Source organism: Anopheles marshallii, chromosome 3, assembly GCF_943734725.1.
Source record: "Anopheles marshallii chromosome 3, idAnoMarsDA_429_01, whole genome shotgun sequence".
In the NCBI taxonomy this organism is placed as follows: domain Eukaryota; kingdom Metazoa; phylum Arthropoda; class Insecta; order Diptera; family Culicidae; genus Anopheles; species Anopheles marshallii.
Genome location: NC_071327.1, coordinates 3,139,227 through 3,208,798, shown reverse-complemented (window position 1 = coordinate 3,208,798; position 69,572 = coordinate 3,139,227). Strand labels below are relative to the sequence as shown.

Sequence of the window (69,572 nt, the reverse complement as noted above, 5' to 3'; positions counted from 1 at the left end):
GTTGGGCTTTGAAGTGGTTATTTGTGCGAATGTTTTGGTAAAGTATTGAAAAAGAACATCACAAGAATTTGCAGTGCTGTTGATACTGACACGTAGCGAATGGAAAGGGTATAATGATTCGCACCGAAGGCTAAAAATGCCGCATGCATAAGTAAACAAGTGAGGTGGTTGTACATTTGTTGAGTCAACGATTCATTTCATAGTCCACTCACGGGCGTCGCAGGCTTGACACTCACTTGGCGTGAAAAAGAGCCAAATATGCTAAAATTGGGATGTACAGAACTGATGAACATAAATACAATCCAGCAAGGCGTTTAGTTTGGCTGTAGCGTTGGGTTCATGGCAGTAGAGCAGGATGGAAGTTTCATACGAAAGAATGATTCGATGTGGATATAAGTATTCTGGCAAACAAAAAAATGTCAACCATGTTTGCGAAACAAACACACAGAACGGAACGTTATCTTGTGGAGGAAAAATATTGTATAGACTCTCAAATCCCACGTTTCGTCGGTAATGTGTTGACAACTTCAGCGGTTCCGAGTCGTTTTCGTTTGGGTTTTATTGCCCTTAGATGATTGGTATATTTGCGCGGTCGTAAAATTAGAGACCGACAATGACGAAATAGCTGCAGAGATTTATTTTAGTTGCTGAACGCCGAGCGAGAGCCCATCTGGTGGTTGCTTTACGGTGAGGTAAATATGTGCCTGCCTCGAGAACAGCCAACCAACAAAAGAAGATCGCAAAATCCTCTCGAATAGGCGGCAGCTATTCTGACAGCTCGTTGGTGAAGAGTTAATTCTGATGCTCACTCTAAGTGCCGCTGCTCAAGTGCCCGAGGGAAGAGGCCACCTTGACGTGCGGAATTTAAGTCATCGGTGTACAGCTTAACGGTCTCAACCATTGAAGGGTAAGAATCGGCTCGGCTCTCGTTAGCCGCCGACGGAGAGGAAGTGTACAGTTTATTTTCTTTTTCAACAGCCACAACCGACAACCGCCAAAGGCGATGCTTCGCGAAATGTCGATTCTGGCAAGCTCGATGCTGTTGTGTGTGCCTTCCGTTTCATAGAACGCCGCAAACGCCGTAAAGGCAGGAATTAAAATGAATCATCGCATTTAATGACGCACTCTGGTTGTGATGTCTCGAGTGGAATGTTTTCCACGCTGATCGGTGGGCCCTGTCTCTCGAACAAAACGTGCAGCAAAACGCACACAGGCAGTGCTCGCTCTAGAGATTAATCACCACCGTCCGGTGTTGGTGACTTCGATGTGACATCTAGGAATTGGGATGGAATGTTGACTTCCGGAGAGCAGCGAAAGATCTTTGAGGACCGATAATCGGTGAACAGACATAACCGCCATTTGTCGCCGATCGATTGTGGGTCATCGGTGCCTATCGGGGTTGACAAAGAATTCTCACGATCACGAAGATCACTGGTCTGAAAAGAAAAAAAAAGGGTCGAGGGATAGGAATGGGTCACCACCGTGTTCCGCCGGTGTACACGCGCTGTTCTGGTAGAGTCCCGTTTCGAGACCATAGCGTGTCTATCCGCAGGCTACCGAAGCGCGTTTCGTTGACCACCTTCAATCAAATCTCGGAATCGGTACGCCTGAACTGCATCCCGGCAATGGATCTTTCACGGTGAACTACATATATTTACGCTCCGTGCAACCGTTGCCCACCCCTGCAGGCACAAAATCATGACAAAATCGTAAACATTTCCCGACTTTCATCGAGCACCATCCATCTTGTGGTGGTCGTTGCAAGTCGTTGGGTTGTCTAAGAATTCTGACAGCGCAAGCTTTTTAGATTTATCTTCGCAGTGTTGGGCATTGTACCATTCCCGGCTCATGGGTGTGTGTGCCTCGGTACCATTATTTCCCAATCGCGCCAATCCGCTCAATCGGTTCGCGGGGTAGTTTTGTTTTGTCCGCCCGCGGGAAAAAGAGATTTAGATTTTCCATGAGTGCCCGTTTCTAGTGTAGTGCCCTTGGAATAATTACAACACAAGGAAAACCGTGCGTTGAATTTTGGACGAAACGGATAGGCCGTAGCATGGGACGAGATCCCGTCATTCGGGTGGAGAAGATGACGTCCGAACGATCGACGAGGAAAATAAAATTGGGTCGAGTCCAGGTCGAGATCGCTGCCGGGCGCGAAACTAACTGGGTGGGGAGGGGAGCTTATTTCCCTTCGCATCTTTCCTTCTTTCTCTTTGACAATGATGCACTCCAGCGGATGCATCCCAGCGGGTGAGTGGCTGTTTTGCATCTCTAATAATAATGGTCGTCGTCGGCGCCTTGTGCAACAAGGGGTCAATTGCTGACGAACTCGCTTCGTTATAACGGGTGTTTCCGTAAGAAACTAATCGATCATCGCCTATCTGACAAGGCTTACCTTACCCACGCTGATGGGCGATTCTGTGTGATCTTGTCCCGGTGATGTTCGAGAGTTGCTTTCATTTGATGCTCCACTGGACTCTGGCAGACACCTACAGAATTTTCCGATGGTTTATGAAGTGATGGAAAAATGATACGAGGTGAAGATAATTTCCATGTGTTGGGAAACTCACAGCTCAAAAACAGGGGGGAACACAGCGCATTCTTGAACATTCCAGCCGGACCATCTCTGGTGGCAATGGCTTAGCGATAGGGTCCCAGACAAAGAGCAGAAGTTAAAACATTTCTCAATGTGCTGTTGATTGCGTTGAATAGCTTTCTTCCAAGTCGTATGCATCCGCTCCAATAATCGATTCATGGGCACAGAATCGTACCGGACACGGGAAAGTGGACGCGTTTTCGCCGTCTAATCGCACGCCAGTGCTCCATTCGTACCGGAAACCATTTGGTACCATTCCATTCTCGCACCTAGACGCTACTTTACCGGTAAAGCTGTTGAAGCAGTGATTAAGTCCGGTGTGAGGGTTTGTTCGGTACTCCAATCCCTGGCAAATCCTCTGGGAGTGTCCAGAGACAGGCGGTAGAGGCTAGAAAGCGAGCCATCTATTCAAACGCGGGTGCTTATATTATTAATATCACTATTGCGTAGGCGGTGGCATGAATGTCGGGAAATGTTCCACTAGAAAGATTACTCCACACGCGGACCGGAACGGCCACATTTGCATGCTCGAGCGAGACCCACCTTATCGAGCGTGGAGTGAAAAGTGTCCGGCGACAATCTGCAGCTCATGAAAGGTACCTTTGCACAGGCGCTTATAGACAAAGTCACTCTCCATATCGTGCATATCTCTTGGTGGCTTCCCTTCCTCTCAGAAGTGAGGGAGGTAGCCAGAGGTGCTCCAGACGCTAGGGAGGTTTGTAATTACACTTTAACGTAGCGACCGCCGGGCTCAGGTTCTCTCAGCGCTGATGGAGGTTTGCGTTTTTGGGGGTGCAGGATCTATCTCCAGACCGACCTACAATCGTTGAATATTGCAGTCCAAGGCAGTCCCTTCGGGATCGGGTGGTTTTTTCCGGCACACCGGCACACGCACCGTACCGGAGTTGATGGAATTTGATCGGGCGCTAGGCGAGACACGGTGCACCATAAATCTTGAAGTCTCCTCCTCGAAAACCAACCTCCGGCACATGGAGTAGACACCGCAAGGACAGTAAGGTATATGAGGGGCATTAGTAGAGTGGTGTCCGCTGTCTTTTTTTTTGTTTGCGTGACATAAGCAAATGAGCTCGTGATGTAGTGAAAGAGAGACGCTAGCTACGGATAGCTGGTGCTTTATTATTGCATTTTTGTGTCTACTAAATTGAGCTCATTTAGGCTAGAAGCGAAGGAGGGAGTACTTTCCTTTCGGAGGGTTAATCAAAGACTTCCCCGTCGGAGTGGGTGGAGGAGATCCAATAAGAGAAGAAGGAGCGTAGTGCTCCCATTAGTTGCAGACCGTCAGTTGGTTGGCCATATTTTCGCACTCCTTCACTGGCGAATGTTTGCGTTCACGTGCACGGGCTCTGTTTAGATACCGCGCAGCTAGAGATAGTGCCGCTTTTTGGTTCCTTTTTCGGTCGGTCTGCTTATCGGGTGGACGCCATCGATAGAGGTGTTCATTTCCGTGGAACCCCCGACGAGGGAGGTATCGATTGGGATCAATTTATTTACCTTTTTCTTCTGTAATATATCGATTCGTTAGGCGATTAGAGGGCGAAGTGTCCGTTTGCACGAAGTGTGATCGTGATTGCCAGGACGCAGTGTCGTGTTAGCGGATCGGAACTGTTTGAATCTTAGCAACGGTGCACCAGCGATAATCGATCGCGTAAGGCAACGACCTTCTCCACATGTCATAACGACAGTAAACAACAAACCTGAAGGTGTTTTTTTTTCGCCTCTCTCTCTCTGGAAGCTAGTTTACTTTTCCCATTTTCGTGTACACCGATCATCGATCGGGTGCGTATGTTGTATTGCGCACCTCGCCGTCGGACAGGTTATGTTTTCGTACCGCTCGCTTTGCTCATCCGTTTGTTCAATTGCATCACAGCAGTTGGCTTCACATTCGGAAAGAAGCTGTAAAACGTTCGAGTCTTCGTACGTTTCGGACCAGTGGGCGCACGTGAAGGAGGTTTTTTGTTTTGTTACTTTTTGTCTGTGGTACGTTGTCAAAGCACTTAACCGCCAACGACGTCCTTAATTGTTTGGGGGGTTCGTTTACTCATTACACGACCATTGCTCAATCGTTTAATGTCCGATTAGGAAATAAGGGACGAAGAAGGGTTCGTAGTGTAAGCAAAAAGGCATGTTTGTTCTAGTGTTGCTCCTTTATTTGAAGTTCGGTTTTTGTTTCGAGAAGATGTCAATATCTGATGACGTTAGCACATGATAGTACGATTGTGTGTTTATCACAAATTAGACAGCTGCCGCGAGGGATAAAAACGCACCTGTCTGATATGGACAACGAAGTGGGACGATGCCCTCAATTGGCTGACTACGCAAACAAACTCATCACTTTGGAAAACCCCTCCACAGATGTAAGAGTTGCAAGGTTAACGTAAACGATGACTGGCGCGGATCGGACAGATCGATAGGTGTTCGCCTTGATCGTCACCTATTATGACATCGAAGTCTCGAGCTTCTCCATGCCTTTGACGTCGGTACGTGGTGGAGGTTATAAAGCTAAACGTTGTTAGGGGCGGAAGAGATCTCGCATCTCAACACCATCGCCGTGCCACTAATAAGTGGAAGTGACGGATGCAACATTCTCACGTAATGTGAAGCCGCACAGTAGGTCGGAATGCTGTGCTACATATTTTCCCTCCTGGGTGGAGATCGCACCATAACACCTTTTACTAAACAAAGTTGAAAGGTTGAAGCGAACCCCCACCGCACGGGGTGAGTGGCGCAGTTGAAAGCGCAGTCACACACAGAGCTGCAGGTGATAGGTTTATTAAGTGCTTCCTTCCTTTTTTTTAGCGTAGGGCTTTTAGATTATGCACACGATTATCAAACAGAGCGTGCGTTAGGGCGCAAATAAAACTAGCACACTCGCAGACGGTATGAAAGATATATTCCCCTTTTACTTATCTGTCCGCTCTCCGCGTGTTGCCCGGTATCATGCCGCACGGTTGTATGCGCAACCCATTAATCTTATCCTAACGACATTATGCTAAGTCGCTATTCGCGGTAGTACGGTAAAGCATCAAAGTAAGCGTCCCTTCAATTCCGATTCGTTGGTGATCAGTATGCCAAACCCATTGTTTTGTTGTTCCCTTTCTTCCTTCCTTTTCTTCAACTCTCGGACCTGCCGAGTAGGGTGGGGGAGTTTGTTACTGTCTGTAAAACTCCGTAGAGTTTGGAATTGTTTTCGGGTAATGGCGCTAGAATTTAGTAGAACCATAAATCTGTCCCGTCATGGCCTACCGCTATGACTTACAACATGTCCGAGGCTCCGTTGCACCCATATCCCTCCAACCCACCGACCGTTGGCTTTTATTTCACTTCCAACGCTGCTGCTGCTGGTGGCGCCCAACTAACGAAATATGCCCTCGAACGATGCCACCCAATAAAAAGCGATTCATGGTGGCTAATTGTGGGGGATTCAATTAATGCACCTAGCATAAAGGTTGCTTATTAGCAACCCGGCTGGCAAACGTTTTGTGTGGCCGTCAAGGTTATTTGCGTTGGAGAGTGTTTTTGTTTTGTTTTGTTTTGGGGTTGTAAAAAGTGTAGCCAGCAAGAGGGATAACCTGTCTGGTCCAAAAAAAGGAAGGTGCACACGCGAAATATTGTAGCGTAATGTCGGTGTAATGCAACCACACTGGGGATGTTATGCATGTTCGGTTTCCATCACAACCAGCGATTATGATAGAAGTTTTATTCGGCAATGTACATGCAGCTTTTTATTTAGCATTGTTGAAAGAAATGAAAGGCTTTATTTTTTTTTTGTTAAAAATCTCTGACACTTGACACTTCACTAATAAAACAACTAAAATCTACAGTACGATACGACTTTTTTTTTTAAAACCCCATAAATTCCGAAAACAATATCCTGCATCAACAATATCAGTAAAACATTTCTTTTTGGTCCCAATTTTGATGTTTTGGTATTGGTGGGACTAACAAAAAATCATGTATTGTGCGGTTAAAATATTTCGATAAGTAATTTATAGGTGAAAAAAGACTAAATAATTTACAATACTATCAACTACACACGACCTCAAAACTACATGACGAAGCTACTCCATTCGCTTATGTTTTTTTTTTGGGCTTAACTGTCTTCAAGGGAGGATTGTTACATTTTATCGCTTGGTCCTCCCCCCAAAAAAAAAGCATAATCAGGTTCGCTACATGCGCACACCTTTCGGGGAGCTCCATTTCTCACATGCCTGTTCACCAACACAGGTACTCTCGCATTTGTGCATTTCCCACATGCGTAGTCGGTTTCGTGCATGAAACTGGAGCATTCCCTATCGAATGTCTCACCGCCCGGTCGCGGTAAGGGCACAACAAAACGTGTCTTGCGTCGCCGGAGCAGTATTTTAGGCGAGCAATTATTTTGCTGAACTGCGCCAAACGGGCACAAGATGATGATGATGGGGCGCCAACGAGCGAATGTATTTTGCGCGCGCGCTCGTGTGTGTGTAGTGTTGTGTGCGCATTTGTAATATGAGAGCAGAGCTTTAGGGAACTCGGAAGGGGTGTCGACCGACTTGGGGAGTTTCGCTTTTCAAATGCGGATTTTTCGTTTGTTTGTTTTGGTTCGCTTTCGTGGTGATTGTGTTCCCTTTCCGTTTAGGGTATCCATCGCAGCTCAGTAAAGTCGTGTATGCAAATATGCGCCCAAGCCGGGCATGGTCTGGAGGATAGCGGCTGGTGGTGATGGTGGGAAAGAAACAGTTTGCGTGTTTGCAAGACCCTTCGCTATACCTCACTAATCCGCCTCCGATAGTTGGAAAGGTGAAAGAAAATGGTATTCGGTAGAAGCCGAAATATGTTCTGCCTTAAGGGAAGGGCGCAGGAAAAAAGGTTTTCTAAGACCGATAGTAGTACATCTTACGGTGATGTAGAGGGCCGGACGTGTGTACCCCACTTTTTGTGGCGGTATTGCTATATCGATGCCCTTGGCCTCCCTTAGTCCCACACGGCCTGGGAAATATAAGGTGTGGGAGTGTGGCAGCACAACACTGTCGGAAGCACACGAGAAAGCGTGATGATCTCGATTTGCTTTTCCGTACGAAATTTCCATTCTCATAAATAAAGCAGGTGGTGGAAATGAAGGGAGACTGGCAGTAGGAAAAGGGAGGCGAAAGAAAAGAAATTTGACGTCACTGGGAGTGTAGGTCACGGAATTGTATCCTGGGCTCAGGATGCGGTGCCGGTCCGAGATCAAAAGTCGTGGGAATTTGTACTTGAAACATGTTTATGCAAATGAAAAACCTATTCAGAAGAAAATGTAGCTGCTGCGTGGCAGGTCAATATGGTGAAAATGCGAGAAATAAATTAAAAGCTTAAATGAGCAGTGCGAGAAATGAATAATTCATACTGGAATTAATTTTTAAATCAACTGCTAACGATTTTTAAGGGGAATTAGTTTGTTGTATTGTTCGAAGCATGCACAAACGATATTAAATAAGTTATAAAGCTGAAGTTGGACCAGATGCCAAGTGTTTTGTTCCGGTGGACCATTCTCGAACGGTTTTGCGAAGCCGAATTTCCTCACGATCATAACTAGTTCAACCACCCTGTAGACGAGGTTCGCAAATATGGCAAGGACAAATCCTTTTCGCTTTGCTGGCGGTGGGCAACGACATATGGCAGCATGATGGGGGTTGGCATAGTTTTTTTTTAACCACCAAACCACCTTCCCCATCGTCACTACCTCTGTTTCTCTCCCTCGTAAGTACTAACGACCCGGTGGAGGGAATGAATCGTTTCTTTCATCGATCGGCGAAGTATCGAAAGTGGAGGTTACAGCCTGCTTAAAGGGTACTCCAAAATAAGTGAAAGGAGCGCAGTGTGTGTATGTTTGTGGACGTGCTACGAGCTTGTATCGTGGTTGGAGTCGTATTTTTTTTGTGCTGTATGTTAAGGGTCTTCTTAATGCGTTTACATGCGCATGACTTATGCGAGAAGTAGCAGGTGCTGTTGAGCTTTATTGAAAGGGTTTTGGGAAACCGCGAAGAAAGTCATGTGTGCCCGGTGGAACAGGTGGGAAAGTTTGTCCTAAAGGGATGACCTTGAAGTAAGCCGAGGGCCAAGCCCTCCTAGTTAGCTCAAGGTTCGAGATCGATCAAATAATTAAAAGAGAAATGATTGGCAACAAAACCTGTGTGTAGGTTGTCTAAGAGGTGTGTTTTTTTGTTTATTTTCATCTCCCATCGGCATCATGAAGTTGTTTCCGGTTATGAGGGAAGGATCGTTTGAACCAGTCGGCGACTCAGTCGGCAAGCTGGTTCCGAAGAAGGAGATCACTAAAGTGTAGCGTTTTACCCGATAAGGCAAGGCTATCGCGAGCTACTGCCAGGCCATTGCCGGACATCGAATGACGAAAGTTCGATCCATGATCGATGAATGAATCACTACGCACAAGGGGAGAGCACACCGGTGTGGAGTTTGAAGATGGAGACGCGAATCACTAAATCGTTTCACGCAAACCAGCGACAAGGTCACAACGCTTGGTCCGTGTGATGTTGGCTGTATATGAGCGCCTATGTGTTCGTGTAACACCTCGCATGAGTTTGGCTTGGACAACGTTGGTCGGTACAGCTTGCGTCGCGCAAATATTTCCTTGCGATTCAGTGACGATAACATTAAAAATACATCATACATGGTGAAGATGATATAAAACATCCTGATTGAAAACATGACTATGGCCACCGTAGACTTGCAGCTCGGAAGCTTCTCTAAAGTGTGGTAAACTTTTCTCAGCCAATGTGTTGATTGCTTACTTCGGCTCTCTGATTCCATCGGGGTAAAAGTATAATTATGATTAGCTAATTTTCCCTCTCGGTAAGCTTCCATTTATCGGTCCCTCCTACTTCGGTTGATAATGGACACCCAGACGGAAAGGCAGAGGAGGATGCAGGGATTGAATTATGTTGTGTTTTTTCCCTTGTTCCTTATTCCCTTTTACCAGATGATTCATTTGGGTAAGCATCGAGGTTAGTCTTGGCCACCAAAGAGTGGGTGAAAAAGAGAGCGATCGGTTATGATAGCCGGGTGATAACGAGTAGTCAGGCCTTGACCGGACCACTTAGTGAAGCCAGGTGGCGCGGAGGACGGTATCTATTAGAGATCATTATGTTGGACCCTCCTTCAACGTTCGCGCGGGTTTTAGTTAAACCGTGTACTAACAGGACGGCTGGTATTGTTGGGTAATTTTATTTTCATTGCCCATGTCCTACACACTCACACGCATCCGTCCCACTGTAGATTAAGATCACGCTCGTGGGTTGGCGAACGCGTGTGTGTGTGTGGAGGCTACTCTCGCGTACAACAATTGCATTTAAATGTGGTTATTTCGTCGTCGGATGAGTTTCGTAATTGTTAAAAATTGGTGCATCTACGCTCTACGGCGCTTATATCTTGCGGTCTACCACAAACGCATAATGGGAACGTACTCCTATTTGGGGGGATATGGAGTGTGTGCGACACCTCTGTGAGATGTAGGACGTGGTGTAGGACTTTAATTTGCATGCGCTCTAGAAACCACCCAGGCGCGCGTTCACTTAAAAATTCATCTACTTAAAAAAAAACACACTCGCTATCTTTCGTCGCTGGGTGCTGATCGATTAACGTAGCGCTCGAAGGTGGAGAGAAACAATGGGTTTATTGCCTTCGCTGAAGGAACCCACTCGAACTGTCAGCTGGAATATGATGGCGTTTAGTGCTGCAACTAATGGATTACGGGTTTAATCGTGTGTTTTTGTGCTGTTGCCCCAGAAGTGTACAACACGAAGGAGGAGGAGACAACAACGTTGAAAATCTGAAGATCTTGAATTTCCAAAAGTGCATCAGGTGAATCAGGTGGGAATCCAAAGGAGGCACTCCGTCGTATTGGACAAGCATCGCGTGCAGCTTTTGGGTGGTATTAGCACCACTGTTTGGTTGATTGAGTAATGGCTTAGGCCACTGACCACCGAGACCGCTGCCTGCTCCAGAGCGCGGGGTTGGGTGAGTGTGTACGGGAACGAAGCATGCAGCAGTTGCAAAATTGAGCCGTCTGTGTTTTGAGTTCGCGTCGTCCAAATGCTTTTTTTTAAACCAAACCACGTCCTCCCATCGCTTTGGTCGCAACTAACGCAAACATTCGAAGGCTCCGAAGGTAGCGCAGGGCCATTGAACCCGTTTGGAGGAAATAGGTTACCGATGTTGTTGGGGTGGTAGTGTCCGAATTTCCCAACCACGAATTGTAACCACGAGCAGCGGGCATTTTATCGTAGAATCTTAGTGCATAGTTCCTACATTACTAAGCAAATCCAAAGGTGACAGCCTTTAGTCACAGGCACAGGAATGTTTGTCCATTGCTGCATTCTTACCCGGGTATTCGGTCGAGGTTGCTTAGCTGTGCAAGAGCCCTGAGATGCTTGCTGATTGCAGCGCCTTTCACAGGTGTGAACCTGAAACCTGTTCGGTGGCTCGGGTGCTCTGAACGACCGATGCCTGACCTCCTCCGTCAATTATGGTCAATATGGCACTTTTGGATTCCTTTCCCTCTTTTTTCCAATGGGCCTGTCGTGTTTCGGTTCGGTGGTTAAAGGAAAAGCTCCCAAGCGACCAATTTGACTTTGGATGGTGCGGCTGCAAGGGCTTTGATGTCTTCCTGTCGTTCGGCTAGTGATAATCAGTGGGCGAAAGGGTCCGATTATCCGTTGAGTGATGGAATAAATAGACGCTGAAGAGTATTTGCAGACATCGCGGGAAGGGCAAAGGTGCACGCTCGGGGTCAAAATTAGCGACATATTCTTCCCCGGGCTGGCGTGGGACGAAATCGGTAATAGCAAACCGTTTGATTACTATTATTTACCTCAAAGTGCTGTGGAAACGACTTTGATAAGATTTGTTTACAACATTTTTCACCAGCTGCACAAGTTCATAAGGCAAAAGAGCTGAAGATGTCCTGAATATTATCGCAGTGTAGGGCGCATATGAACAAATCAGGATCTTAAAATCTTAAAATTATGTTTTTAGCCACTATTCGTCGTCTTGTCTAATTTTGGGCTTTACACGTTAAATGCTCAGTGGTACTCAGGTTAAGATTTTCGACCTGTGTACAAGTTCCCTGCAATTGTTATTCCCTATTTCCTTTGGAATTGCAGAGTGACCACCAATTGGCAAAGAGAGCTAATTTCGCCACAAACCAGCATTAGTCATCCAATTGGTGCAAATGCCATCCATCACGCGAATAATGATGACGCAGTACACGAGCACCAGCAGTAGAAGAGGAAAGTGATCCAGCTCAGTGTTAGCTTTCTTTCATTGGACTTGACAGGCTGATCGCGACAATTATGGGCGCTGCTGTTAAAACAGTGAATGATGCTGCGGCGCGCCGTTGCACACTCGGGCAGAGTCTTTATCCGGTCCCCGACCGTATCCGGCGTTAAGGAACATTCCGTTCGTGCCTGATGAGCTCTCCTGCTCGTGGACGTGAAGTTTCCACCTGGGTACATACGGAGGGAGAAAAAAAAACTGCATGGAAAGAAAAAAAAACCCCATCTTAGCAGAAGTATTTCGAATTTTAATTTGAATCGTACGCGTAGGAATGCATCCATGTGCCCGCGGGACGCGGGGCCGAGTCGCTAGTGTGTGAGCGCACCCTTCACTACGGTTGTTTTTATTGTGTCTTTTAGTTTCGCATGTGTTTTTTTTTTTACATGTCTTATTAGTAGACTCATCAAGTGACGGCTGCATGCGTGTGGGATTTACGTTTGAGTGTCTCATGCCTACCGGTTGCCACTGGCCACAGTTTAGCTTTTAATGCCATCCAGCTTCTCGTTACGCCGCGCGACGCCTGTGATAGTAAAACATGCGCAGGGCTCGGTGGCGATCTCTTCCACCTTCGTCGATGTCAACTGACTGTCATCGTCAATGCTGGTGGGATTGTATTTCAATGCACCCGAGGAAATTCTGTGATACCCAAGCCACCTAAGCCTTTCCAACGGTGTATTCCCGAGTGCCATGCTTGTGCGCGTGTGCGTAGTTGCAAAGAAATGCTTGTTTTTTTCCTTCTCGCGGTAAGAAGATCGTTGGATAGCTCCAGCTCAGTGCACCTCAGAGATGCGGTCTGTCGCTAGGGGTGCCTAGTACTTGTACTTGGCTAAGTCGTATGTGCCGTATATAGTTGTTTCTCTCTATTTTCTTTGGTTGGAATTTCACTTTCGATTCCCCAAGAGACACTCATCCTTCTCAAGACACGGGACCGGCAATTCTGGGTTTAGTAGAAAATACAATCCGCTTGCGAACAGAATTGTGGTTTATCTTTCTATTTTTTTACTCAAACTGATGTATCCCTTTGTTGAAACACATCTCCATCACTTACTACCGATGAGACAACGCTGCTGTGTGGTGTGTTGGTTTGGGTCTGTCTACACGTGTTCCCGCTCGTGTGCTATTCTGCTTGAATATGAGAATAGCAAGCCCGAAGCACGCATAGAATAACATATGAAAAACATGATGTTTCCCCTCATAAGAGTGTTGTTGTTTTCCTTCCTGTGGTTAAAACAGAGTGATGTTTTATATTGTGGCGACATGGCAAGCAAAACCGCACTGCGTCGCTCAGGAATCGTGTGTCCAATTCTTGCCATTTTGATTGCTTCACTGTCATCGCCGCGCTGCATGTTGCCGTATTAGTGTGCCTTGGAGGGTTTTAGGACATTAATTTCCGTGGCGTCTAGTATTCTTCCACCGCGAGAAGCGTCTTTGATGTCTCGCTCACATGGGTTCAGAGGATGAGGAATGTACCAATCAGCTTGTGACATAAATGGGCGGCATTCTCACATCACCCCCCCACCGGACAGGCAAATATCGCAGCGGGAGTACTTTGCGGTTGTTGGGCCTTTTTGGGCCAACCTGAGAAGCGGCGTTAGTGGTGGTGGGTCCCATCATGTATACGCACCAGATCGCACCACCAGTGACGGATGGCAAACGGGCAAAATGCGAAACGGAGAATTTTAAACGCTGCACACGCGCTTGCATGCGTAACGAAACGTCATCATTGCTGTCAGCGTTGGGCAAAAAACTCCTGTGCACATCTTGGGTTTTGCGCATCGTCGCACCCCGTCAGACCCAGCGTACGCATCGGATTTCTCTCGCTTCAAGTGCGCTTATGTGCGCGGAGTGATTTGTTACCATCCGTAGCACTTTCCCGACCGTACGGCGATATACATCACATGGTTTGGAAGTCGACGTATTGGGACCTCGCTGTAAATGGGCATAGACGCAAACGAGAACTTGCAATTCTGTTGTTGTACAGTTCGACTTCTTCCCTCCAGGCGTTTGAGGCTAATGCAGAGTAACCGCTTCCAATGAGGTTGCTGAGGTGCTAGAATGTTAGTAGTGTATGCTAAAAATAAGCAAAGTCTTGGCTTAACGTATGCACTCAAACGCTGGAAAGAGGAGTGAGAGAGAGAGTGTTTCTCATGGCACATCGTTAAGAACTTTATTTGCATTTCTTGTGTCTGACAGTGATCGGATATCGGCCGCATCCCGAGCTGTAAACAGCGTGCGTGTGTCGTAGAGTGGGTGAGGTAAATGGCAACATTAACTAAAGTGAAACCTCCGCAAGTGGAGTACCCTTCAAACCGTTGGATATTGTGTATCGCAATAAATAATCGACCACTACCTCCCGGAGCGCGAAAGAGTGCGCACGAGGGCGGCACCATGATCGCAGCATCATCAGGCAGACGATCGATGGTAATAAATTTGAAATTGAATACTGATTTGGAAATAGCGCAGCTGTGGAGCAATAGGTACTAGGATGCGCTCCGTAGAAGATATTAGAATTAGGTCCTCGAACGGTAGACACTTGGCATCTCCGGAGGGGATAGACAAAAAAATACATAAACCTAAGCTATAAAGACACCACAAGGGGAATGTGTGAATGATTGTTGGGAATGTAAACCGGAAAACTGGGTTGGGGGGGCTGTACCCGGTCGTATATTCTGCCGGGGACATAAAATCGCTAAAAATCAATGATCTATGACAGGCCATCAAGTCCTAGAGCGGGAAGTAATTTAAATCTCCGGACAAGTGATCTGATATGGACGTCGATAGATCGAAGATTGGATCATGGGCGATTAGTTTGTGCGAAGATATGCAGGAAGAGAGTGTTGGACAGAAGAGAGAGAGAGAGAGAAAAAAAAAGATTCAAGAAATACATTCATATATGTACTGATTGCGCCTTTATGTTGTGCACCCCAGGTCCCAGAATATCGTGCAGGTCGACGATGTCATTTGGCGCTCACTCCAAATTCCAAGCTGAGTCTTACTTGAGTTAGTGTTTCCAGTTCGAATCTCGGAAAAAACGGGAGAAGATAATTAAAGAAACACATTTGCGCCCTCAAAAAAATGGCAGAAAAGATACTCTTTAGCGGAAGAAGTGTGTGCGGAACATCCGGAGGCAACGCTCGCTCAGTCGGATTTGCCGCACCGGATGGGAAAAAACGGGCCCGAGCTGGGAGGATTGGATCTCTGATTTCACGACGCCATCCAAAGTTCTCGATTCTGGTAGTTATTTTCGTGCGTTCGGGCCGCCGCATCGTGATCCATTCTCCATGGTTGTGCGACGCGCGCAGCCTAGCAGCAACAGTCGCGGTTAGATTGGATGGGTTGTTCTTGTGGTCACATCATTACCGTACTAGCCGTCTGTTTGATCTGTTGAAAGTTTTTCCCGCTCGTAACCATTCGAAGGAATCCGAACGTGTTTCTACGAACAATAGTTTTACATTGTAATTTTCATAGTAATTATATTACGCGAGTGTGTCCTAATTGGTACTTTTGTTTGTTTTTATTTGCAGATTTTCCATTGGTAGAAAATATTCATTTTGTGGCGTGCGAACGAAAGCAACTCGCAGCAGAAAAAATGTCGGTTTCGTCGCAGGATTGCTGCTATCCAGCGCTCTGCGTGCCGCTGGTCCACTTCTTGTGCCACTGAGAGGTTTGGAACCAAGCGTGGAATATTGCTACAATCCGTGCACGGTAACTAACCGAGAAGCTAGTCGACGGAGAAGGGAGTACGTGTTGCCAACGTGTGGAAACGAAGCGGGAACAGGGTCCCATCTCTCCAGACCCGAACCCCGATCCGATCAGAGTGTGTAGTGGAGTGAACGACGATAGTGTCATTTGGAGGTGGAGAATCTAGCAGAATACGCGATGAAACCACCGAGCATTGACATGTCATCAACCACTAACAACATCAACAGCAACATCAGCAACACGATCAGATCACCTCCGGCAGCTTCTTCACCGACGATACAGACACCTAGTTGTATTGTAAATAGTAGCAATAACGTATGTAGTGGCATAAGCGGAACGGGCCCTGTTGCGGGAGGTGGAGCAGGGTCAAGCAGCAGCTGTAGCAGCACGACAACTCCGACACATACCGCCAACGGAGGAGGAACAGGAGCCGTATCAGCGACGGCAGGAACCGCCAACAACGGTAGCAGCAGTGCGGGCAATAGTCCAAGCTGTTTCATCAAGCCATCGCTTTCGTTAAACTCATTACCACCACAGGGACCTCCAGAAGGATCGGAGATGGCTCAACACAGGCTTCGTATCGATAGGCCTTATAATAGCTTAAAGGTGAGCGTTAAGTGTATTGATCGTGCTACGAAATGTGCATATCTTAACGTCTGGTTTTAATTTTGTTTCTTTGTAGAAAAAACGCGACACAGAGCGAGAACTGTGGCGAAGATCATGGGGCAGTGGACACAGTCATAGCTCGTGCAGTTTGCAGAGCAGCACCACAAACACCGGGCTCGGCAAGGACGATTTCTGGGCGGCCTTGCAGACAAACTACAACTTCATAATGGACACCAACCTGCTCGATAGTTGCCGAGAGGCTCGTGGCGAGATCGAGGGGCCCGTCTTTCGGGATGACCTCGAGGATGACGTCAACTGTTGTCGGAAGGTATAGTCTTGCTCCTGATAAGTGATATTGTTCGATCGAGAGGGCAAGCTTTAATTGGATTTCCTCGTTGCTTTTAGGCACTGTTTAAACCAGCACAAACGCACCGCTTCTATGGCGATCCGCGTTTGTTGCGACAATGGATCAAAGAGATGGAGAACCGAGTGGCCAAAGTACCGTCGGTTACGGAAACCAAGAGACTGAGCATCGAGCAGCTGCAGAAGCTGGCAGTAGAGCACGGGGTAAGTAGGAGACGGCTACTGGCGGGTTTTATTTTCGTGTTTGCTAAGGTTACTCCAGCGCGCGAGTGCCTAGGGAAGGGGAAGTCTTGAGAGATTCTTAAGCCTTAAAATAGCTCTCGTGTACCTCTTATGGAATCTCGACGACCAGACCCCGAACTTGGGGAATTTTGGGTACTTGCTCCACGAAAGCATGCATACGTAATGGGCTCAAGAGGGAAACACCATCAATCGAGTGCGTCTTTCATGAGGAATGGTTCGTTATGTCACATACCAGTTGAACGGTTTTCCAGAGCGTTTGTTTGTTGTGATCTGGGAGAATGTTGTAATTCTGGGTCACTCTGTAACCGTGCGTCGGTGAGGATGATGAGCATAAGCAGACACTAATACGGCAGTTAGTGCAGTGATATGTAGCTGTAACAGTAAACTCATTCAACAGTTCTCAACTGCTGCCAAACGGAGAATATTGTCGCGTTGGTTGGGAGATGGACCATTTTTGGTCAGGGTGATGAGAGAAGCGTGAGACCGAATGTGTAGTATGTTTTTTTAAAGTAGAAATTTAGCCATGTCTCGACAGAGTGATGGTTTTGTTCCATTTTCAAATATTGACAAATGTGTAAAATGAGAGAACCTGCCACAGTGTAGTTATGTGAAGGGGAAAATGATAGTTCTCCAGAAATATTGTTCTATGGTTCTGAGGAAATGTTTTTTATTCATTTTCGAGGCAGAACATCGATGAGAGAGTGAGGGAGTTGTGTTGAAATATATACGGTTTATGGCGTGTCACGAACCATCACCTATCCTCGTGAATGGAGCAGATGAGTTTCTTCATCCGTGGGCGGTAGAATATGTGATATTATGGGATTAGTGCATAGATTGCGATGTCAGTGTGACAGGAGAGCTGGACGTGATGGATATGACGTTGATTCGTTGAGAAGATTGATAAATGGCGGTTTTAGTTTCCGAGTGTTGTTAACACAAGCTGAACAAGCTGGACGATCGGTGATTCTATTTTTGGATTGAAATCTATTGACACCGCATTGCAGAATAGTTTTAACACTCCGTCATTCGTTTAACTTGAAATGCTTCAGGATTTAAAAATGTGTTCATGCCTGAAGCCATGCCATGCCATCAGTTTCGATTAAAGAATCTGTTTAAACTACCACAGAATGTAGAAATTGTTGCAAAGAGGAGGTATATTTAATTCAAAATTGTCCCAACAATCGTTCAACATTGAACATTCATTCAAATTATAGGGATGTTTGTAAATTATACCAGTTGGTTGTTGTCACGGCTAAAATCTTAACGAATAATTTGTTAGGCGCCTGGTGGTATGCAACACGCAATACTGCTGTAGCCGGCACAACAAGATTTGTGGTTTGGTGACCGATCTGTTTGTTTCGTTGCAAGATTCAAAATACTGAAACAAGATAGCGTTTTAAGTTTAACTCGTTGTCTAATAAATGTACATGAATCGAGGTTTCATTGAAAATTGTTTTAAATAATTATGTGTAGCAGTATAGCTTAATTTTTCTTAATGGTAATTAGCAAAGTACTGCTAAGAAAATTCCACAGTATCTCACTTCATCTATCCATGTTTTTATAAGTTCCATTCCATTATAAAATTACTGTGTTTAACTCGAGAAATGCAGTCACCATTTTTAAAAGAAAAAAAAAACAATATTTTAGCCTTGCATCATGATCGCTCAAACGAACGGACCGGAGATGGGAGTGATGCAAGTCGGCCATATTGCATGCGGTTTGAGTTGCATCGTCGATCCGATCGCTTCTTACTGCACCGCGGATGTGCCGAACGGGTATTGAATAATGAGTAGATGGAATTCGTATTTTATACAAAATTCAGAAAACGATTCCGTTTTGCACAAGTACATTCGAACGCCCGATCGCCTGTGGAGAGGGCACAAACTCTCGCCGGTGTGACCTCGTTTTCACACGGCAATTACAACCAAAACCCCTTGCGAGGGATGCTTTCGACGGTGGTTTAATTAGATTAGACGATCCGATACGGTATCGAAACCGGTTACATACAGATTCCGACCGACACCCCCCAGCAGTAGAAGAACAGGTATTCAATCATCATGGGGATGTCCCCAGCAGGGAGGTACTGCGTGTGTCCAAAAGCAGAGCGCTTGGACGCGGATTAAACCATGAAACCTTCGGCTACGGTCGGACCGGCCTTCGAGAGCCCTAGTTGGGTTAATTGATCGCGTAGTTCCTAGTTGGCGAAACATGTTTTTTTCTTCTTCTATCTTTCGCTGCTTCCCTCCAAAATGGGCAATCCGGTGCTGATGAATGAAAACCGGCGAACCGTTTTGTCTTTATCTTGTGTGCATCCTTGGCAATGAAGGCGGAGCAGAAGAAAGCAATGCTGCGGGCACCCGAAATTGATTAGTTCCCAAACATCAAAAGCGCACACAGCTGGAAAGTCTGTGTGGGTTAGAGATTTCTTGCATCACTTTCTTTGATTTAGCGAGTGAGCGCTTTATCGCAAGCTTTTCACCTTTGGGGCATGCAAAAGGGGGATGAAAATTTTGGACCGCTTTGCAGAGTAAGCCCATATGATAAACTAATCACCGAAATACGGAAGCAGTGTGACCCCCAGAGGGATCCTTTCTAATTAGTGAAACTATAGCAAGACATTAGCGGAAACCTTTTGCCTTTTTTTTTGCAAACTATCAGCAGAAAGGCTTACACTTTCACAAATCTGTAAGTTGGATTAGGCTGAAGAATGGATATATCTTGTGAGTAGAATGAGCTACATAGTTACTTTTACAACAACTTGTGGAGGTGTTGGAACGCCACGCGAAGAAATTGTTTATGACCGGTAGCACCAACTCATCATAAATTACGTACGTACGTTCGCATCGTCTGGTGTGAACGAGGTTCCATCCTCCCACAATTCCGGTGATCTAATCATGTCTGCTGGAAGTGGTACACACGGTAGTAATAAATTGTGATTTACTACATCTTACGGAAAATCTGGTCCGGTGGCGATGTGTTCCGGGGCGACGAACTTTAGTAGTCATTCCGTTTGGTTTAATGGGTAATCGAGACGCGATGCAGTACAGTGAAAGGATTGTGCTATTGCATTTGGTTGCAGCTAGTTGCAAGTAATGGTGCATTTTCAACTTTCGGAGTTTGAGGAGGTTGTACAGAAATTCTACTACGTATTTTTGCCACCACACCGTGATGGTGGAGAAGCCATCATCTTCCGTGACTGATCAAAGCTACCATTAAGTGAGGCTTAAGGGCATCCTTACGGAACCGCACCTATATAGGTCGTGATACGCAACGGAAACACCAATACGCTAAAAGATGTGCAGCTGAAGTTAATCGTATGCCTCCGGTGACCGACTGATTTGAGGCAGTAAATAATAGTTGACGTTTAATTAAAACCAATCGGGCCCGCTGTCTAATCATCTTACGTTCGTTTTGCCTGTCGGTGCGGACGCGGCGGTGTGTGCCCGCAAGGTGTTAACAGCAAGATGTGGGATGTTTCTGGAGGGTATTTTTCCTAATAATGGTACCGTTGATGAATGAGGCAATGAGGAAAATGTGCAAGCTGTTGAGATGAGGTTAGGATGATCATGTTTACCAATACTCATTCAATGTGTACGCTTTTTCTTTGCGTGCTTCCATTTACTTTGGCGCAAACGAAGAGGAGTAGGTTTGTGATAGGAACGTGGATTGCCGATCTTGTCATAGTATATTGCTAAGAGTATAATAGGAATAATGGAGTACTGTTGTTTAACACGGAATGTGTGAATAATGTATGTATCAAAAAGTATAATGGAAAACACTTGGTTCTAAAAATATGTCATCATCCGTATAGTATCTCCGACCATATTGTACCTCCTGTACAGGTGCAGCGATAAAAATTGTGATAATTGCATCGACCCAGATTAATGTTCCACATCGTTTTGGTTTGCTGGCTTTTTTCATATCCGGTGTGCTGCAGGGGAGGATAAACCCCGTTCACTTCATACATGACCGTTTCTCCTTCCCCACTTGTCTGCCACCCAAATGGCAGCGGGTCATTTGGGGAGGGGAATGTAATGTTCGCATCGTCCGGTACAGCCACCGGTTGCTCTAAAATAATTACACTTTCACTTCCACCATCGCGATTGTACCGAGCTGCTGTTTGGTTGACTTACATACGCACCGCATGTTTGGCCGTTAAAATGATTGTAAAGTAGTTCAGACAACACCGGTGTCAGGTAGTGACGTAGGTGTAGCGCTGTCTTGGAATCGGTTTTGATCAGATGTACAAGCGCTCATAAACATATTCTCAAATATAACAGTGTCAGTGTCTCTGATGCTCTGGAGACTCTTAAAGAAATGAAGTAGGTTACGCTTTTGTACATTAAATGTTTCTAAAGTTGATTGGAGTTGCACAATCTTTTTGCAAATGCACAAGTTTTTGAAGATGTTTGAAGACTTAGAACTCGGTGGAATTAAGTGTTGGAGCCTTATTTCACGATAGGCTACATTTTTCGACAAATTTTTACGTGATGTCGATCAGATTCCTTGAGCGAGGACGATTGCCCTAACTTAAAACTATTGTCGGGTTTTACAGATTTCGCTGTTAAATTGAGTTGAGAAGTTATTTTAAGTTCAAGAGAAGAAGTTGAGAAGTTTGAGTTCAGAAGTTCTGCAATGTTATCCAAATAAATGCTTCTAACATCTAGCCTAGAAACTTCTGCTAACAATATTTGTAGGAATTCAGGCTGTTAAAAGGCACTTGACGTCCCACGCAGTCTTGTTAGACGAGGAAAGTCCCCAAAATCTAGGAGAGGTACTTTCACCACGAGATTCTATCGTTATGTATAACGAGTGTCGAATTTGATTATGTCTTATCGCAAATGGCGTACGTCTGCTGGAACAAAATGCACCTCAAAGGGATTAAAAGTCCGTTACATCTCTATGATGCACAATGGTGGGCAGTTTTCACATATGTTCGGAATTTCACAGCACTCGGAGACAGGTCGGCCACGTGGCCTGAAACGAATGGAAAGTCCCAATAAAAATAGTATCTCCCTCAGATCGCTAGGGCAAATTGGTAAGCCGCATTGCGGGTGCTCTGTAATGGAATATGGAGCCTTTATATCTCGGTACTTAATTGATCTACGACACCTTCTTCCCCGCTCCTAACTCGTTCGGATATTGGTACAGCGCCAGCGGCAACCACTTAACCCCTTGTTTGGGACCTTATGCGGTTAAATGGAGCCTTTTTTTCACGACTTCTTCTCGCCGTCATACTAATCATGTGACCATGTATGAGAGCGCAGGTGAAAATCTGTGAGACCTTCACCGGCGGAGGTTGCCAGAGTGGGTTGGGAAAAATGATTAAAATTCGTTCCACCTTCGATGTTGAGGCATTCGTTGCTGTCGCACGTCACTTTTATTACATTGCTTGGGTTAGTTTCGGAATTTGAACGTTTCCTATGGGCAGCACCCAGACCCAGGTGCCTTTAAGCCACTAACCTATCGATAGTGGAGTTTGATTGTGAAAATGGCGCGGCTCGGCTTGTCCACCCGGGGGAGACTTATGGAGTTCAACAAACGGAGTTGCGTGCCTTACGGTGCGAATGTGTCTAAAGTTCGATGTGCCCTCCTGATGCGATTCGCGCCAGGCCACCGAAGTAGAAGGGTGCATTTAGCCAAAAGTAGTGTCGCACCACCTAAAACCATTTCTTCCACATGATCACACCCCTCACTTCGTTCGCGTTGCGTTTGTAACGCGCCGGCACAGTGTGACCATCGGGCTTGGGTCGGTCGGTTGGAAAGAAAACTGGAAAAACTGTCGTAAATGGTCAATTAAAAGAAACGAAATTGTCTACCCCCAATCGCAACGACCCATGCTCGCGTTGGTGGTTGTGACGTGGGCGAGAGAAGGCCACGCTTACGTCTGTATGTGGTTTGGGTGCGAATCACGTCCTCCTTCAAGATCACTTTTCTTTTTGTTTTTGTTGTGCCGTTGGTTTGGTTGGCAGAGGATTTCTTTATTTTCGTAACGGTTGTGTGCTCCATGGGGATTCTTATTTGCGAATCGTAACATTTTCCATGGTTCGTTAGAGGTAGGATGTGAGTTCATGTGATTCAGAGTGGTTCATAGGGGTTTTTATATTTAATATGATTTTAGACGAATATTTAACCATCGTTCAATTTTTTATCGCAAATATTTTTGTTCAAAATGTATTACGAATCTGCCATTTAAACTGTAAATGAGCAACACTTATTCCAATATTTGGCGATTTCATGGAAACCCCTTGGAGTGGAGTGTCTATGGTTGGAAAATTTTCTCATACTCGTCACCTACGTTCGACGGTGTGTATCCAGTAACAGGATTCGAGAGGTTTCAGTTGAACGAATGCGAAAAAAAAAATCGCGATACATATATAAACGGGCTTTGGAGTAAAAGAAAATTAATCTTGTTTTAATATTTCTTCGTGTTTGTTGCTGCATGGCGATAAAAGTTTACCCATCAGCTCGTGAATCAAAAAGTAAAGCAAAGCGGAACCTACCTTCAAACGAACGATTCCGGAATGAAGCAAAATGGTCAGCTAGGAGAAAAAAAAGAGATGCCGTTGGCGTGTAGGTGAAATATGGTTACATTTAGCGCTCGTGTACCGGACCAATTTGTTGCACGGCCACGGGTGCAGGATCGGGTTTTTCAACTCTCGGACGGATTGTTTTTTTTTTGTTTAAGTTTTTATCTCCAAGTAATTCTTCGTTGATTTGGAACACGTGCCGTAAAGCCCCGCGGTGTGGACGAAGAGCCTCAATTGATATTTCATTTTACTGCATAATTGAGACTGGAATCTATCGTTGGCCATATACCGACGTTACCGGAAGCGTGGAGCTCTCGTCTAATAGAGACGGTGTTGATTCGATTTACGCCTTGGCCTGGGAGCCTGCATTGCAGCTTTCCGTACTTTATCCGTAAATAATGCGCTTATTTTAATAGCCATACACATTCCGAGAGAAAGAAAAGAGATGAGTGTTGCATGAGGTGCATCATCGTACAATGGAAAGGATGCGAAAGTAGATCTATGAGCAATGGACTGAAGGTGTTGACTTAATTGTTCGGTATTGTGAAATGGTTGAGTGATATTTCATAGCGCAAATAAATGTTCACACGCACACACAGTTGCAACTGGGAGTGAAACATATTTTGGACGGCATTTCATATGACGTTTGGAGTCTTCTTGAAGAAACTGTCGATTCCAATGTCTTCATTCATCCTCACGCTGTGAAAGGTTCCAATCAACGGCAAGAAATTATTGAATGATAGAGTGCGAACGATATTCGACGATTGACGCATTCAACACGGACCGACGGTGGTTGTTGTGATTTTGTAGATAACAGAACATTTTTCCCTAATCAACTCGCGGACATTCGCTGTGGTGAAGGTAAACTGGATTTTGCAGGTTAGCAAGCAGTGAGTTTCAAACTCACTTTCCATTTGGGATTTAGTGCGGATAGGCAAAAGAAGTTCATGATCACGCGTTGTGGCGTTGTTCTGTCATGTAACGGAACAATGTCTCTAATACCTGCCGGTGTGATGTGCGTATAGGTTCCAGTGTACTGATCCAATCTGATAAAGGGCCCAGTGTTGACGGGTGTTGGTTGTATCGATGAAACCTGTTGCTTTTGTTGGGGCTTCTGTCCATGTCTGTCTTCGCGTGCCCCGCGACGCTAGGGAACTTTCGCCTCGGAGGAGTTTTTAATCGTTTTTCATTAATCCGACACTTGTCAATCTTGCCGATCGCCATGCGGCGTGTCTTGCACACACTGTATATCGAGTGTATGCCTCCGGGGTATGGATTGATAGGGTTGATACCGTTTGAAACAGGGTGTCTCCCTCGGGGTTGTAGAGTTAGAATAGGGCGAAGAAGGAGGGAACCTCATCAACGGAACACCGGTTCGACTGCGTTGCTGAGTCGCTGGAGGTGATATGTTTCCCTTGCGTGTGTTGTGCCCCATCTCCTGGACTGGGAGTGATTGCAGCCATGTTCTACAAGATACCCTTCCGGGCATGTATCTACCCCAGCACTCCAGGCGTACCACGAAGAATTAGGAGGTCCCGAGATTTCTGAGCAAAGTCTGTGGCACGTGTGGAGATGCGTGTCTAAACTGGCCACTGGCCCTGGCTGGCGGAACGAACAGGCTTAGAAGGAATGAGAATATGATTATAACAAGATAAAACATTCCCAACACTAGCAACAATCAGTGCCCACCAGCTGGACGAAAGCGGGATCCTGGTGGGCAGATGATCTTGTAGCTTTGAAGCAGAAAACGAAACGGTGTAGACAATTACGAATCAATTTTAGTTCTTCCTTCTGCAACGACCGGTTCGTCGGGGTGCTTTCAGGTGCGTACTCCGCTATTCCCTGCCGAGATAAAGAAGCATTCCTCCCTGCGGAAAAGAAAACCCCACGAATTGAAAGGTCATACCTTTCGTAAGAGAAAAGAAAAGAGTAGCAACATGACGCATCTTTAGGAGGCGGCGCTCGGCGCAGATTGGTTTTTAGGTGTTTGATAATGTTTTGATAGGGAGAACCTCCGCAAGAAGCGCCCTTTTCGACGAGAGTGCTATAAGCAGGTTTGGTAGTTTCCAACCATAATCAAGCAAATGCGTTTGGTGGAACAGCATACAGACACGCACGCACGCACCACTATGTCGGTGTCTTTGATTTTGAATTATCAAGAAACATCTAGATGAGCGTTCTAGCTTCTAGGGAGCTTTGTTGGAATTCGAACGGTACTTCTCAGGGTCATATTAAACGGCCTTCAGGTAAATGGTAGGTTATCTATGCTTCTAAAGATCTCATAGAACTATGCTCAATTCTACGCTTTTGAGATGCAGTTTAGTACCGACCGGAGAAGTTTCGAGTTTCGTTCGGAGCTCTCTGAGGAGTTTGTAGAACTTCGTATCTTGATGTCCTGGTTTTATGGTCTCCAAGGTATTTAACCGATATCGATGTCGGTGTACATTAACTAACCTACGCGAGAAAGCATTCCAAGCTCTTGCGCGCTCGTAATTCCTTTCTAGATGCACGACAGGAGACGTAAACAAACCCCTTCTTCCTGATCATGCCGACGCGAACGACCTTTACCTGCCCTTAAAAGCAGTAAGCAATGGTCTCCGATAGCATCTCCGAAACCGTGAAAGGGAGAATGCCTCCAACTGATAATGATGCCGTAGTAGCAGGGGTTTTAGCCGTTCTCTTTTGTGTACACACTGATTATGTGACACTCAGAGTGGGCTTCCCTTTATGGAGCAGACCTCCACGATCATCAGGATGAGCGCGCGAATGTGTGTGCGTGCATATTAAAGGAAAAATGGTTCAAAATTTGCTTCTCATTCAATACGCCAGTTTCAACCCTCCAGTTGTACGCACTTAAGCAGAGCTGCCCCAAAAAGGGCTCGAACGTAACGGCCTGGACCCTTTCCCTTTAACTGATTGTTTCCCGTCGCTTTGGTAGGCTGCTGTGGTTTGTTGGTAGAGAGGCATGATTTGCGTTTCATTTGGCTGTGTAGATCCATCATAAACCGTGGGTTTGCGTTTTCTCTGGACCAAATGAACCGTAATGAATTGTTATCTTCTGATGGTTGTGAAAGATGGTTTCATCATCAGCGTCTCCATCATCTCCGGTAACAGCTGTTAAAAAAAATGCATGAGAATAAGACCCGACACTAACACCCTGTTTGTTGTCGGTTTGGAAGCGATTGTGTGGACATTACAATGAGCGTGTTATTCAAACATTTTCGTCCTACGAGCCTAGAGTGCGTGGATGGATGGTACACTAACGATCGAAGTAAAAGAAAAAGTACAACCGAAAAGGTTCGGACACGACAAAGCACGGCACAGTAACTGCACAATAACTGCATCGGGAATGACGTACAGTTCTGTTGGAGGTTCGCTCCCGTTGTTGAACGAATTGCAGGCACGATTTGTTTTCGGTTTTCCTCACCCCTTTTTTTCAATTTGACAGCTATTGAACGTCAAATCGGGAGGAGGTTCTGGTAGGGAAACCCAAATTACACGAATTGGGAGTACGAAAATAATAATAAAGGAGTCCCGTTGCATGCACAGTAGAAAGGGTGTTGGGCAGTTGGAGTGAGCCCAAACGTTGTGGGTTGATCCAAAAAATAAGGCAAAACATTTTACTGCTGGTCGTACACCCTGCTGACATCTAGCCAATGGAACGGAATAGCTGCTACCATACTAACCTTTGAAGATAACAGTTCCAAGGAACGCATTTAATGCGTTTTTTTTTGCTTCATCCAATAGACAGAGCAGATTGACAACCACCGGTGGTAAAGCGTGAAGGATTATCATTGCCTAAAGAGTTGCGGTAAAACGGTAAATCCATGTTTTTCATCGGCCCTTTCGTGCAATTCCAACGCTGAAATGATGGAACATGATGGAAATGATTGTCTTAACTCACCCCATGCAGCAGGGGCCATTCCTTGGACAATGCTCGTCTCGGTGTGATTGTTTTCCTTTCTCCGCTGTACTTGTCGTTTAGTTTCGGTCGGCTCTATTGGGTGTTATTAATTTGTTGCCTATCCCTTTCATCCTGGACAATTCCCAGTTCCCAGTGGTGCATACGTGCAAGAACTCACAACGGCGCTCTAACGCCATGAAACGATGACCACAACAGTAAAAAGGAAAGATTTTTTTTACAAAGAATGTATCTCCCCATAGTCTCCACGGTTCGTTCGTTCAGCATCAAAAGGTGATTTTCGACAACGAACGAAGCCCTTTGGTACAGCAATCAATCATCGTTGGTTTCAGAGAGTGTGGAAAAAATATCATTTTTTTCCGGAGACCCTCCAATGGCCCTCGCACTCATACTCCACCCGGCCGCTAGACTTTTTCCTTCATTTAGAAAGAAAAATAAGATTATACCTTATTTATTCCCTTTACGATAAGTAATTGGAATTGGCTTTTGATTGAACGGAATGTTTTGTTGTTATTTTTTTTTTGTACAAAGGTGCTATTAGTGTGAGCAGTTGTTATGACACCAGTGTGATTGGATCCTCCTTTTAAGGGTATTTTCCCTTCTGTCGATTAGCGTTTAATTTACCGTTGTTCGTAATCATTTCATCTCTTTGGAGGATTTAGTGATCTTCATTAAAATTGTTTTTGCAATGAGCACAAGAGGGCCATATATTAGGTCATATTAGGCTATCTGTTAGATCTATAAATTAATGTAGTGAAATCTCTTCACTTTACGCTTTATCTTACTTTTTGCCATTTTTACTAAAAGATTATTGTGTTTGAATTCATAATATTTTACGTTACACAGATCCCACCATGCATTTCTTTTCATAAGTGCGTCCCTTATCATAGTAAATTAATTAAATAAACAAATTGCTTGGTATCAGACACCCTTAGATGCTTTCCTTTTTTAATTTACGCTGAATACCGATCACCATATATTCTTCTTCGCCGATGAAAAGGGAAACAGACGTGCGAGAAAACGAGAAACAGAAGCACAAATGTGTGATCATAAACATATGTCACGCATAAGAAGGGGACCATCCTCCCGATGGTGTTGGTTTGTAGGGAGGGAAGCAGGTGGGAAACGTTGATGCGCGCACATGAATGATCATCGGTGCGGCGTTGCTGCCATTTTCCGTTGCGCTTGATGGAAAAATTGAACACCCGATCTGCATCATCGGTCGATGCATATAGTGCCGGGTTGGTATGGAACAAATAGCATTTCTCCACTCCCTCACTGACCAACTGACCACTCTTCACTCTCGTGTGTTGCACCCCTTTAATCGTTTGCCTTACGTACACAGATTTTCCCACTTTTCCACCGGCATTCACCGAGAGAAAGAAACGGCTAGGAAGCGAGTGATACGCGAGGGGACTGAAGGTATGCGCTTGTATGATTTAGGTTAAAGATGATGCGCTCCTCCGTCCATTGGGATTGGGTAGAAAGGCGGGAGGACGCACGATCATCGAACACTTTTCCAGCGTAAACGGCTCGGGAGATTGTTTGAAAATGGAGTTCTACTTTTGCTTCGCACCTTTCAATCGGGGTGGGTTTTTCTTCGATCGCTCGTGCCTTCCTCCCCCGCTCCGTTACCGCCCTCCCTTCCGTTGTCCTCCACTATTCTGTTCGTGATCCAATTTTGATCTCCTTTTTTTCTGTAGGTAAGTTCATTGTAAATGTGAGATCTTCGCGCTTCCGAAGACAGTGGGGGCGTTGAGGCTGAAATGATTTTTCGCCAGACACCAAACCAAAGCCGACGGTTCGAGCTCATCACCACCTCAGCACGAACGGGGCTTTGCTTTCACGGCTTTCGTTGTCTTTTCCGTCTGTGGTTGTGCATATGAAGCTGGCGGTGGGTGCATATTTTGGCAATCTTTTAGCGTGCTCTTCCCTTTTTCCACGAGCAAAATGGTAGCTTTCTGACAACATTTGTTTTTCTTTCTCCTTTGGTTTGGGCTTAAATCTAAACCGGTTTTAAAGACTGTTCTAGTACTGCCCATTAGAAAGGGAGGCCGTTTTCGGATGGGATCGTTCGCTCAAGGTCTTGGGTAGCGGTTCAAGAGGAGGCAATAAATTGTGTGTGTAGGTCTGTTGAGTGGCTTGTTTTGTTTTTTTTTTTGCGTACGGGTTTTGGGTCGGGTCGTTTGTTTTATTCGCGCTATTGCACCGGGTTGGATTATTTTCTTGCGACGACTTACAGGGTTTCACAAGCTCATTTTAAATGTCAACAGCATGCCAGGCAAAGAAAGGTTGTCGTTGAATCGATTATCCATTTTAACGACGTATTCCGCCTGCAATAGTCTGGATAATGTATTTCGCAACAACATATGAAGAATTTCGGCTAATTCATCTCATTTAAGGCAGAACATCTCTTTCACATCTTCATGCTTTAATCAAATATTATGTGGTAGGTCTTGAGCTCAATTTGATCGACTTGTCTTTTTCCTGATCAACAAAACCCTGCATATGGCAACAATGTCCCAGAAGCTTTCGATTAAGGTCACCTCTCCTTCAGGAAGAAAGATGGAAGTTGCGCTGTATTTGATTGGGGTGTATTAGTGGTGATCCTTTCGCAATGATGTGGAAGCAAAAATAGACATCTCGTACCACACCGAACTCGGTGAGAGATTTTTGATCAAATCTGCAATAGATAGCCATTTAGGCTGTAATAAATTAGCTGCACGAATAAAAACAAAACAACCCCAGTGCAAATTTGAATTTGGTGTTCCATTTGGTGTTCCTTCGTTTTCCTTTCCTGACCTGACCCCGCGGAAGATAACCTTTCCATCTTTCTAAGTGGTATGTGATGTTTCATGGGTCTCTTTAGATGTGTCCCTTCCCGTTCGTTCGTTTGCGTCAGTTGTGAAATTACGTTGATCTTCGGTAGGTTTCGGGAATGTTTCCATGATGTAATTGTCGAATGTTCTAGAAGCGTGGATTGCTATTTTTTGTCGCACAGGTTGTATTAATTGGTGAATAATTTAGATAAGAGTGAATGCAAAATGTGTTCGATGCCGTCCGAGAGCCTTGGTCCGATTTTCGGTGAAGGTGCAACATATGAAATTGTAGCGGGAGATGGAACTGCACCTTGCTTGGAACGTGTTTGGATACATAATGTCCACCATTCATTGAACCTTTGAGAATGTGTTGTTTCGGTTTCGTTTGCTAACCATGAAGAGATCGTACGATGCGCTTGATTGGATTCGTATAATTAAATAAACCTGGACAAAAACTAGATCAAATAAAGTAAACGCTCTATAGTCGTCCGTTTACGACCACTGCTTCCTTTCGCTTTTTGGGGGTAGTTTTTGGTTTGTGCTTGCGTTGGTTGATCTTTTGTACATTCCCTACCGGATGATCGTTACAGTGCGTATCTATGTGCGTATTTAATTTCGGTATTGTGTCGGTGGTACCTTTCCACGAATCAATCAACCGATTGGTTAAAGTCAAGTTAAAAATTTGAGATTGGTCAAGTTAAAAAAATAAAACACAAAAACCAAGAAGCATAAGAGAGACTCCGCCGGAAACCAACCGGTGCTGGGCGTATGGCGCACGACAAACCGAACGGGATGTCAATGTCACCTTCTCCAACGGCGGCTTTCGTTTAACGGAAGACACCATCCAAGACACCCCCACCAAATGACAAACGGTCACTGTTCTTTGTCCAAAGCGATTGTTATTACGTGCGAAGAAAACTGTGTAATTTACAAAAGCCTTTCGTTCGGATTGTTTCCACCGGCGCGTGTTGTGGGTGGTTGGTAGGAAAGGTGTCAACATAATTTTGAATGGTTGCCTCGTGTGTAGAAAGATTAGCGTCGGATGTTAAAGCGGCGACAGTTGAAAGAGAGTGAAAATACTGCGCATAGCAAAAGGTGTACACACGAATACTTTCCTTTTTTCTGTGTCTGTAGCTGTAACCATGCAGCGGTTTCGGGCGTTTTCCTTTCCAGCATAGGTTGCAGCAATAGGCAACAAGAGAGCAAAAACCAGAACAGTCCCCCCAAAAATACAACGGGACAAGGGTGAAATGTGATCCCTGGGCAATGAAAAACCACTATCTGTCTGGCTTTGCTACTGGAAATGATTCGTTCGAATGGGTGGGTTTTCTTGGGTTTGTTGTTTTCCTCTATGAATGATTTCATTCCCCTCCCGTCCCAAACATACATGTGTACACATTAGGTGAGAAATTTAGAAGCTGTGAACAATAAAAACTAACCGTTTTTGTGTCGTTTTGTTTTCTCCTGCCTTTTTTTTTTTTTCTTTGTAGGTAAGTTGTTTATCTGGGAGGAACGATCGTTCGTTTTATGAGTGAAGAGATCATCGCGGGTGACTGTGAGTATGTGATAAGTTTCCTAAGTTCATTAAGCAAATGAAGAAAAAAGAGGTCAGCCCTGAAGGAGGAGCATGTTCGATGGTAGGACTAAATTTGGTACAGGTTGTGCCGGTTCTGATAAGCAAATTCCTGATTTGTATCTGTCGAATTTGTTAGTTGATAAAATTAGTTTTAGACCGATCACCGAGTCACGAGATCATTGCGTTGTCGAAGGGTTTAAATAGTACAAAATTACAGATTTTTCTCCGTGAATTAAATTAATCAAATGGGGCACATGAGAATTGTTGGTAGTGAAAAAATTCTTCAATAATATAATGTTTTCGCCGGTGTGTATTTTTTTCGGCCGCACTGTATCCTCGACACGCGCCATCTATTTGACGACAGAGAGCAAGAGATAATTTTTCTTCTCTCCAACATAACTGCTCGAATGCATCGCCTCACTGCCCGAATTCCATGCTCAAATGTGAGAAAATTGTGTGTTTCTCTTCCTAATCGTATGCTCTGAGCAAAACTATGGACCAGCAGCATGGACAAAATACGAATAGTTTTTTGAAAAACAACTCGAATGCCGTCAGCTTCTCTTTCGGGTCTCGCATTTTCTCAACTGCAACTCCGTAAAGTCTCTCCACTCGCCAGCATAACGCGCTCTCCGGCACTATGGGCACACGAATTCACCGGCATGTGGAGGCAACTTCATAGCACGCGTTAGCCATTTTATTCGTTACCTTTCTCGCGGTCACACGCGTATCTGCGTCGCGCTTTTTTGAAGAAAAAATCTCGCTAGTTCGATTGTTTTTCTGTTTTCATTTCCCTTCCGGTGTGTTTAGTTTTCCGCGCCAGTTTGGTTACCCTTCCCCCGATCCCTCACAACACAACAACAAACAACGATCGTGGTTGGGAGTTTTCTTTTGGAGTGGTTTTGGAAGGGTTTCGGTGGTGTGTCTCTTTCAGTGCCTTACCTAGTGTCCCGTGCAGTGTACGATATCTTCCCCAATAATTCTCATACACTTGCCGATTTCGAGGCCGATTAACGCCCGTGTTTGGATGGTGATTTCGCACATGAAGAATTAAAGCAAAGCCTAAAAGCGAAGCCGTGTTACGCAAAACCGAGCGATAAATTTGCGTGTGAGAAGGATGCTGGTGATGCTCGTGGTGCTGCGCTACCGTTTTTTGTTTGTTGGGTGAATGTTCTATGCTTCGTATGAGATTGGCCAATGCGTGAAAACCGATTCTCGCGGATGATTTTGTCCGATCGAAAGGCTATTAGAGTGTTGTTGGTTGCTGGTTGAATGATACGTACGTGAGTTTATTACCGGTTGCCGTACTTGGAGCGAGAGAAATAGGATAGCGTGTGTGCCTTATTCGTGTGAAATACCTTGCGAAGTCAACAGCCTTCGCCCGCAAGAAAGGGCCTTCAGATAAAGTTGTGCAAAAATAAATACACAAGCCGGGCGAGTGTGTGGGTTGTTAGCTGTCCGAAATGTGCGTAGTGAGAGAGCGATCGTGTTGCGTTGCGTTTGCATGAATGGTTTTTATCGCCGGCTACTGTGAATGCGCGAAAGAGAGTGGATAAAGAATATTTTAAAATAGAAAATCCGTCCCAGTAAAAAATAAATAAAAGGGTGCACGCTATACTGCCTGAACGTCCCAAAAGGTCTGAAAAAGGAGCAAAACTTCAGACACGGGCACGGGAATACAGCGAAGGGCGTCCCGAGCGTATGGGCGACCGAGTCGTGGTGACAAGAGGTGAGTGAGCGTAGGAATGGAGGCAGCAGGACGAGATGCACGGGCGTCTCGGTAAAGCGGGAATGATATAAATAACAAACCACGCGCGATCGCGTCCCTCTGGTTCGCTCATCTTGGAGGATGAGCTGCGTTGAAGGTTTTTAACTAAACACACACCGTGGAACGGGAGGGCCTTCGATGACGCGAACGCCAGAATGAATATGTGTACGTGTCGGTCGAGTGTCGGATCGTGTAAATGTGAGGAATTTTTCGCCGAAATCGGTGGCCTCGATCGCGGCTTACACGCAAGCGAGACATGCAACGCTTGAGCGTACTGTTTTATCTACCCCACCGGTCCCTTAACGTGCGTCAGTGTGTGCGTGTGTGCTTGCCACTACCCTCTGTTTGGGGAGTTTTGGGGAGCATGGAAACAACTCCAGAATTGAAGTTGCTGCCGGTTCTCGAAGGATCTCAGAGGATTTCGATTTGAGCGAGAGCACGGTAGAAAGAAAGGAACCGAAGATCTTGCCAGCGGGCAAAAGAAAACGTCAAAAAAGCAGTAAAATCTTGAAGAACTGGGGTGAATGTGTTCGTCCCTGAGCGTTCCCCCAGTTGAGACGGTTGAGTGTGCACGCGTATCTACTCGCGTGTGGCTCCACTGCATGCGAACGCATGTGTAAGTGAGTTCGCGAGTAGGTAGCATACTTTGCGAAATGTGCCGGCTATTGCAGGAGCGCGCAGTAAACATGGACGAAGGGCAACCATTCTTCAGATGGCGATGGAGTTTTTGGAAGTTTTTTTTGAGGCCCCAGGCGTGAAGAGCGTTTTAGCATACGGATCGAACCACTTCTGGTGGAGCTCTTTTCGCTTCTTCGGTTCTTTTTTTATTTTGAGTCTGTTCGAGTATGAGGTCTTGCGAATAAATAGCCGAAAGCGGAGTTCGAATTATGTTTGTCGATCGGATTTCAGCACCAAGTGGACACACGAAAATCAATCCTTTTTTAGGGAAATCATATACCGGTTGGCGGTATACTGTGTACCAATTTCACTGTTGTATATTCGGTTCAACTGAGCAAGAAATTGTTATTGATTTAGGTCCTCGCACCATCAAAATCGACAGAACTGGTTCTGTTGTTTTCTTTTTGTGATCGCTCTTATGACGAGTGTTCTTAAGTTCACCAAAAAGAATGGACTTGCCACAAAGACAGTTATGCTGGAAAGCGGTTTCAGAAATAGCCAGCTGCATCTTTGGAGAGTTTTTTTTTCGTAACCAGTTTATGGCGTAACGGGAATACAGATAAGAAAATGCAACACATTTAAAGTGGCCAGACGCAGTTGAACAATAGGTTTTTGCTGCTTTTGGACATGGCGCACATGAGTCAACTCTTATCGCGTCCGATAATGTGTGGTTGTTTGCATCTGTATTTCGAACAACAGAAGGGTTGAGTTACGTTAATAATAGTTAAAAATTAGTTTCAATAAATATACGTTGTCCATTTTATTCCATTTTATTTATTCTTTTCTCCATTAGGTTTTATTATAAAATAATTTTAAATTTAAATAAAAATCCTCTTCGTATTCTGTCAGTGCCCGAGCGTCACTTTTGTGACGCGTTATAGCTACAGAGCGTTATATTTATTAATTAACGAACAAGGCCTTCGAACGCTTCGTTGCATTCTGACTGCGTCTAGTAGACCCGTTCTAGAAATGCCGGAAATGAAACGCTAATTGTGCTGATAAAATATTCCTCCATCTGCATGCACCACTCGAGCCGATGAATTGTGCCTTCCACAACGCGTATGTAATCATAGTGTTCAACTATGAACCGTTGTGATCGGACCCCTTTACCAACCCAAACCATAACAGTAGAGCGTAGAAAATAAAAGGGTTATTCGAAAGGGTAGGGTTGCTCAGCTTGGTTCCACCTGGAACGCGAACTGTCCCTCATTTTCGGGGTCAGTGTTTTGAAGCCTGTGGACGATGACCAAAAGAAGCGATTCATTGGTGCATTTTGGCAGCTGGTGTGCTGAGTAGGATTTGTCGGATTTAAGATCATGCGATCGTTCATTCTGGATTTCGTTTGTGGTGAACTCATCGCTCAGTTTCATGACAGAGTTCTTGTACTGCATAATGTGTGTAACACACACTTCATCGGCTGATGGCTAAACGAAAGCGAAACTGCTGCCGGGTGGAGAGGAAGTTGTACAACGCGCAAAACCTCAACCCTGTGCTGACGACGAGGATCAGAGAGGGAGGTTCTCCGTTGATGGATTGCGATTGGGTGGAAATTTAATTTAATTGAATTGAAGTCTTTGAAAGATGTGGAGTCGCGCGCTGCAAACATCGTCGGTGGTGTATTGCGCTACTGTATAATGATGGGCGCAACCGGAGCGTAGTCGTGTGCTGAGGGGAAGTATAAAAAACGAGCATAATTGAAACGTTTGCGCAGCATGCGTCCAACTGCACACAACCACAACCATAAACATTGCGTTCGGTGCAAGGGCATTGACAGGGGTGCGAGCGCAAGAAGTTTAAGCACACAAGCTCCATGCGTGTCGACGTGCGACGATCCGGCGACTTCGGTCTGTTTGTGTACAAACGCACCCCGGTTCGCGGTATGTTTCGAAGGGAAGAAGTTAACACAAACAGAAGCCGAGGTTGAGACGACGCAATTGCATTTCATGTCGCTCACCGTGCCGTAGCGGTTGCGTTTCCTTTCAGAAAGTTTGCTTTGGCTTTGTGGATTGATGGAAAAGGAAATAGAAATCATGGCATTTGATGTTCTGCTATTTACAATCGTTTGTTTTATAAAATTATAAGACTTGAAGGTGCTGTGGAAATGTAAAGAATAACTACATTGAGTCACTTTAGTTGTGACGATCAGTTATCCAAAACTATTATTCTATAGCAAAGTTTAAATATTAAAGAAACTTACCCAAACATACAAGTCTTGGATAGCAGTTGATGATGAGCAGTTGTAAAAACAATTCCCGCAACGCCCTTCGCCTTGTCCATCGTACACCGATATGTGTGTTGATCTTTGAAGATTTGCGTAGATGCATATTGCTCTTTGTTTTGTACGTCTGGCTGCATGATGAATTTATGTTTTTGATATCAAACATGCATCACAGATTCACAACACTCACGAAAAATTAATCTGCCAGTGTTGCATCAACGCGTGCAACGATGCTTTATCCTGGAATTTAAATCATCAATCACTTTTACGTGTACCGCACATGTGTTTCGAGTTTGAAGCAATGTAGCATTATGTGTTTCCTTTGTGCGAATGAATCGTTAAGATCGCGCAGGAAACCGTTTGCCATTCAAACAAAACGATGACGGCAAAGTTCAGGGACGTAAGAGGCATTTTCTGTTGAAATGGTTTTAAGATCTTTATGTCAGTGCGTTTGTTGCTGACTGCGTTTTAGCGTCCGGTGGAATGGATTGTCGTCATTCGATGACGAGATTCGTCGTAATGCGGTCTGGTTAGGAGTGGGGAAAATTATAACACATTTGAGGCGGATTTGCAAAGCGATCATAGCTATCCTCATGAATGATTTCGCAAATCCATGAGGACATATCGAAGTGATGAACCGTTCAGATGAGTTTGACCATGAGGATAAGACAACTTAAATTTCTAATCTCATCTTGATTTAGAGATAGAAGAGTTGTATCAGATTAGAGGTGTGTGTATTTAGATAATAAATGATAACATTTAATCATTTTTCTGAGCAAATTACCTCGAGAGATAAAATGGAAACATATTACGTATATCTGGGGATTAACTGTATATTTTATGAGGTACGAATAAAACAGTTGAAGTATTATTTCGATATCAGCCTGGCGAAATGATCTTGGCGTTTGCTCGAGTGCGCATACCTCCAAAACCGAACGAATCGCACAATAAGTAACAGCTGTTGAGCAGCTGTTCCCATGTGATGCTCCCCAGGAACGTTTTCTGACGCTACCCCGGATGTTGTTAGATTTACAGCCGTATTTTGAGCAATTCTACAGCGAAAATTGACCCTGTACGTTGCGTCCAAATGCGATCCATTCTAGGTGGTTAATGACTCAGCTGTAGAATGGACCCATGGTTAGATCTGCAAGTTTGCAAGAAATTCCAATCGTCTAAGCGTCTTCCTGCTTCTTGCTTTTGGGGGTAACCCGTCCTGTGGAAGATCGTTCTTGGGAACCAGAAGTTTTTGTTGTTGTTGCCGTCTAGCTCAGAATCTTCACTTCAAAAGTGTTCCAAAGTTTTCATGGTCTTCCACGGGGGGGACTACGTTTAATGAGCTTTTAAGGATGGAAGAGTCATAGCTCAGAAAAGAGAACGAATGAATGGAAACGGTTTTAGAGAAGTTTATTCCGATACCCTAAGCTATCTTGGTATATGAACAATTTTTTTCTCTTGGGAAGAATGCTTTCAAAAAGGCAATCGGTGAACAGGGAAACGGTCGGAAAAGGTAGCTACATGGTAATAGATATGCTTTTAACCGAAACGAAACGCTATGGCGTAAAAAAAATAGCATTAAAAATCCACCCCATTCCTCGTCGAAGTATGTGTTAAAGAATTCGCGACCACGGGCAGTGGTGGGTAGCAAGCACTAAGTAGTAAAAAAACGATGCGGCGCAGTTGAAGAGATCGTCCAATTCTGCGAGTACACGATGGCGGCCATTTTTTAACCAGCGCAGAAGTTTGCAGATTAGCTGTAGTGGCAGAAGAGAAGAGGCATTTTCTATAGTGAATGGAGAGCGATTATCCCATCGGGAAGTAATGTTGTGTCGGCTTTGGGCGTAGATGTGCGATTCTTCATCAACTCGGGATGAGAATTTAGAGGTTCATTGGATGTAGGTGGAGGTATGACGTTGGGAGGATCATTACCACCGCATGCCACGAATAATTACATTCCACCTGGTGTGTGAGGTTACTGAGGCTAACATTACTAACCGGAAACGGCAGCACGGTATCTCTCTGTAGTGAGTTCTAATTCTTTTGCACATATATTTGATGGTTTAAAGAATTGGGGTTGTGCGAAGGAAAAAAACCATGATTACCAGATAGCAACATCACCAGGAGAAAGCGTTGGTGTAAAACTGGCCGGTGCAAAATTAACATAATCTGTTACTTCGTAATGGTCTGATTTTTTGGAAGAATTTATCTCTAGAGGAAGCAAAGAATGTCTGTCCGATGTGACGGCTTTAGTCGATACCGATACCGATACCAAAGTCTTCTGCCGGCGTTACTGCCGTCTTGTCACGACAATAACTTGAGCTAATTGACCCCTTCTTGACCTTACCCACTGCTTACCCACACTGGTTCGATAATCGAGGGGAGACTGCATTTTATGATGACGGTTCCGTGACTCGTAACTGTGTTGAATGAGTACAAGGTGAAGGCTTTCGAGCCATTAAGCTACATCGAAGAGAAGTTACACCACAGTGGCGAGAGTAGGTAGAATGCTAGCTTCGCTACTTCCACTATCCCAAAAACGGTCTGCATGTCACCATTTTGTCGAAAAGTGAATAATGAGGGCGCTCTTTAGGGCGAAAGCTGGAACCACATCATGGTGACACGGTCATGTAGTCGTTTTCTCTTTTTGCAGCAGTTGATAAGCGAATCAATGTGTGGTGGCGTGCAAAAGGTTGTACGGCGAAACGAACAGAAGAGAAACAGTGCGGTTGTGCATCTGTGCCATTTGTAGTTGTTGTGTTAGAGTCACCGAGAATTGCGACTGACAGGAGCTGTCGTGTGACAGCGTCAAGTTGTCGTCGCACGAATTCTCGGCCATGGTGAGCCACTGCGAGCGATGGGAATGTTACGGAAGAAGAAAATGGACGTCGATTAATCGAAAACGCATCGGAATGAAGTTTCAGCAGACACAGAGCAGTTCTTTTCCTGTTTCATAGATCATCACAAGATCTCTGGAAGTGTTGGGAAATGTGTTGCCTGAAGTAGAAGTCGTTTCCACGTGTCAGTGAACGATAAAGAGTGTACAGAACCACACTGGCAGTAGATAATGCGGCCTATGCCGAAGTGGAATGGTTACGATCAATCCCGTGTTTTTTTTCTTCTTGTCATTCCGCCAGCTACAGAGACCTTACCTTTTTTCCAATTTTCCTGCACGTTATCTTACCGCGTACTTACTGACGTCGTTTCTGGAGCAAAAGCTACCACAAAAAAAAAAGTTGGAACGAAAATGTGGTTTGCGTGTGGGGTAGCCACCACTCGATCGAAGGGAAAAAGTATGTGGCCCTTTATTTTCGCTACCATTCCCTTTCCAAAGCACGATGGTGTGCATCATCTACGGAATGTGTTGCAGTAACGTTTTCACCATTCGCTCGTGCGGGGCTTCTTCGCGACTCGTGTGGCGCCATGACAGCAGTAATGTAGTGTGTGTGTGTGAGTGTGTTTTTGTGCATGAAGCATAATGCTGGAAAATGGCAGGGAAAAGCAGTTTGATGGAACGTGATTTTGTTTCGAAGTCGAAGGAAAAGATTTTCCCATAAAAAAGAGTCTTTTAAAATGGTTATAAGACTTATTCAATCCGTTTCGAGCGGTTACTGGCGAAGGAGCACAAATACGATAGTAGCTTCTCAGACGTGTTTCGACAGTCGTTTCGGAGGATTGCAAGCTATAGACTAATAAAAAATCATCCTTCAAGCTTTTCAAGGTGATCCTACGCAACAGTAAAGTTGTCCAAAAGGTAATGATGGTGGCATTTTTGTTGATGTCCAAGCATGAAGTCATCGAGCTTCAGTTTTCGTAACGGAAATAGCTTGTGTCAGACGGGGGTTTGATGATAAACATCCTGTTTCCAGTTAATCATTCATTGATTAACAAAATGATTTTTATCCTGATTAAAAACAAAATTTCTACACTTTTTCTCTAAACGTGCCGCAGAAATGGTTGACGAGATGAAAATGCAGTGTGTGTTTTTTTTAATATGAATAACTAATGGCTCCTGTGCCACCGTAAAGTTTGTGGTACCGAAAATGTATCATATGATATGGCGGTAGATACGAATATTTGAATCTGTAATATGATTCCACAAGAGGTCCTACACAATGCTGTGGGCAATTTTATTATGCAAAAGAGGAAAATTGAAACTAGTCGCCTCTTTTCTGAGACGCAGCGTTTCGTGTGTAGGAACGGTCTCGAGAGGGAAAGGTTTCTGCACGCCGTGGACGACCTACTGAGGGCCAGGTTGCCATTTTTGGTCAAAAGAGACAATCTACCGAAGGATGAAGATGACTGACGGTTGGGCTTGTCTGGCTGGTTAGCAGCATCCATTGATGTTTGATGGCTTTTACGTGCCTTCGAGTGATATCGGTTAATCGTAAACACTTTCCAGAGATCCAGAGTGTCCACCAAAGCATGTAAATCGATATTGTTAAATACTGTGAGTCTCATTTTGCGTGTAGGGGTTTTGCTTACAAATGAGCAATTTTCCTTAGGGATTACGATCATCGGTAGCGTATCTATCGCTTTGTCTCATCGCAGTGTGTTTGTTGCGGTCGTATGGTGGCGTATAGAAAGATAAAGTTTCAGTAGTAGCGCATCCATTGTGATTAACGTTAGCTCTGCTGCGCACGGTGTGTCACGCGTAGGATGGCGTGTATAAGCAAGGGCCACCCATCAATTGGAGTTTACCGGTTCGGTAATCAATTTGGTGTGCGTCTATCAGGCTTGGATCATATGCACTAGCCCAATGCGATTTATGCTGATGGTGTGGAAAAAGTGTAGAAAATTCAATTAACGGTTATCCAATTGGGGAAAGATGTTCCGAATATGGTGCTTTATTTTTATTAGAAAATGGCTTTATGTAAGTCTGTTGGAAAATAGAACCCCCTCCAATAATTGTTTTGGTTTTTTATATTCTTTCTTTATAGGTAAGCATCACTCGCGGTTATTCTCTTTGTGTAAAATGATAGGGCTATGGATGGAGCTATGGATGCAATAACACAGTGCAATAAAATTGGTAGTTTATTGAAGTTTATGAATTGACGGTGAGTGCAACGGAGTGAAAAATATTTCATGTCAAAACTGCTTATAACTGTTCTCTCAGTACTACAAAGCACGAGTAGGTTGTTTTCAGTACCTGTAAGTATAACAAAAAGTAAGAAATAAAATGAATCAATGGCTTCTAAAGAACACTGCAGCATCATTTACTCACAATGCCAAACTGCTGCATGTTCATGAAACAAAACTTCCCGGCGGTAATTCCGACTGGAGCTTGAGCCCGAGCAAGCACTAGCTTAAGATCTCTCTGTATAGCGAGAGTCTGCACTTCCCAGCTGCATTCGTAAACGACACGGGCAACACGAGCACTCTGGAAAGGGTTGGAATGCATGATAGATTCTTTGTCTTGTGGCCAACAATTTTGTAGGAAGTACCTCGTTGGAAAGCTGCTCTCCGAGATAACAGTATGCAAATGTTTCGGTTGTGTCAAACATAAACAAGACGAACAGGTTCATAAAGTTAACATTGAATCCCTGCAATATAACGCGTCCGATAAGATTTGCAGAAGTTAAAGGAGTCATGGATTCACAACATACCGACACGGTGAAGTAAAGAAGCATGGAGCACCAGATGAAAACGCATAGGAGGAGCTGTTGCAACAGCACTAAAGATGTGATGGACTCCAACAACTTTGCACAGTTGAGCGCATCCTGATGCAACATAACGATCGTTTTCATTTCTTCGTGGAACGAATTGTCCTGTGCTACTGTCTGCAGTTTCACTTGTATCAGTTGAAAGTAAAGAGTGCAATAGATAATAGAGTTGCTGATGGTAATGATCTTCACTGTGCCCATAAATGCACATAGATAACTTGTCGGAGTCATGATAGCACCGAACAGCAGATAGTGTTGACCTGACGTTCGCGTTGGTAACCCATAGAAATTTTCCTCCATATGCAGTGTGTAGAATATGGTTTCGTTACCGTTGCGCGTAGTACTGTAGAGGGTGTATAGTGTTGATAAAATTGGTGCAAATACGTAGAAATGAGCAGCATACAAGACTACGATGAAGAATAGTTTAGTTACTTTGTGGATGAGCTCGTGCTGTGCACTTAAATGCTGCCTTATGGTGGGCGATGAATCTTGAAGAACTACACCAAGAAGAGAACAACTCTTTAGAGTACAGCTATAGCATAGTATAGTATAGCTTTAGCTATCCGTGACTTACCCTTTTGAGAGAATGTCTTAGTTTTGTTGAAGAGTTTTTCCAGTTTGGATCCGCTTATGAAAAGCAAAAATATTCCACAGAATGTGTTGGTTTGGAATATCAGTTCAGCAATCCCGATGATGGCCAACTCAAAATTCGGATATCCGAAGAAGCTCTTCGGCAAGGCTATGATGAAAATGTAGACAAGAAAGACAGGCAGCATACGAAGACGGTCTCTCGTTCGTCCAACTAAGCCAATCGCTTTGAGCAGTTTTATAGGAATATATGGCACACCAGGGGGATACTCCAACTTGAGAAAGTTCATTTTCGATGGTAATAGTTGATGATACCACAACGCTTTGATGGAAAGATGCCGAATGAATTACCATCGTTCTAGCAACGAGTTGGCAGCAGAAGGGCTCTTTCTCGAAACTTGATTGGCTAATGTATGATGGATCACACCTTTCCTCGCTTATTATTCGCCGATTGCAATTATTCATAGTTGCAACCACTGCACTTTGGTAATCGATTTTGAATTCTACTTTGTTGCTAACCATGTGCAAATAATTCTCATTGGAAACCAGCTTGATTTGGTTTGGAAAAACAGTGCAAGCTGCTGAATATTTAATGCAACATTTGTTCAAATAAACACATTCGTAATCCGCTAGTTCCATCGGTGTGGTGGTTAAGATCGACATTAAATTACATTTTTGAGAAGAATAAAGACTGTATAGGTTGTTTTGACGATCTGTTCATAGAAAAAAATAAATGACGTTACAATCAGGGACTAGTGTAAGACAAACAATATAAGCTTACCATAGTAAATCGTTCCATATCGATATAGCAAAATTTGCCAGCTGTTATACCGATGGGTGCCTGTGCGCGCAACATGATCAGTTGGAGGTTTTTCATCGTCTCGGTTGACTGTTGCTCCCAGTTTGCACTGTACGCGATGTGAGCGATCTTTGTGCTCTGGGAATATTTGTATGTAAATGGTGTTCGATTGTTAAGCATGATGGAAAATGTTATGCCCTTTACCTGCATTGACAATCGAGTTCCTAAATAACAATATCCGAGAGTTTCTGTGGTGACGACCAGCAAGATTATAAAGATATTTATCATATGTCCAGTGCTGTCCTGAAAGATAGAAGCCAAGTTTAAAGTATAAAAATATCAGTTTACTAATTTGGGGATAAGCTTTCGACAACTCTTACTCCAAAGGTGAAATATAGTATCATAGAACTCGACATAAGGACGCATAGGATAACTTGCATCAGCATCAGGGGCGACACGATCATTTCCAACAAGCGGGCACAGTACAGCGTCTGCTGGTGCATCGTAACAATCGCTCTAACCCCGTTACGATCGATCCGGCGTTGCGTTTCGTTTTGTAATTTCAATGCTACCAGCTCAAAATAAAGGATGCAATAGTTTATAAAATTGAAACAAGCCAAGATCTTCGCAATGCCAACGTATGCGCAAACATAGGATACAAATGCCATCGTGACGGCGTACAAAAGGTAGTGTGTAAATGAGGAACGAATCGCAAGCCCATAGAAGTTCTCCTCCATCTGTAGAATGTGATGTACTGTGCTGTTCGTGTGTATCGATCGGTAGTAAGACCAGAACGTGGCGCACATAGGACCACAAGCATAAATGCTGCCAGTACAGGAGATAAGCATGCAGTAATACTTTGTGAATTTGTGCATCCGCTTGTGCTGGAACGTTAACAACTGCACCATACCGTGTTGGCCACTGTTAAAAACTAAAATTAAAATTAAAAAAGGTACTATAAAATTTCACAAAAATTCTCGGAAAGAGGTTTACCTTCGTCCGTCAATTTACGACCACACGCAATTAAACACTTTAAACTATCATCATGTATCCAAAACATCAGCAATCCAACGAAGTTATTGAACTGAAACAGCAGCTCTGCAATACCAACGATTGACGCTTCAAAACTGGAGTAGCCAAAGAAAATCTTGGGAATCGCAATTGTTAGAATAAATGTCGAAAACACTGGAAGAAAACGGTAGCGGTGTGTCCTTTCGCCAGCAATTCCCACCATAGCGAGTAGTTTCAATACTAGATGAGGCACTCCCGGTGGCGTGTCGATTTTAAAAAACTGTCTCAATTTGTCGTACATCCAGCAGGGCATTTTGCTGATATTGAAGTGCTCAATGCGTTCAAAGAACTGCTGCTATGCCGATTGTATACGCTTGCACAATGCACTTAGAACGTAGTAAAATTCTATAATTAAGTAATTGAGATTGTTCAGATAGTGATGGGTTGCTCGGTTGCTAAAAGTGAGCTTTATTTAATTTGCTAAATAGTGTACTATATAATCCCTGCCAAGTAAAGAGGTGCTCTATTATTAAACCTGTTCTATAATGCATAACGTGCATTGACATTAACTGTAGAAAGATAAACTGCTCGATGTTTCAGTTGATTAATTTATATGAGCGTCTGAAAATCAATATCGCATACAAGGTTGTGATTCAACACTGGTGGGATAGTTAAAAAAGATCCTTTAGAACGATGAAGAACGAGTACGTTGTTTTAACAACCTGAACGAAAAAAAAGAAAAAACAAAGCATTAGTAGCAATTACGATTTGCCGTAATGCTCTCATAGGTTTACTTGTGCAAACTGCTCCATATTCATGAAGCAAAATTTCCCGGCAGTGATTCCAACGGGTCGTTGGGCACGAGCAAGTGCAAGCTGAAGATCCTTTTGGGTCTTTGACGATAAAGTTTCCCATTTGCATTCGTACACGGCACGGGCAATATGGGCACTCTGGTGGGGAAAAAATGGTAGGTTAGCCGTGTGTACCGCAAATTGTGATAAGCTCAGTATCACCTCATCCGAGAGTTGATTGCCCAGATAGCAATAACCAAAGGTTTCCGTCGTATCAAACAAGAACAACACGAATAGATTAATGAATTGTGTGTTAAAACCCTGTAAAATATACAGTGAAAGTTAGAGGTTTTCCACAGAGTTGCTCTGTGTTTCTTCATCTTACCGACACTGTGAAATACAGCAACATAGAACTCCACACCAGAATGCATAGCAGAAGTTGCAGCAGCATGATGGGAGCTGTCAGTGTTGTCAGCAAATCGCCACACTCGAGTGCATGTTGATGCATTCGTAAAACGGAGTGCAATTCGCAGGAGCTACAAGATTGCTTCTGGGTTATTTCTTGCAGCTTTAGTGTAACGAGCTGAAAGTAGATGGTACAGTACTTGATGAGGCTTAGTATGGACACAAGCTTTGCAGTTCCGACAAAAGCGCACAGAAACGAGGTCGGTACCATGATAGCACCAAAAATGAGATAATGATTAAACGTTTCTCTGATGTTAAGGCCGTAGAAATTTTCTTCCATGTGCAAAATAAATGCCGGAGCGGTAGTGTTGTTTTGGTGAGCATTGTAGTAGTTCCACAGTGTAGATATAATTGGTGAATAGCTGTAAAAATTAGCTGGAACTAGGAGAGCAGTGAGGTAGAGCCTTGTGATCTTGGTGATTTGCGCATCCGTCTTTGTGAGATATTGAGCAGCGGGGGACGATTCTTTCAGCACTGGAAGAGAAGAATTTTAAATGTAATGAAGAACAATGATATGTTTCCGGTTAGAACTACCATTTTTCGTAAAGGATTCAGATTGCCGGACGAGTGAGAAAAGCGTGTTGTTGTACAGCACTAACAGTAACACACCAACAAATCGATTAGTTTGAAAGAACAGCTCCGCCAGTCCGATGATCGACGTTTCAAAGTTCGGATACCCAAGAGCAATCTTTGGCACTGCTATGATGGCTATGAATACAAGAAATATCGGTACGCATCGGCACCTTTCGGTTTTCGCCTCAGACACTCCGACTAGTCTAAGCAACTTAAGTGCAATGTGTGGCACACCCGGAGGGTTTTCGATTGTAAAGAACCTCATCGTTTGCTAGCTGTGCGGCATATGGTGACCGATGTAACTATCAGATATCGTTCTAGCTGAGTACTACATTGATTTGTATCTATTCTTCGTATTGGAACTACATAGCTATTAGCATCCTACCACAACTAACCCCATATTATTGGGAACGACATATCTGTTTGATTAGAGGGTGCTTAAGAGAAAGAAAAAAATGTCTATTAACCGATAGGCAATCAAATTATCGATTGGCAATCTGAGTACATATTGTGAAGTAAGGATCAAACGTATTGATTGTGCGTTGGGTTGATTGGCTTTGGGTTGTTACTGAACGTCTCTCAAATGTGCATAATAAAACTCGAGAGAATTATTAATTCTTAAAAATATCCTTCAAGAGCAGATAGAATGAGTAGGCGGTCTTCATGTTCTGCAAAAAAGAGACAAATAATCAACAATATGGTTTTGTTATTTGCATTATATTTTGATGGTACATACTTGACCGTATCTGTTGATATCGATGTAGTAGAATTTGGCCGCACTTATGCCAATTCTTTGCTGGGATTGCTGCATGATAGGTATGATAAGCTTCTGTATCTTTACGGGCTGTTCGTACCATTCGGTTGCATACATAGCAGTACTGATTTGTTCACCCTATTAAGGTAGCAAAATGGTAGTGTTAGTATAGCATACAGCCATCACTCGATTGAACTTTAGCCATACCTTAATGGTTAATTCATTACCAAACACACAGAAGAGGAAGGTTTCAGACGAGAAGGAAAAAATCATAACGGCCATCGTAATACCTTCCGGAGTAATTCCCTATGAAGTCGAAAAAGAATGTTTAGCACTTCGCTTCAGTTTGTAGATCATGCCTGGTACTTACTAGTATCATTACGGAGTACAAAAAGAAACACCAAATCAACACGCAGCCGGTAAACTGTGCGAGCAATATGTCCATAAGTATTTTCCGCAACAGCTTCGCACACCTGATGGCTAACTGATGTAGTAATATGATTTCTTTCAGCTCGGCTGTATACTGCTCAGAGGAGATGAGCAATCGTAATCCACTGATCTTCAGGGCCAGGATATTAAACAGTGTGGTGCAGAAGCAAATCGAACCGAATAATAAGCCAGCTTTGCCAGTGTATATGACCAGCAGAATGAAGAGGGCCGGCAGCAGAAACATATGATGCAAGAACCAATGTAGAAGATTATAGTGCGGATCCAATACGTAGAGACGATGCTCCATCATGAGCGGGAAATAAACCAATTGACCGGGCGTTTGCGAGATGTAAATGTAAAGAACACCGGCTGTGGCAGGAATGAACATAGCAATTATGATACCAATCGTAAAAAGAAAGTAATACTTAGTGTATTTATGGATGGTCGTGTTGAGTTTGATCAGAATTTGTTTGTACTCGTCCGTAACGCTCACTGAAACAAGAACCAAAGATTGACGTTACGTGTAGAGAGTCGTAGAGATCCCCCAAACTTACCTATGTTCGTGAAAAGTTTGAGATCTCGAAGTAACATCTCCAGATGGTGCATTTTGAAGGGTAGACAAAACAGCGTAATACAGGTGTTTAGTGAAAACATGCCTTCCGCTATGCTACGGAAGCAATCGGGAATGGTGTCGTACCCGAGGAAAAGTTTCGGAATAAACAACGCGAGCAGCAAATAGCTGTTGGTGGCTAAAAGTCGAACACGACCGGAGGAACACTGACTCATGCCGAGCATTTCGAAGAATTTCAGTGGAAGTGCAAATATCTTCAAAGGATCGTTGAGTCGCTCAAAAATAACCATAGTATGCGTTTGAGAAATTGCACTGCCGCGGGAAAATTAAACGTTTGCTTCTAGGGCACAACGAAAATGTTTGCTTTGTTCGTTTCGACTAGACTACTTATAGTTTGTGACTGTTAGCGAAAAACTTTAGCTAAGCAAAAGAATACGCCTCCCACAGTGAAAGTAGTGTGACAAGTTAATGTGCGGTTGTACAATTATTTTGAGTGATGTACGTGCGACATGTGATGATTACGAATGTACTGCGCTTGAAGACGTTGGAAGCATCAACATTATTAGAACACATCCTTGAGGACGAGGTAGAACGAGTATGATTTTTTAACAATTTCACTAAACTGTGCAATGTTGACGGGGAAAAGCTTTCCCGCTTTCAATGCAATGGATCTCTGAGAGTGTTGCATCATGAAGTAAAGTTGCCTTTGAATCGGTACGGGTTGTTCGTACCAGGTAAGCTGTTGTAGGGCACCGAACACTTCGTCAGCCTGCAACGGTAGAATGTATGAATGAGTGATTGTGAACAATAATTGGTAGTTGTGGTTGACTTACTGCATTCGTATATTTTGTGCCCAAATGACAGTACATGTATGTTTCAAATGTCATTAGCAGGAGTAGTAACGAAACGTTGAGCACCTTGAAAGATAATCCCTGAGAAGTTGCACAGAAATAACCACAAAACATTGTATGACAATTTACTTTTATGGTTTTTTTTCTGTAATTTATAGTCCTATAGAACATACCATTTGCAGTATGTAGAATAACATTAGACACCAAATGGCGCTGCAGCATGTAAGCTGTATCATCAACGTCAGGTTCATTACTCGCTGTAACTTTGTAGCGCATTGAAGGGTTTTGCAATGCGATCGTATGACAATGTTGAAATCGGCTTGTAATATCGATGGTGGTAGTTCTCGAATTTGCATGACGGTGATTTGAAACAGCATCGATACAGTACGCAAAAGAGAGAAATCTACCACGTTCTTGGTACACATAATTAGCGACCCTATTACATCCAACACGCTAACGGCCATAATGTAAAGTGAATAGTGAAGAAAATTGTAGCGTATGTCCAAATAGTAGAAGCTAGTGTTTGGGAAATAGAAAAGTGGTCAATGAATTATTACTAATTGAATAATTTCGGAATAAATTACTATACGTAGATACTAACTTTAACTCGGTAGGAAGGACATACTCTTCCTGTGCTCCTGTCTGGTTCCGCCAGTTTTGCACAACCACGACACACGTAGCAATGCAGGGTAACCATAAGTATGTTAGACTTACAATCATATAACATTTGCAACATGTCACTGCTGAATTGGTAATGCTGGTGTTCGTTCTGATAAGAAACCTATATATACTGTCGGAGTAGGATTTATCAACACACTCTTGCAACTTGTCCACCAGTTGGTATATATCTTTATGCCTACTGTACAGTGCGATCATCTGCGTGATAAGATATGTTGTGTACACAATTTCTGAACCAACGCGCACTAGAGCTACCGAATCTTCGATATCAATCAGCAATCGGGTAATGAAGCCAAAGGTGAAGAAAAATACGCACTTTAACCAAAACAAGTATTTGAAGCTTTCGTTGCACGGTAAGCCGAAAAGTTGAAGCAACCGGCAGCCAATCGGGAGCACATCACGAGGATCGTTAATTTGGAGAAACTTCATGGCTACAGCGGCACTTCTCGTTTGATGAAAAGTATAGAATCGCGGTTGTTTGTTTTGCCAAGGCACTTGTATGTGTGAATATTTTATTCGTTTCCAATTCATATGTGCGTTACAACTCTTACTAGTTCGTCAATTAGCGCTTCAAAGGCGTTGAAACATCAAAAGCAATGGTTGCAATCGAGAGGGCTGTGTGTACAGAGTATTATATTTATATGCATGATACAGGAACATTTCGTTTGAAACGATAGTTTGCACATGCTTTTTTTAAATAGCTGTCATTTATGAAATCGACTGATTACAAATCAATGTGTGGTGTTTGAACAGTAGAGTTCTTTTGAGTTCAGCCAACCAACGATATCTAGTTTATGAAATCGATCGTAATTGATACTTCTTTTGATAACTAATGCATGACATCGTGAGCGCTGTCTGTTTAGGTTTATTGTTGTAGGAATCGTTATCGATATCGATTTGCATGATTGCACATAAAAACTGCATGTCATTAAACAACGGAAAGTACTAGCCCTTTGTTACTTGCACGGTTTAAAAAAAACATTTTTTGTTTTTGTGACAATTCCTTTCCAATGAAAATATCTCGCTACTTTTGTAGATAAAATTTTAAATTGCGTGCTCCACAGTATGCATTGGAAAGCATTGACGTTAAAACACTCTCTTGTCCTTCTTTTAGACACTGCTGTTAGGATTTAGTCTGTTGCTGTTTGCTTTTGTTCACATTTGAATTTGAAAAATTTGAGAAATTATGAAATACACCCTTCGATATTTCTAAAAGAAACTATGACAATACTTGAAAGTGTGTTGCAAGGTTGTCATCTTTAAATACTCTATATTGGTTCAATTTACTTTTGGTCCTACCCAGCCAAACGTGATTGTCACGAGGCACAGTCAAGGGAGCAGTGTTCACTCTTTCAATTTAAAACATGATCATGCCACGAGCTACGTCAAATTTGCCATAAATTATGCATTCCTCGGAAGCGAACGAAGCGACGTTCTGTATGTGTCGGAAGATGTGTTGGTGTGCCTCGCATGACGATCTTCATCTTTGAAGATGAGGTCATTGCTTCGGACTTGAGCAGTCAGGCGACACGGTGCTCCGGGAGGCAGCACCCGATCAAATGGTCAAACAGCAAACCGTTGGATGTGTGTCTCCGTAGCGGGAACACTGCGGGAGGTGGCCATGTGTGGTCGGCGGTGAAAATGTTTATTATTAGCAAAATTGGATGACCCGAGCGGGAGGCCCGTGATGTTGTCATCCCAACATTGCATTCATATTTCGCGACACAGGCAGTTTCGGATACACGTTTCGGATATTGGTGGGAACTATTTTTGGAAGGGCCTTGAAGAACTTGAGCACAAGCTTTCTTAGTCGTATCAGTTTGCCGGCAGTTGATAAGGCATGCTACAAAGTGGGAAGGGAAAGTTAACTGATCAGATAGAGACATTCACACATTATTATTCAATCATATGTTTGCGGAAGAAAGTTCTCACTGGATGTTTGCCGTTAGACCGGTTTTTATGTAGCCCTTTGCTTGGCAACGTGACCAGCATAATCGATCGATGTACGAAGACGCAATTAAGAGTGCGAATTACAGATCGAACCTCGCTGCGGTACCGTTATCGGTCTGATTCGGAAAAAAACACCTATCGATGTTTGCGTGTACCAGCAGACGTCCTTCAGCGAGGTGGAAAAACATTCGCTTTGCAGCTGAAATCGAGCGGCGGAATATCTGATGAACTCCAGCCGCCATTAGTGACAGGTTGTGCAGGTTGGTTCGTGTTCGCTAATTGACACAACGCACCACATCGGGCGGCGCTAGTTGGAGTTCGGGCGATTAGCCACAACCCGAACATCGATGTTGGTTCCAAACGGTGTTGCCCAAGCAAGAACTGGCCGTAAAGTTTGCAAAAAAAAAACCGCTTGATGTAAAAACAAAAAGAACGCAAAGGGAGATCACGAATGAGTCGACAGCACCCGGAGTCGCTCGACGATCAGAGCAGGTTCAACGGCTAATAATTGACTCGGTTGGTCGTGGGTCGGTAAAGTGGCAGTGCCGTCGAAAATAATCATAAAATGAAGGATTGCTCAAATTTGAGTGTGGGTTTTGTTGCGAAATTTTGGTCACCTCTCACCACGCTGTGCGTTGTAGTATCTTGAACGCTAAGATCTGCTAATGACGTTGATTGGTGTGCAACCGGTTTTAAAGATGCAAGATGGTTTAAGGGTTTCAAAAACAACCAGTGAGAATATATCCATTTCTAATGCAAAGCTGGTTTGGAAGCTAAGGCAAACTGGAGAGTAGGTCATTTGCTTTGTAGGATTTCGGCAATTGATACGAAATCCCACGAAGATGGTGCTTATTAAATAATGATTTTCGAGTCACAATTCTTTGGGTATAATTACAGAGCTGTAGACATCTAGACTTACCGACCGTTTGGTTTATGTTTTACAAATGCTCTCAAAAGAGCAAACTTATGACGGAATCCTGTAACGACCATTCTACCTTTAATTATATTAAACCTTATGCCCATTTGAACCCATGCCATTTTTTTACAAGTGTAGAAGATGACCAACCGCACCTCAACTAACTCATCTACCATTTTGGAACCTTTCTTTGCTCGCTTGCACACCTATTAATCTTAGCGCCTGCGTTAGTCTACGATTTCACCCTCGAACCTACCGGTCGGATGACCCACTTTCCGAATTGTTGAAAAAGAAGCAACAATCCATCTCCCAACCACCAATACGGACACATCCGGGCTCGCCCTCATCGAAGCCATCCGGTCTGCGGAAGGCGGACGTGTACGGGATGGAATTTTCTTTGGCAAATTCGCACATCATTTTTACGACAGCACAATCTCACCATTAGACGTGTTTGCGTTAGTGTGCATGTCCGTCATGCTCACAATCCGTTTCCTTGATGAGTCTTTAGGCTGTCTCGTTAGAGAGCAAATTGAGACCATCGGAAGTATAATCGTATGTTGGTGAGCATGGAAAAAATAGAAGGAAACTCTGTCGATTTCCGGTTTTGACGTACAGTTCGAGGTGTCTTAGTTCCAGTTTTTTTTGTTGACACCATGAATGTACGAGTGTCTAAGAAATTATGATTGAAAATGAAATCTCCCAGGAGGAGGTGTTTGCTTGTATGCAGGAGTGTTTGTTGGCAAAGTTATCAGCTTGTCAAGGGGAAACCCTTGGAGAAGGAAACCAAGATTCAGCTAATCGCTCGCCTAGCAGCACGTTAGCTCTCACTTCTGCCAATCACCATCAGGCACGCTAATAGGACCCGATAAACGATGTGGTAAATGTTGGTAGATGCTTTGACAGCAGCGGGTTAACGCGCTGTGTTATTTGTTTACTTAGCATAAACTGATGGCGCACCCAGCAGGAGGGACATTCAGTCATAAATTAATCGAATGCTTCCCTTCTTGTATGTATGGTTCCGTCTACTGATGATTCGTGTTGAAGAAAGGGAGTGTTGTGTTTGCGCTTTTCTGCCTTGTTAAGGCTTGAATCCGCATCTGAATGATGATGTTTTCCTCTGGGAATTTCGAGGTTTGCATTTGGCGGAACATGGAACCATTCTTTTTGATAGCAATGAACCAGCTAGCTAGCGTAGTTTTGTAACTTATTTTTTTATATCAAGTATTACATTTGTTATATCATGTGATTTCGTTATTAGTGATGTTTCAGTGACATTAACTGATGCTACTACTTTTTAAAATTATTCTGTCAAACTTCCTTTTTCATACAATATGGGTTTATGGCAAATTTGGCAACAGAAATCAGAATGACCCGGAAGAAACGAAGCAACAGAACTGAAATTAATCATTTGTAAAGTGTGTAAATGTGTTATTCGGTTAATGGTTATGGTCAATTACGTGGAAACATGTGTGTCATGCTCGAACAATTGGCTGCAGGCGTTGAATTATCATTCTAAATATAATGCCAAAATGTTACAAATGTGCTGAATGTCCTTGCGTTTGAATTAATTCCCCAACAATTTTTGAAACGAAAATTGACAATTTTTAAAAGGAAATGTGAACAACAAAAAAGCAATGCTTAACCACCGTGTACAAGTGTTGATCAGAACTTTGCTGCACTTCCAACACTTCGCGTGGGAGAACAAGTTTTGTGTGCGGGCAGTAAGAATCGGTTCTTGAGCAGCCTTCACCACGAGCTTGCTGCCCATAAAGAATCAAGTTCACGTTCAACCGAGTTGGTGTAAGGCTACGTTTGTCAACTCGTTTGTGCAAGGTCTCTCATGAAAACCCGTAAATCAATGCATCCGCGATCGTCTTGCCACGCCTGGCGATGGCAGTCGTCCCTTCTTCCGGTGGGGGGGGGGGGGGGGGGGTGGGGGGGGGGGAGGAACCGCACAGTAACGAGTGCAGTTTGTGGTTCGATGTAAATCAACAACTAGCCATTTCTGCATGGTACCGCTGACAACCCGTGTGGTGGGTATGTATTATGTAACATTCACCCTTCTTGGTTGTTGGTGTCGTCGTCGGTTTGCTTGCAGAATCCACTTCCCTTCGGCAAACATGAGGTCGAAATGTGTTGATTGTGAGTTCTGTTCACTTCGAGTCAGATATAGAGAGGGGTGGTGTGTGGGGGGTGTGAGTGGTAACCTCGAAATGAAGAGCGAACGTCGTTGGGAATCCGTTTTCCTCGGGTTTAATGAACCTTTGAAAGTGGGTGTTTGGATGGTGTGTACCCTCTCGAGATTAGGTGTGTTCTTCCGAGTCACACTCCCCACAAGACGGACCAGACCAGACAGGAATGGTTTTGATACGCGAGATGCACAAGACACGACAGATCGAAAATAGAACAACGGAACGATGACAGACCGCAAGCAGTGAAGATGTGTTCCGGTTTCCCGCTGTGTACAAGCTACTGGTTAATGGTTTTTCTTCTGGTGAAGAAATTAAACTCGACAGTATCGGTGGTCGATTGGTGTTTTGGGAAGTTTTGAAATCAATCTTGTTATTTTCCCCTCGCGTTTTATGGGCTATTACCGTACCTTAAGTGTATGTGTTTTGTGCTCGTTGGAAAACAATTCCGTTCTAAGAAGGAAGATCGTTCGTGAAAGTCACACTTAAGGAGAGAAACTCTGCAAATGCATGGATCGTGCGGCATTGTTGGTTGCGGTGTAATCGATTGACATGAGATGAAAAAAAAAACAATTAACGATTGAAATAGCTTGGTGGGTTAGAAAAAATGGTTGGAAAGGATAGTGAGAGACATTTGAAAGGAATCTGGCCGAGCGCGATCGATCGCGCGAAGTGGTTGGGTCCCAATGTCTGGATATTGCAAAAGAACATCTTGGTTGACGTGGTAAATGTCTAGTAACGGTATTTATGTGGTAACCACGATCAGGATGATAGTACTATTGGGTTTCAATTGCAATCAGATGTAAAGCGATGAATCAATAGGACATTTTTCTAAAGAAACTACACGGCTTGGAGATATCAACAAGTTTCCAGACGTTTCTATGTGCTAATTCTTATTTCATTTATTTTTTCTTTACAGGTAAGTTGTCTTCAACGGCGGTAGCAACGTTTCCTCTGTTTTGAACTGCTTGTAAACGATGAAGGAATATGCGTAAGCCTTTTTTTACCCATTCCCATTTTCATTCGGTTTGGCACATTTCAAAACGACCGTCAGGCACGGAAGAGTGCCAACGACGCGTCCTTCATATTTGTGAGAATTTCACACGCAAACACTGGTTGTGATACGGAATTTTATATTTTCTGCTTCACCAAAAGACTGTGTGTCTCGGGCGCCGTTCTGTTTGATACTGTTTATTCACTTGTCAAAGAGTTCAATTTACATTGCTCGGTATCGATTGTCCAAGGTGTCTAGTTCAGTTCTTAGCTTGAAATATTTCATGAAACTTTTCTTCCTTCAATTATTGTAGATTATTCCCTTTCATTTTACACATTCCCGGCCACCAAAGAAGGAACTTCTTTATATTCTTGAAATCTAATTTTGTAAGTTTCGTGTTGCACCTACTTAGCACTCTTCGTCGGACAAAGTATTAGGATCAGGCAAAATTGCAATTCTAGCTGCCGCTCGAACGATTTCCTTTCCTGCACCTGTACGTAGTGTTACGACCCTAACTACACCGTCCTTTCCTGGATGTAATACCTTTATTCTACCCATCGGCCATAAGGTAGGTGGTACATTATCTTCCTTGATGACTACCAATTGTCCTTCCTTTAGCTGAACCGGTTGAACCATTAAGTGTTTCGCGCGGGCCTGTAACTGTTGCAGGTATTCCGGATACCAACGCGACCAAATAGATTGGAAGTGTTTCTCTACCAAATCAAACTCCTTCAGTCTATTCGATGATACCTGCCTTCTATCAATTTGAGGAAGTGATGTCATATTTGATCCTACTAAAAAATGACCTGGGGTGAGTGGTTCCGTATCTGATGGGTCACTTGATAGTGGAACCAATGGTCGAGAATTTAAACACTGTTCGACCTGACTTAAAAGTGTGACCATACCTTCCTGAGTAAGGCTCGTGCCTCCTAACGTGCGAATAATGTGTTGTTTCGCTGATCGTACAGCAGCCTCCCACAGCCCGCCAAAGTGTGGTGCCCGAGGTGGAATAAATTTCCACTGAATTTCATCGTTGACACACCAGTTGAAGATCGCGTTGCGCTCGCGATCACTGCACTTAAGCATCTCATAGATACGATGAAGCTCGTGTGCAGCTCCCTTAAATGTGGTGGCGTTATCCGAATGGAGTTCTACGATTTTACCTCTGCGAGACACAAAACGCCTAAGTGCAGCCAGGAACGCAGCAGTGGTGAGATCACTCACGAGTTCGATGTGGACCGCCCTGGTTGCAAAGCACACGAAAATAGCGATGTATGCTTTTGTGGCGCTCCGGTTGCGCACAGTTGATTTGAGGAAAACCGGCCCACAGTAGTCGATGCCACTCACCGCGAATGGCCTTGTTGGTGAAACCCTTGAAACAGGAAGATCAGCTACGGACTGTTTCACTAGTGTGGGTTTGGCCCTGAAGCATCTGTGACATCGATGGAAAACAGATTTCGTCAGATTGCGTCCACCGATTATCCAGAACCGTTGACGCAGTATGGATAGCAATAGTTGCGGGCCCGCATGTAAATATTTCTGGTGGTAGGCTTCTGCCAACAATGAAGACAGTTGGTGTTTGGAGGCGAGTAAAATTGGATGTTTCGCAGAATCTGGGAGTTGTGCGTTCCGAAGCCGGCCACCAACACGCATGATTCCCGCCTGGTCGATGAAGGGCGATAACCATTTTAGCCTCGAATTACGCGGCACATCCTTGCCGCTTGCGATATGATGACGATCCTCCGAAAAAGAATCCTTCTGGGCTAAACGACACAACTGCAGCTCAGAATCCTGTAACTCCTTGCTTGTTAACGGTGCCACTGATGCGATGAGTTGAATAATAGTGGCATGCGTATTGTTTGATGATGATTTGCCCGTCCTTAAACACTGTATAAACCGCAAACAGTATGCCATAGTTCGTCGAAGTTTGAGGTAGGTGGAAAACCGTGCAAATAACCTGGTGCTGAATTCGGTCGTGGTTGCCATTGCAGTAACTTGCGGTTGTATAATTCGTTCTTCTTCATTGGAGTCGATTTCTTCTACTTCACGGCTCTTGGGCCAATCTTTGACCTTGCTGCTAAGCCAGACTGGTCCATGCCACCACCGTTGACAAAATAGTAATTTATCAGGTAGTAGACCGCGCGATACATCGTCTGCCGGATTGTCCACGCCAGGAACATGATTCCAGCAGATTTTGGTTTCTGCTTGAATTTGTGCCACTCTGTTGGCAACGAATGGCTTCCAGCGTCGTGGTGGAGATTTTAGCCAGTATAAAGCTGTCATTGAGTCACTCCAACCGTAAGCTTCGTATGTCCCATTGAGAGCTCGATTGACCTTTCGAAACAGTTGTATTGCCAATTTTACCGCACACAGCTCTAGCCTGGGGATCGAATTGGTGTTGGACAATGATACAACCTTTGATTTTGCTGCCAAAAGCTGCACCGCGATCCCGGCATGAGTTTCTGCCCTGATGTAACAACAAGCACCGTAGGCCAGTTGTGAAGCATCTGCGAACACGTGCAGCTGCACTCTAATTGCTCCTTTGAGTGATGCGAATCGAGGAATGCATATTTCACCAAGGAAGTGTAATTTGGAATGAAACGCCGTCCATTCCCTTTGGAGATGTGATGGTAGCTCACTATCCCAGTCCCAAGGCTTTCCGTTTGCCTTCAAGGACCATAATTGCTGCATAAAGAGCTTGGCGATGAGGATGGTTGGGCTGAGCAAGCCTAGTGGGTCGAAGATTTTGGCGATGTAGGACAAAGTTAATCTTTTTGTCAATACTGTCGCAGGAGGAGGTAGGTCAATCCGGAACCTACACATATCCACCGCTGGTTCCCAAACTAGTCCTAACGTTGATACAAATTGAGGATCTTGCCACTCATGCGTCGGGAGAACTGCCAAATCTTCTGATGGAATGCCAATTAAAGCTTCTGGAACGTTGGATGCCCATTTTTTTAAGGAAAAGCCAGCTGACTTGAGCATCCCTGTGATCTGCCTACGCATCTCGATTGCATCCGATATTTCTTCTGTACCCGATAATAAGTCGTCTACGTAGAAGTCGTTCAGTACTGCGTTAACTGCTAGCGGGTACTGTGTTTGATGATCATGAGCTATTTGCTTCAGTGTTCTAGTTGCCAGGAACGGAGCGGACGCAGTTCCGTATGTAATCGTTTGTAGCTGGTAAGTTTGAATGGGCTCTGTTGGGTCTTCTCTGTATCTTATGCGAAGGTACCGTTGGTCGCGATCATCGTGTAGAATTTGACGGTACATTTTTTCGACGTCCGCTGATAGGGCGATGGAATGTGACCGAAAACGTACAATAATCGAAAACAGGTCGTCTTGGATCACCGGTCCCACCAATAATTTGTCGTTTAAGGAAAATCCTGAGGAAGTTTTACAGGATGCATCAAACACTACTCTGACCTTAGTGGTTGTGCTCGTCTCCTTTACTACCGCATGATGAGGCAAATAGTAATGCTCATAGGTATCATCGACCGGTTCGGTAAGTCGCTTCATGTGACCTAAACGCTCGTACTCCTTCATGAATTTGCTGTATTCTTCCTTCATCACATGATTCGATCTTAACCTTCGTTCCACCGCAAGGAGCCGACGATCAGCAATCGCCTTTGATTCTCCTAAAACGATACTGGGATTATTATTTTGTGGCAAACAGACAACATACCTGCCGGATGCCTCTCTGGTCGTGGTGGTCACGAAATGCTTCTCACAGGCATCCTCTTCCGCAGATAAGGCAGTATCATCGCCAATTGTCTCGGTATCCCAGAAACGCTCCATAACCGATTCCAATGAAGGCGTTTCATTGGCAGCCAGATGACACAACTGTGAACCATGTGAAGCACCCGATGACGTGTTTCCAGCGATGACCCAACCGAATGACGTCTCCACTAGCCATGGTTTTCCTCTGCCGAGCGAACGTTTTCTACCGGAATGAAGCTCCCAGTACGTATCTCCGCCAATGATGATGTCGATCTTGTCAGGAACAAAGAACGATGGGTCTGCTAGTGGCAATTCCGGAAGCTTCCACGACGATGTATCAATGGGCGACGTTGGGATTTCCATAAATGGAGAATCCAAGATGAGTAGCTCCAGCTGAGAAGCATGTGTAAGGTTTCGGGATTCCACAGTTGCAAAGATTGATCCCTTCATCAACTGTAATGAATTGCCGATGCCCAGGATCGATACGTGAACCTTGTTCCGAGGTATCCCCAGAAGCTTCCGAGCCAGCGAATTACAGATGAAATTTGACATAGAGCCCGAATCGAGGAGAGCCCTTGCCTCATGACGGTTTCCGTAGCCATCTAGGATGTACAACCGCACCGTTTCCAAAAACACCATTCCATGGTTGTTTTGCACTGCCATAGCGATTGTTGAGTTGGGAGTAGGAGTATGTAGCAGTGTATGGTGACGCTGGTGACAAGTACGACATGTATAGTCCGACTTGCAAGCTTTTGCCTGATGGGAATCACTCAAGCAATTCCAACACAGCTGCTTTGATGCTACCATTTCCCGACGCTGTTGCACGTCCTTTCCAGAGAACACTGGACAGTTTCGAAGAAGGTGACTATCTACGCACTTTAAAGGACACTTGTAATTTGGCGTAATGGGAGATGATCGCGAAGACGCTGCGTTGGCGATCGATCGACGCGGTGGTGATGAGCGCAAGGTGCCGGCCACCTTTCTCGAACCATCGACTATATCACTCGCGAAATTGTTAGTCGACTTTAAGATTTGAATCCGGTCTTGTACAAAATGTACCACGTCCATGTACTTGTCCGTCGTAAAGTGCACTGAATGTTTCTCCCATGCTAGAAGTGTGGCACGATCCAACTTCATAAGTAGCATGTTTGATAACGGCGTGTCCCATGAATCCACCGGTTGATTTAGTTTCACAAAACCGCTCACATTCCGCAAAAATTCGTTCACTAAAGTGGTCAGACTATCCACACTCTCCGATTGCACGCCAGGAAGATGATGTAGTTTTCGGTAATACTCACGAACGAGTGCACGCGGATTGTCATACTGCTTGAGAAGCGCTGACCACGTTACCGAATAATTGTCCGCCGTCAACGGTGTATGTTCGAAAGGAACCGCCGCGTCCCCTTTCAATGACGACAATAAATATTCGAGCTTCGCAATCGACGGAAGATCCGGCAAAGCATCAATCATCGCAATGAAGCGATCACGAAACGATAACCATTTCGTCTGATCTCCGTCGAACGTTGGCAATTCGACCTTCGGAAGGCGGATGTGTGGAGCGTTTGGCCTACCAAAAGCAAGAGTCGAAGAAGCCAAATCAGTGGTCACGTTTAGAGCACCTTCCTCCCTCCGATGCTTTCGAAAGAAAGATCTTAGTTTTCTACACCGCTCTTCGACGTTGATCCTTTCCAGGATACATGCCTCGATCGCCTCGATACCATCGTCGAGTTCCTCCAACTTCGCCACCGCGGCGAAGTAATCTGCCTTGTGCTTATCCAGGTCTTCTAAGGCCTCCGGGATTTGATCGACGTCGTCTCCGGCAAATTGGGCTTGAAAGCGTTCGAGGGCACTAATATTTTCCACTGCAATCCTCCTCTTCAACTGAACGGCTTTGATTTTTCTGTCCATGGCACAGTTAATTTACACACTCACGAAACGAACAAGCGAAGCCGATAAAAAAAAACGAAACAAACGAAGCGACGCTAACAACAAAATTTGGGCGCAAATTTTGTATTGCGATGGCGCACTATCGTCGGCCGTTGCCCCTGATGCAGGGCTATGCGCGATGGCGGTAGAACGACGCGAACGATGATTTGCTAAATGCTCTTGATGCAGAGCGTTTGACCGAGCTCCTGATGCAGAGCGATGGAAGAGAAAAAACTCCGTGAATCACGAATCCGGTTCGAAGGACCAAAAAATGTGAGAATTTCACACGCAAACACTGGTTGTGATACGGAATTTTATATTTTCTGCTTCACCAAAAGACTGTGTGTCTCGGGCGCCGTTCTGTTTGATACTGTTTATTCACTTGTCAAAGAGTTCAATTTACATTGCTCGGTATCGATTGTCCAAGGTGTCTAGTTCAGTTCTTAGCTTGAAATATTTCATGAAACTTTTCTTCCTTCAATTATTGTAGATTATTCCCTTTCATTTTACACAATATTAAAGCACCCAATCAAATACACTGGCGACGACAAATCGTTGAAGCTAACCACCATAACAAACGCTGTCCCTGCCGAATGAACTAACTGTCGAATGGAGCAAAAGTGACGGTTTGTATCATTTAAACGCAATCGATAAATTTCGAGGTCGTACTTCTTCGTTTTGAGACGTTTATTACGGCTTTTGCCTTTGCCGTGTCGGGATTTGGTGAAGCGTGCAAACAACGACCCATTCACCCTCGCGAAGGGGGAGCTCGTTTTATGGTGGTTTGTCTTGCATTGATGTGTCATTTACCGGTTGTTTTGTATAAGTGTGGGTCCAGTTCAAGTTGCTCATGGTCTCTTGAATTTGGAGTGAAAATTTTGGTTCTTTTTCAACAGTATGGTTGATATTACAATTTTTAATAAATCCAACGTTCTATTTGTAGCATGAGACGTAACATATAATCATGTTCTTCCTCGAGTTCATGTTCGTGACATACGAATTTAGGTGGTTAAACACACCTTCTTTCTCTTTCTTCGTCTCCTCTCTTTTCGCCTGTCACAATGTCACCGCGCACCAGTATTGCGTGCAGGTTGTGAACGCTTGACAATCAAATTAGATAACTGACACGAAATGATTTAGTTTTTCCACATAGTGACTGTCGCCGTCTCTATCGCGCTGCCACCCATTAAGTATGTAGTCCGTCACTCTCCGCTGAACAGTGACAGAAATGGAAAAACTCGAAAAAAGAAAGACATGGAGAAAAATAATGATAAATGATCTCGCGCACTAGCGCCTCTGTGTGTTCCGTTCTGTGGGGACATTAAAGTGGATCCGACTGGTAGGAAAATGTTCGGTTTTGTTTCTTGTTTCCATGTCCACGAGATGATGAAGGGTAGCGCAGAAAACACAACAAAAAGCAATAGTGCAAGAAAAGGCATGAACAACAAAACAACAACAGTAGTTCAATTCGGGTCGGGGAGCACCCTTCACAGCACCCACGGTATGGGCCGATGGGCGAAGGTCGGTAATTACAAAACCGTTACATTCACCTTCAAGCCACCTACCAGCTGACCGGTTGGTCGTCGTTCGTCACCTGTGGTTTTAAAAACAGAGCGCAAAAAATGTAGTGTTCCCTCTGTCGAAGGGAAAAGAAGAAATGTATGTCAGTGGCCGGGGTGTGTGTGTGTACACTTGTGCCTTTGGTAGAAGCTAGCAGGGAATTGGAAAATTCAGCCAGGGCCGGTAGAGGAAGCAATGGAAAATGAGTCTTCTTGGTCAGTGAAACGTGTAACACCCTAACGAAAAAAAAGGAAAACAACATGCAAAAGGGCTCACAATATACTCACTATTAGTAGGGTTGATCTAGTGGCTGTTCGGTTCAAATTGGTGGGCTATTTGATACCTATTTGCATCCGGAAGTAGGGCATGCGTCTAGTCCGATGCATGGGGAAAACAAAACGATGTTCTTTCTTTTACCCTGGTTGATAGAATTGTGCTTGAGGTTTTCTGAAGAAATTATGAGCAAGAGTTTGATAACATTCACTATGTTGAGTTAGATTTTTGTAGACGCAATGCTAGATCTGACCTGAAGCTCTGAGACAGTGGTGTTCAGTCAAATATAGTTAATTCAAATCGTAAACCAAGACAATGCTTCGACTAGAAACAAACAATCCATAATTTTCCGGTCGGAAACGCTTCAAGTTCAATAACCTCCAAAACATATTTGCAGAAATCAATATTTTCCCTGTAGGTCCTGGTGTGAAACGACAGCCTTCATCCGGTCAGTGACCTGAAGTAATTCACAAAACTAGTTACTTTTTCGTTCTCATGCTCAGCAATCATGCTGCAGATGTCGATAATGGTAATCAATATCAGTACTACTCAGTGGTGAGGGTCGTTCGATTCTGACGGTTGGCAAGTGGGAAGGGTTTCCGGTCGCAGTGTGTTGATGGTTACTTAGGATGCGGGTGTCCCGGCGTTTTTCCCCTCGGCGAATAGCTGTGGGAAAATAGCCACACGGGTGGCTGGCGTGATACAGCATTAGCGGGATAGTTTGATCAGCTTCTTTCTATTAAGAATAAACGAGGGGTTACAGAAATGAATTTCCCTGGAAGTAGTTGTACCGAACACTGGTTCAGGTCTAACACGTTAGCGAACGGAAGCGACAAAACTAGCATGTTGAGTAGAATTATTATGCAACGAGCGTGTTATGCTTTTGTTTTAAGCAAGGAAGAGAACACATCCACTTGAAAGTGTAAGCCTTGCGATGTGGAAATAGTCAAAACATCAATCGTCGAAACGTTCCGCACGGCATAATTCTGAGCTACCGCTGTCCTCCAAATAGACTTCCTGCTACTACACTTCGCCACACAGGTCGTGCATATGTACCCTTGAACCATTCTGTAGTCTTCAGGAACTTTACTGGTTTCGCGTTGGTTCAGTTCCTGCGGGACGTTCTCCACCCACACGAGTGGTGCTGTGTAAAGACAGTCACAGTATTGTATGCATAATGAAGCTTTGCTGTTGCTGCTGCTCTGGTGCCGTATGTATCGCTTTCCAACGTCATTCTCCATCGTGCGCATTGGTTTCCTGTTTGCCGTTGCGGTTTTTCTTTTAACGTTTGTTAAACAGCACCAGCTGCTAAAAGTGCATGACAGACGACGAGAATGTTTGCGGCACCACACGTGTGTTGTTATACGGCGAGTCTAATGGAAGGACCAGGGCGTTTTTTTTTTAAAGCACGCATGATTTTGTATATTTACATGTAAAAACTACTGTTTTTTTACCTTGTTGTGTGGAAATTCAATGCCCCCGAGCTCCTTGTCTGCACAACGCAACATTTCACATAGAACAGTGAACAGGGCGGGCTAGCAGAAGATCCCAAAACCGTTCAAACGTAATGCATGATTGGTAAACAAATGTTTACAGAACTCATTCACACAATGCAGGTATTGGTTCAGCATTACTTTTCCATTCCTAATGGTTATGTTGGTGTGCCTTAAAGCTGCAATTCGTTCCAGAGTATCTTCAATTCTAGTACAGCTCAGTGTAAAACGGCTTTTCAAGTTTCTTGACGTTTGAAATGGTTCATATTTCACATAAAATCAGCACCCATAGCATATGAAGCTAAAAGGCGTTCGGTTTGAACACTATCATTTCCAAGTACTGACCACTCCTAGGGGATCTTGAATTTCGAGATGGTTCAAAGTAAAGAGAAACGTGTCCATCGTTGCTCGAGTTGCTGAGATAAGTTTGACCGCCGAGGAACAGGGCGAAGCGAGGTTCAAGACGCATTTTAGTGAGCAAAGACTACGCAGAAGTGATCATTAAGAGTGGGTTATGACCAACCATGCGGCTCAGCTGAGGGTGGGTGATAATTATGAAGCATTGCGTTAAAAGACAAACTTGAAGCGCACTTTGTGATGAGACGCACCATTGTAGGGAGCGACTTTGGAGTGTTCGGAATGTATTCGATGGGAACCCCATTGCCTTTGGTTCTCACGAATTGTCAGAGTATTTATTTTACGTGTTCATTTTGTTGTGAAAATCGTGTAATAGTTTGGTTTTTACTTGTATTTGAATATTGCGCTGTAATTTTCTTGATATATTTAGTTATTTGTTATTGTTACTTCGGTCTATTTTTAATATAAAATCAATTAAGATGTTAAGATCAGTAGGATCATGCCGTTATACAGTACCGCGGACTGCAAACCGTCTTAAAACATTCACAGTATTGTAGTCAGTACAGTAGAGAGAACTCAGTGCGCGTTTGTAATGATCATCTGGGCTGTAACCTAGTTTCAAAAATAATCCCCACGTAATACACAAGCGAGCGAGACGCATTGGAAGTTTTAGGTTAGTTTGAATGCTATGAGGTCACCCGTTTGTCTTCACTATCTTCATTCTATCAGCTTCCGCTTCATTACGAATGCCTTAGTTCAACGAAACCGTGCTCTTCACCGTCAAATGTTCGCCAAGATTCGTTTGTGGTTAAGGGTAGTGGTGCGCTGGGTGATGTTCGTTCCCTTTGAGTCGGTGCTCGGCATACTTCCGATGTCGTGACACGCACTCTGTGGGGCTGGCTCTTCTGAGTCACCGACGTCGGTGTACGTTTCACCGTCAGAAAAATGCCGGCAACTGCATAAAGCAGGGGTTACCAGCATGAAATACCAGCATAACTAAACGATCTTGTTGCGATATCATAGATGGGAATGATATTACAGTAGTGCTGTATGCAATGAAATGGACATGAGATTATATTATAACAATAAATAAATGATTGAAATATAATATAATCATATATACCGCCAAACATCAGGAAAAGACGGCACCGTGGCGTGGCGTAATGCAAAAGTTTAAATAAATTTTCAAACGATCAAAGGAGTTTAGCAGCCCTGGAGTAGATGTTTGCCATAAAATGATCGGTGTTGGTTTCATGGCAAGCTAAGTATTTGAGAATTGCACGTTGCCATCTACTTCTTTGCCTAGGGTTTCTACTCGGCGCAACTGAAGTATGCGGCATTTCTTTTAAGAATGTTTCTTCTCTACTTAAGATGCTGAGGTAGGAGGTAAGTTTCACCCTTTGGTGCGAGTATCAATCGCACTCACCCAACATTTTTACGAGACAGAGAAAGATTGTTGACGAATTGGATGAAAAGTCCGTTCGGCCATAGTTGTATTAGACAGTGCAAAAAACTAACGCGTGCAGTCCTTGTTGTTTGTAAAAACTAGTCTTCTTCAGTGAGAGTGAGCTATTTACGCGCGCAGGTATGGTCAGACTTTTTTATAATAAAAGGAGGTCATTAAAAATATTGCTCATATTTTCCTTTTTCACATTGGTTGCTGCGGTCAGTTTCAGCCGCAAAGCGATGCATGGGCGAGCAATTTATAAATTACTCATGAATTTGAATTATTTTCCGCACAGGCGTTTTTATGTGCCCAACGAAAGGAAACGGAAAACAGAAATCATCCACTGTGGCTGGTGACACGTTTTCCCTACACCGTATGGTGGAAATGGGCTCGCCTTGGGAAATGTGATGCGTGTCGCAATGGAACCAGTTAGCTGTTTGCCGGAATCGATCAAGCTGGTGGTTACATCGGTTTTGATCGATTAAATCGACGTTCCAGCAGACTGAGAGGAAGTTTGCTCGAGCACTGGTAAAAAGTGGAACGCACACAGTGACTTTGGTATGGTGTAGGAAAAGCCCCTAAAATGCCAATGGACGGTGTTTCCGTTTCTGGTTTGAATAGTTTTAGAAGTAGTGAAAGAAAAACCTACGCGTAAACTCATTAGATATTGGCTCTGTGAACATATCAAGGGAAATAGTCGGAAAATTGTTGGAGAAAGTTAAGAATAGTGTGTTTGTAACTATGTGCCGAGTCATTACGTGCCACACCAACGGGATAGAGAAATGATGGAACTGTGCGCGGCACGAGTAATTGGCGCAGTTTTATTTTCCGCTGCGAATTCCCCGCCGTCCGGTACATGGCGCACAGGAATCGGGATGCTGTCAGGAGCACGTTTTTCTTGATTGCTGGCTTGTTTCGGTAAGGTATTCTCACAGTAAATGGGAAATTGTAATCTGGACCGCTGTTGTACTCATCTGGTTTGCGAGATGACCGATTAGGCAAGCCCGAGAAGGGTCCTTATTTTCCTGCTCCACAAACGATTCGACGATGCTGTGGATGCAACGCGTTTAAAGACAAAACCGAGTTTCCAGAGCTGGTGAGACATGACTTTTACTTGATGGATGGTAAGAGTATAAGATAACGTCCAGATCAGATTGTTATTGAATTGCAAAAGAGGAATTCACTCGAGTTGTGTGGTCCGTAAAAATGGCAAATCATTGCAAATGGATCTCTATGGTGGAAGGCTTGTGGAAGGCTTAGACCAGATATTTTTGAAGTTCAGGTACGTAACTTGAAAGATATTTCCGTAAGACGGAGCCTCTTCTGTTAGGATTTGTAGAAGATATTGAGATTCATTTCTAGGTAATGGCCTTCCATCAGTTCGAACGAGGACCGAGATTGCTTAGGAAAATAGACATTTGTTGACTATTTGTGGAGTGGATTGCAGTCAGAGATCATTGCGAAGATGGCACCGTGTTGGCCTGATCTTGACCGATCGTACAGAGAAACCGCAAACTCCCCAGCAAACAGGTAACATCTACTCCCATGGTACTTGCTCTACAGAAATAGGCAAAGGTTTTAATTAGAGATAAAGACTGACATTAGAATTACGGTGGAGTTTGCCGCGTCTGCACGATCGTTTGCATAGATTGATGATCGTCTTTGATCAATGCAATCATAGAAGGGAGCGCTCTCGAATAGCTTAGTTTATGTTTCTTGTGGTATAAAACTGTTCCTAGGATCATCATCATCTCTTCTTTATCGGATACCACAGCACTACTGGATGGACAATTCGACTCACTGATAATGAACACACACTTGATCTTGGATGATCTGTAATTACTTTGCGCGTGGCTTTTCTTTACAGCCGATAGAAAAAGTTAATCACTGTAACTGATTACTAACCCGGGTGGGGATTGAAATTTAAATTACATCACCTACAATTTTCTACGAGGTATAAAAAGTAAAATAACCCCAAGGGGCCTAACCTTAAGGATGTTTTTCGCATTAGATTTGGAACGCGTACCTCTCAGGGGTGTAGCGCTGAAGCGTACCCAATCGGGCATCTATCATGGTCGAGAGCCGATAATAATAATCACACGATGCTATGTGCAAGAGATGCGGGTGAACTTGATGATCCATTGGTAGTAGTCGTCCCCCGGAAAAGGGGAGATGCTTTTGCTCCGATTTTGCCGGTGGGCTTTCGTTGCCCGCAAGGTCTTCTTTCAACGATGGGGATAGAAATATAGCGCCACGGGAATTAGATCAAGCGAAACGGAGCAGCAATGATGTGCTGAAAGCTGCGTTGATGTGCATCGTCGCTGGATTGCCTGGTATTGAAATGAAAAAGTAATAAAACCTTCCACACGGAGGAAGAAAGGCAAGAAAACGAGTCTTGAACATGCTGGAGGATAATTGGATCTTTTGCTGGAATCGATCAGATTGGTGCTTTGTTGGATTATTCGCCTGGTTAAAAGCAGGTTGCACCGAATGGTTTTATAATTTCATCGATCAAACCCGTTACACAGCGTTCGATATGCAGGAGAGCACGCTGTCGGGTGAAAAGGAACATTCAAACCTTGTTAAACTCGGCAGACCAAGGTGAAGGTGAAAAGTGGATATAAGAAAATTGGGAGCATGAATGTTTCTCTTCAGCTATATTGGAGCATAGAAGCTGCAAAGGTCGATTGTTGGGCGAGTTTTTGCGTTCATAATTATAATATTTGATCGCTTGTTTAACGAATGAAATATTCCACTTCAAACCCTTTCTGGTGTACCAATGATATAAGTGCTGCATGTACGGCAGGCTTTCATCCACGATGTGTGTGGCATTATGTTCTTTCATTTTTCGAGTGCATCGAAATGTTGATTCATGTTGTTTGATGATGCTCTTGTTGCGGACAAGTAAACAATATGCAACGAGCAGCACTTAAGTCGCGGTTTGGTCGGTCAAGATCAAAGTGCCCCGAGAGTAGTGCGTTGCCTTCGGGAATGAGGACCGTTAAATAGAGTCAACATGATAAACTGCCTGTGGGTGTTTCGTTTGTACCACTTTCTCCTACGCTTAATTTGAGAGCATATCAACGAGAAACTAAGAGTTGTTGACAATAATAGCAACGTAAGATGTGTGAAGAGAATATTCTAAGTTCTCCTAAAGTGGATGCATAGGAAACGTTCGATAACACCATTTTATGCTTGCCGTGCTTCCCATTAACTTCTCGCGACAAAA

At 44.1% G+C, this 69,572-nt stretch overlaps 7 protein-coding genes across 7 annotated transcripts; 1 reads left to right on the top strand and 6 right to left on the bottom strand.

The window, feature by feature from the left end:
- The first annotated feature begins 15,808 nt into the window (after positions 1–15,808).
- On the top strand, positions 15,809–16,894 carry LOC128716218 (klarsicht protein-like). The gene is made up of 3 exons (XM_053811137.1): positions 15,809–16,237; positions 16,314–16,565; positions 16,643–16,894. The coding sequence occupies exons 1-3, from the start codon at positions 15,809–15,811 to the stop codon at positions 16,892–16,894; spliced, it is 933 nt and encodes a 310-aa protein (XP_053667112.1).
- Positions 16,895–41,443: 24,549 nt separating this feature from the next.
- On the bottom strand, positions 41,444–42,239 carry LOC128716214 (odorant receptor 2a-like). The gene is made up of 4 exons (XM_053811134.1): positions 41,952–42,239; positions 41,790–41,888; positions 41,570–41,725; positions 41,444–41,494 (listed from the first exon to the last, which is right to left on the bottom strand). The coding sequence occupies exons 1-4, from the start codon at positions 42,237–42,239 to the stop codon at positions 41,444–41,446; spliced, it is 594 nt and encodes a 197-aa protein (XP_053667109.1).
- Positions 42,240–42,478: 239 nt separating this feature from the next.
- Positions 42,479–44,629, bottom strand: LOC128716211 (odorant receptor 94a-like). The gene is made up of 5 exons (XM_053811131.1): positions 44,389–44,629; positions 43,776–44,326; positions 43,600–43,698; positions 43,378–43,533; positions 42,479–42,505 (listed from the first exon to the last, which is right to left on the bottom strand). The coding sequence occupies exons 1-5, from the start codon at positions 44,627–44,629 to the stop codon at positions 42,479–42,481; spliced, it is 1,074 nt and encodes a 357-aa protein (XP_053667106.1).
- Positions 44,630–45,077: 448 nt separating this feature from the next.
- Positions 45,078–46,500, bottom strand: LOC128716207 (odorant receptor 49b-like). Its single transcript, XM_053811126.1, has 5 exons — positions 46,197–46,500; positions 45,583–46,136; positions 45,420–45,518; positions 45,201–45,356; positions 45,078–45,128 (listed from the first exon to the last, which is right to left on the bottom strand). The coding sequence occupies exons 1-5, from the start codon at positions 46,498–46,500 to the stop codon at positions 45,078–45,080; spliced, it is 1,164 nt and encodes a 387-aa protein (XP_053667101.1).
- Positions 46,501–46,950: 450 nt separating this feature from the next.
- Positions 46,951–48,279, bottom strand: LOC128713713 (uncharacterized). The gene is given in 3 exon segments (XM_053808576.1): positions 46,951–47,295; positions 47,360–47,910; positions 47,973–48,279. Coding segments are annotated over 3 exon segments (1,203 nt in total).
- Positions 48,280–48,551: 272 nt separating this feature from the next.
- On the bottom strand, positions 48,552–49,229 carry LOC128713714 (odorant receptor 63a-like). The gene is made up of 3 exons (XM_053808577.1): positions 49,014–49,229; positions 48,823–48,921; positions 48,552–48,758 (listed from the first exon to the last, which is right to left on the bottom strand). Exons 1-3 carry the CDS (start codon positions 49,215–49,217, stop codon positions 48,552–48,554), a joined length of 510 nt encoding a protein of 169 aa, XP_053664552.1. The 5' UTR covers positions 49,218–49,229.
- An 8,121-nt stretch (positions 49,230–57,350) lies between these two features.
- On the bottom strand, positions 57,351–61,195 carry LOC128716203 (uncharacterized). The gene is made up of 3 exons (XM_053811123.1): positions 60,954–61,195; positions 58,570–60,854; positions 57,351–57,454 (listed from the first exon to the last, which is right to left on the bottom strand). The coding sequence occupies exons 1-3, from the start codon at positions 61,193–61,195 to the stop codon at positions 57,351–57,353; spliced, it is 2,631 nt and encodes an 876-aa protein (XP_053667098.1).
- Positions 61,196–69,572: the final 8,377 nt, after the last annotated feature.

What these genes read in the sequence shown, in the direction of transcription:
- LOC128716218 (XM_053811137.1), top strand. Translation starts at nt 15,809, where the DNA reads ATGAAACCACCGAGCATTGACATGTCATCAACCACTAACAACATCAAC. An exon ending in GGCCTTATAATAGCTTAAAG is followed by an intron (nt 16,238 to 16,313) that starts GTGAGCGTTAAG and finishes GTTTCTTTGTAG; the next exon opens with AAAAAACGCGACACAGAGCG. An exon ending in ACGTCAACTGTTGTCGGAAG is followed by an intron (nt 16,566 to 16,642) that starts GTATAGTCTTGC and finishes CGTTGCTTTTAG; the next exon opens with GCACTGTTTAAACCAGCACA.
- LOC128716207 (XM_053811126.1), bottom strand. Translation starts at nt 46,500, where the DNA reads ATGAGGTTCTTTACAATCGAAAACCCTCCGGGTGTGCCACACATTGCA. An exon ending in TGAATCCTTTACGAAAAATG is followed by an intron (nt 46,137 to 46,196) that starts GTAGTTCTAACC and finishes CTTCTCTTCCAG; the next exon opens with TGCTGAAAGAATCGTCCCCC. An exon ending in ATATGGAGCAGTTTGCACAA is followed by an intron (nt 45,129 to 45,200) that starts GTAAACCTATGA and finishes TTTTTCGTTCAG; the next exon opens with GTTGTTAAAACAACGTACTC.
- LOC128716203 (XM_053811123.1), bottom strand. Translation starts at nt 61,195, where the DNA reads ATGGACAGAAAAATCAAAGCCGTTCAGTTGAAGAGGAGGATTGCAGTG. An exon ending in AGGATCAACGTCGAAGAGCG is followed by an intron (nt 60,855 to 60,953) that starts GTGTAGAAAACT and finishes TGCTTTTGGTAG; the next exon opens with GCCAAACGCTCCACACATCC. An exon ending in ATCGGATGCAATCGAGATGC is followed by an intron (nt 57,455 to 58,569) that starts GTAGGCAGATCA and finishes CGGTTTATACAG; the next exon opens with TGTTTAAGGACGGGCAAATC.
- LOC128716214 (XM_053811134.1), bottom strand. Translation starts at nt 42,239, where the DNA reads ATGACTCCGACAAGTTATCTATGTGCATTTATGGGCACAGTGAAGATC. An exon ending in GAGAGCAGCTTTCCAACGAG is followed by an intron (nt 41,726 to 41,789) that starts GTACTTCCTACA and finishes AACCCTTTCCAG; the next exon opens with AGTGCTCGTGTTGCCCGTGT. An exon ending in ACATGCAGCAGTTTGGCATT is followed by an intron (nt 41,495 to 41,569) that starts GTGAGTAAATGA and finishes TTATACTTACAG; the next exon opens with GTACTGAAAACAACCTACTC.
- LOC128713714 (XM_053808577.1), bottom strand. Translation starts at nt 49,217, where the DNA reads ATGCTGTTTCAAATCACCGTCATGCAAATTCGAGAACTACCACCATCG. An exon ending in TATTCTACATACTGCAAATG is followed by an intron (nt 48,922 to 49,013) that starts GTATGTTCTATA and finishes GCAACTTCTCAG; the next exon opens with GGATTATCTTTCAAGGTGCT. An exon ending in GCACAAAATATACGAATGCA is followed by an intron (nt 48,759 to 48,822) that starts GTAAGTCAACCA and finishes CTACCGTTGCAG; the next exon opens with GCTGACGAAGTGTTCGGTGC.
- LOC128716211 (XM_053811131.1), bottom strand. Translation starts at nt 44,629, where the DNA reads ATGGTGGGAATTGCTGGCGAAAGGACACACCGCTACCGTTTTCTTCCA. An exon ending in TCGTAAATTGACGGACGAAG is followed by an intron (nt 44,327 to 44,388) that starts GTAAACCTCTTT and finishes TTTTAATTTTAG; the next exon opens with TTTTTAACAGTGGCCAACAC. An exon ending in GAACTCGATTGTCAATGCAG is followed by an intron (nt 43,534 to 43,599) that starts GTAAAGGGCATA and finishes AAATATTCCCAG; the next exon opens with AGCACAAAGATCGCTCACAT.